The 71,618-nt window shown below is 42.3% G+C and overlaps 4 protein-coding genes across 6 annotated transcripts; 1 reads left to right on the top strand and 3 right to left on the bottom strand.

The window, feature by feature from the left end:
* The first annotated feature begins 28,675 nt into the window (after window positions 1-28,675).
* Window positions 28,676-32,160, top strand: LOC127292573 (uncharacterized). Its single transcript, XM_051322019.2, has 2 exons — window positions 28,676-29,347; window positions 31,391-32,160. The coding sequence occupies exons 1-2, from the start codon at window positions 29,018-29,020 to the stop codon at window positions 31,898-31,900; spliced, it is 840 nt and encodes a 279-aa protein (XP_051177979.1). The 5' UTR covers window positions 28,676-29,017; the 3' UTR covers window positions 31,901-32,160.
* Window positions 32,161-32,293: 133 nt separating this feature from the next.
* LOC127301150 (endoribonuclease Dicer homolog 3b) lies at window positions 32,294-43,749 on the bottom strand. The gene is made up of 26 exons (XM_071818288.1): window positions 43,687-43,749; window positions 43,377-43,560; window positions 43,138-43,251; window positions 42,608-42,742; window positions 42,373-42,442; window positions 41,753-41,817; window positions 41,518-41,649; window positions 41,220-41,372; window positions 39,864-39,999; window positions 39,138-39,243; window positions 38,851-39,043; window positions 38,616-38,776; window positions 38,158-38,373; window positions 37,626-37,894; window positions 36,866-37,140; window positions 36,272-36,774; window positions 36,086-36,183; window positions 35,756-35,964; window positions 35,466-35,675; window positions 34,509-34,985; window positions 34,094-34,375; window positions 33,626-33,952; window positions 33,282-33,368; window positions 33,118-33,193; window positions 32,909-33,020; window positions 32,294-32,763 (listed from the first exon to the last, which is right to left on the bottom strand). Exons 2-26 carry the CDS (start codon window positions 43,482-43,484, stop codon window positions 32,565-32,567), a joined length of 4,713 nt encoding a protein of 1,570 aa, XP_071674389.1. The 5' UTR covers window positions 43,485-43,560; window positions 43,687-43,749; the 3' UTR covers window positions 32,294-32,564.
* Window positions 43,750-45,517: 1,768 nt separating this feature from the next.
* LOC127301138 (uncharacterized) lies at window positions 45,518-48,541 on the bottom strand. The gene is made up of 3 exons (XM_051331365.2): window positions 48,059-48,541; window positions 47,729-47,865; window positions 45,518-46,614 (listed from the first exon to the last, which is right to left on the bottom strand). Exons 1-3 carry the CDS (start codon window positions 48,317-48,319, stop codon window positions 45,936-45,938), a joined length of 1,077 nt encoding a protein of 358 aa, XP_051187325.1. The 5' UTR covers window positions 48,320-48,541; the 3' UTR covers window positions 45,518-45,935.
* A 4,619-nt stretch (window positions 48,542-53,160) lies between these two features.
* LOC127301125 (protein EXECUTER 1, chloroplastic) lies at window positions 53,161-64,831 on the bottom strand. Of its 3 annotated transcripts, none has more exons than XM_051331354.2 (12): window positions 64,202-64,825; window positions 62,659-62,775; window positions 61,758-61,823; window positions 60,963-61,069; window positions 59,695-59,773; window positions 58,338-59,048; window positions 57,756-57,864; window positions 57,464-57,630; window positions 56,728-56,802; window positions 56,559-56,651; window positions 56,360-56,478; window positions 53,161-53,731 (listed from the first exon to the last, which is right to left on the bottom strand). In XM_051331354.2, exons 1-11 carry the CDS (start codon window positions 64,682-64,684, stop codon window positions 56,386-56,388), a joined length of 2,100 nt encoding a protein of 699 aa, XP_051187314.1. In that variant the 5' UTR covers window positions 64,685-64,825; the 3' UTR covers window positions 53,161-53,731; window positions 56,360-56,385. The 3 variants fall into 3 exon arrangements, 2 of the variants coding, with proteins under 2 accessions (XP_051187314.1, XP_051187306.1); XM_051331346.2 differs by having other exon boundaries at window positions 53,161-53,694; XR_007851868.2 differs by lacking the exons at window positions 53,161-53,731; window positions 56,360-56,478; window positions 57,756-57,864 and having other exon boundaries at window positions 56,588-56,651; window positions 64,202-64,831.
* Between the last annotated feature and the right edge of the window lie 6,787 nt (window positions 64,832-71,618).

Below are 71,618 nucleotides of genomic sequence, written 5' to 3'. Positions count from 1 at the left end.
TTCAAAAAAGATGACCTTCTCTTCTTTGGTCAGAGCGTAGCTGGCACGACCTTGAAACCATTCCGGATGCCGGTCATCAGGGTCTTTCAAACGTTGCTGGTCCTGCCATGCTTCCTTTGTATCATTTGTCTTCCCATACACGCCCAAGAAGCTTAGGAGGTTCACGCAAATATTCTTCGTAACGTGCATCACGTCGATTGCAGAGCGGACTTCTACGACTTTCCAATATTCTAGCTCCCAGAATATAGATTTCTTCTTCCACATGGCTGCGTGCCCGTCAGCTCCCTTCGGAACTGATTGTCCGCCAGGACCCTTTCCAAAGATGACTTTCAAATCCTTGACCATATCAAATACCTCAGCACCAGTGTGTTCCGCAGGCTTCGGCCGGTGATCTGCCTTGCCGTTGTAATGCTTGCCTTTCTTTCTTACTGAATGAATTTTCGGAAGAAATCGACGATGCCCAAGGTACACGTTCTTCTTACAATTTGGCAAATGTACACTTTCAGTCTCATGTAAGCAGTGTGTGCATGCATTGTATCCCTTATTTGACAGTCCCGAAAGGTTACTAAGAGCAGGCCAATCGTTGATGGTTACGAAAAGCAACGCTCGTAGGTCAAATTCCTCTTCTTTGTGCTCATCCCACACACGGACACCAGGTCTGCCCCATAGCTGTAAAAGTTCATCAACTAATGGCCTTAGGTACACATCGATGTCGTTGCCGGGTTGCTTCGGACCTTGGATGAGCACTGGCATCATAATGAACTTCCGCTTCATGCACAACCAAGGAGGAAGGTTGTAGATGCATAGAGTCACGGGCCAGGTGCTATGGCTGGAGCTCTGCTCGCCAAAAGGATTCATGCCATCTGTACTTAGACCAAATCTTATGTTCCTTGCGTCAGCTGCAAAATCTTTGAACTCTCTGTCGATCTTTCTCCATTGCGATCCATCTGCGGGGTGTCTCAACTCCCCGTCCGACTTACGGTCCTCTTTGTGCCATCGCAACAACTTGGCATGCTCTTTGTTCCTGAACAGACGTTTCAACCGTGGTATTATAGGAGCATACCACATCACTGATGTCTACGCCCCCTCCTTTTCCTGTAGACAGTGTTGGGCCTCCAAGAGCAGAGGTTTGTAGAACAGCAGCAAGTTTCCCTTAAGTGGATCACCCAAGGTTTATCGAACTCAGGGAGGAAGAGGTCAAAGATATCCCTCTCATGCAACCCTGCAACCACAAAGCAAGAAGTCTCTTGTGTCCCCAACACACCTAATAGGTGCACTAGTTCGGCGAAGAGATAGTGAAATACAAGTGGTATGAATAAGTATGAGCAGTAGCAACGGCACCAGAAAAGTGCTTTGCCCAGGACAGTAAACAAGCAGTAGTAACGCAGCAGTAGTAACGCAGTAAAACAGTAAACAAGCAGCGATAGCAGTATTTAGGGACAAGGCCTAGGGATCATACTTTCACTAGTGGACACTCTCAACATTGAGCACATAACAGAATAGATAAATGCATACTCTACACTCTTGTTGGATGATGAACACCATTGCGTAGGATTACACGAACCCTCAATGCCGGAGTTAACAAGCTCCACAATTCAATGTTCATATTTAAATAACCTTAGAGTGCATGAAAGATCAATACGACTAAACCAAGTACTAACATAGCATGCACACTGTCACCTTCACACTATGTAGGAGGAATAGATCACATCAATACCATCATAGCAATAGTTAACTTCGTAATCTACAAGAGATCACAATCATAGCCTACGCCAAGTACTAACACGGATGCACACACTGTCACCATTACACCGTGCAGGAGGAATAAAACTACTTTAATAACATCACTAGAGTAGCACATAGATTAATAGTGATACAAAGCTCATCATATGAATCTCAATCATGTAAGGCAGCTCATGAGATCATTGTATTGGAGTACATAGGAGAGAGATGAACCACATAGCTACAGCGGAGCCCTCAGCCTCGGGGGTGGATTACTCCCTCCTCATCATGGAGGCAGCGATGGCGGTGAAGACGGCGGTGGAGATGGCCCCGGGGGCAATTCCCCGTCCCGGCAGGGTGCCGGAACAGAGAGTTCAGTCCCCCGAATTGGAGTTTCGCGATGGTGGCGGCGCCCCTGGAGTCTTTCTGGAGTTTCGTCAATTGGTACTGCGTTTTTAGGTCGAAAGGGGTTTTATAGGCGAAGAGGCGGCGCAGGAGGGCTGACAGGGTGGCCTCACCCTAGGCCGGCGCGGCCAGGGTCTGGCCCGCGCGGCCCTATGGTGTGGGGCCCCCCTGGCTCTCCTCCGACTCTCCTTCGGTGTTCTGGAGCCTTCCGGGAAAAATAGGAGGTTTGGCGTTGATTTCGTCCAATTCCGAGAATATTGCCCGAACAGCCTTTCTGGAACCAAAAACAGCAGAAAACAACAACTGGCCTTTCGGCATCTCGTCAATAGGTTAGTTCCGGAAAACGCATAATAATGACATAAAGTGTGAACAAAACATGTCGGTATTGTCATAAAACAAGCATGGAACATCAGAAATTATAGATACGTTGGAGACGTATCAGCATCCCCAAGCTTAGTTCCTACTCGTCCTCGAGTAGGTAAACGACAAAAGATAATTTCTGAGGTGACATGCTACCAACATAATCTTAATCATACTATTGTAAAGCATATAAGATGAATGCAGCGATTCGAAACAATGTAAATGCAATGAGTAAACAATTGAATCATATAGCAAAGACTTTTCATGAATAGTACTTTCAAGACAAGCATCAATAAGTCTTGCATAAGAGTTACTCATAAAGCAATAAATTCTTAGTAAAGGTATTGAAGCAACACAATGGAAGATTAAGTTTCAGCGGTTGCTTTCAACTTGTAACATGTATATCTCATGGATAGTCGTCAATGCAAAGCAATATAACAAATGCAATATGCAAATATGTAGGAATCAATGCACAGTTCACACAAGTGTTTGCTTCTTGAGATGGAGAGAAATAGGTGAACTGACTCAACAATAAAAGTAAAAGAATGGTCCTTCAAAGAGGAAAGCATCGATTGCTATATTTGTGCTAGAGCTTCTATTTTGAAAACATAAAGAGAGCATAAAAATAAAGTTTTGAGAGGTGTATGTTGTTGTCAACGAATGGTAGCGGGTACTCTAACCCCCTTGCCAGGCAAACCTTCAAAGAGCGGCTCCCATTTTATTTTATTTTTGGGTGGCACTCCTTCCAACCTTTCTTTCACAAACCATAGCTAACCGAATCCTCGGGTGCCTGCCAACAATCTCATACCATGAAGGAGTGCCTTTTTATTTTAGTTTTATTATGATGACACTCCTCCCAACCTTTGCTTACACAAGCCATGGCTAACCGAATCCTTCGGGTGCCGTCCAACAATCACATACCATGGAGGAGTGTCTATTTTTGTTAATTAATTTGGGACTGGGAATCCCATTGCCAGCTCTTTTTGCAAAATTATTGGATAAGCGGATGAAGCCACTAGTCCATTGGTGAAAGTTGCCCAACAAGATTGAAAGATAAACACCACATACTTCCTCATGAGCTATAAAACATTGACACAAATCAGAGGTGATATAAGGTCTCTTTCCGGAGTTCTATACAGCTCCTATTCGTGGTTGGTGCCCTAATTCCAACACTTGAGGACAAGTGCAATGCTTTGGGGGAGGTATTGTCATATCTGAAGATTACTGTACCTAACTCTCGATTGAATTCAGAGTGCTGCCTTTACTTCATCTGCCGTGAACGGAGCCAAGAGGCTTGCGTTCATTTCTTCGCCATTACTCGCCTGTTTACTGTCCCCAGTAGCCCAGGGTCGGGAGCTAGGACTTCTGAGGTGAACAGTCCCTCAAAGTAACCCTGTATCAGAGATGCTAACTGGTCATTACCTTCTACCCTGTTGCCGTTTGAGTCATTCAGAAACTTTATTATGTTCTTCTTTTTTCTCCGTTGCAAAATGATGAAAGAAGCTCGTATTTCGGTCTTTTGAATTGTTTAAAGGTAGCACTCAAGCAATTTACTTTGGAATGGCAGGAAATACCATGTAGTAGGTAGGTATGGTGGACACAAATGGCATAGTCTTGTTTGGCTCAAGGATTTGGATGCATGAGAAGTATTCCCTCTCGATACAAGGTTTTAGGCTAGCAAGGTTGTTTGAAGCAAACACAAGCACGAACTAGTACATCAAAACTTACATAAAAGACATATTACAAGCATTATAAGACTATACATCGTCTTCCTTGTTGTTCAAACACCTCACTAGAAAATATCTAGACTCTAGAGAAACCACTCATGCAAACCAAATTTTAACAAGCTCTATGTATTTCTTCACTAATGGGTGCAAAGTATATGATGCAAGAGCTTAAACATGAGCACAACAATTGCCAAGTATCACATTATCCAAGACATTTTACCAATTACTACATGTAGCATTTTCCGTTTCCAACCATATAATAATTAACGAAGCAGTTTCAACCTTCGCCATGAAAATTAAAAGCTAAGAACACATGTGTTCATACGAACCAGCGGAGCGTGTCTCTCTCCCACACAAGCATTTATTCAAACAAAAACAAAAACAAAAGCACACAGACGCTCCAAGTAAAGTACATAAGATGTGACCGAATAAAAATATAGTTTCAAGAGAAGGAACCTGATAATTTGTCGATGAAGAAGGGGATGCCTTGGGCATCCCCAAGCTTAGATGCTTGAGTCTTCTTGAAATATGCAGGGATGAACCATGGGGGCATCCCCAAGCTTAGACTTTTCACTCATCTTGATCATAGTATATCATCCTCCTCTCTTGACCCTTGAAAACTTCCTCCACACCAAACTCGAAACAAACTCATTAGAGGGTTAGTGCATAATCAAAAACTCACATGTTCAGAGGTGACACAATCGTTCTTAACACTTCTGGACATTGCCTAAAGCTACTGGAAGTCAATGGAACAAAGAAATCCATCCTACATAGCAAAAGAAGCAATGCGAAATAAAAGGCAGAATCTGTCAAAACAGAACAGTCCGTAAAGACGAATTTTATTGAGGCACCAGACTTGCTCAAATGAAAATGCTCAAATTGAATGAAAGTTGCATATCTGAGGATCACTCACGTAAATTGGCATAATTTTCTGAGTTACCTACAGAGAATTTTGCCCAGATTCGTGACAGCAAAGAAATCTGTTTCTGCGCAGTAATCCAAATCTAGTATGAACCTTACTATCAACGACTTTACTTGGCACAACAAAACACAAAACTAAGATAAGGAGAGGTTGCTACAGTAGTAAACAACTTCCAAGACTCAAATATAAAACAAAGTACTGTAGTAAAATAACACATGGGTTATCTCCCAAGAAGTTCTTTCTTTATAGCCATTAAGATGGGCTCAGCAGTTTTGATGATGCACTCGCAAGAAATAGTAGTTGTAGCAAAAGAGAGCATCAAGAGGCAAATTCAAAACACATTTAAGTCTAACATGCTTCCTATGAAAAGGAATCTTGTAAATAAACAAGTTCAAGAAGCATAATGCAACAAGCATAGAAAGATAAAACAAGTGTAGCTTCAGCACATAGAGAGGTGTTTTAGTAACATGAAAATTTCTACCACCATATTTTCCTCTCTCATAATAACTTTCAGTAGCATCATGAGCAAACTCAACAATATAACTATCACATAAAGCATTCTTATCATGAGTCTCATGCATAAAATTATTACTCTCCACATAAGCATAATCAATTTTATTAGTTGTAGTGGGGGCAAATTCAACAAAGTAGCTATCATTATTATTCTCATCATCAAATATAGGAGGTATATTGTAATCATAATCAAATTCACTCTCCATAGTAGGCGGTACCAAAAGACTACCATCATTATAATCATCATAAATTGGAGGCAAAGTATCATCAAAGAAAATTTTCTCCTCAATTCTTGGGGGACTAAAAAGATCATGCTCATCAAAGCCAGCTTCCCCAAGCTTAGAATTTTCCATAGCATTAGCAACAATAGTGTTCAAAGCATTCATATTAATAACATTCCCGTTAGCATGCATATAAAGTTCCATGGTTTTTTTAATTCTCTCTTCAAACACATCATGTCCTAATTCAAGATAAAGTTCATAAAGATCTCTCATATTTTTGTTGTTTTCCATTATGCCTAACTAGTGTAAACAAGAAACAAAAAGTTGCAATTGCAGGATCTAAAGGAAATAGCTTCGAGCACACACACAATGGCGCCAGAAAAGTACTGTTACCTGGAACCGGAGTATGAGTGCCTTTTACCTTTCCTCCCCGGCAACGGCGCCAGAAAATAGCTTGATGTCTACGCCCCCTCCTTTTCCTGTAGACAGTGTTGGGCCTCCAAGAGCAGAGGTTTGTAGAGCAGCAGCAATTTTCCCTTAAGTGGATCACCCAAGGTTTATCGAACTCAGGGAGGAAGAGGTCAAAGATATCCCTCTCATGCAACCCTGCAACCACAAAGCAAGAAGTCTCTTGTGTCCCCAACACACCTAATAGGTGCACTAGTTCGGCGAAGAGATAGTAAAATACAGGTGGTATGAATAAGTATGAGCAGTAGCAACGGCACCAGAAAAGTGCTTTGCCCAGGACAGTAAACAAGCAGTAGTAACGCAGCAGTAGTAACGCAGCAGTAGTAACGCAGCAGTAGTAACGCAGTAAAACAGTAAACAAGCAGCGATAGCAGTATTTAGGGACAAGGCCTAGGGATCATACTTTCACTAGTGGACACTCTCAACATTGATCACATAACAGAATAGATAAATGCATACTCTACACTCTTGTTGGATGATGAACACCATTGCGTAGGATTACACGAACCCTCAATGCCGGAGTTAACAAGCTCCACAATTCAATGTTCATATTTAAATAACCTTAGAGTGCATGAAAGATCAATACGACTAAACCAACTACTAACATAGCATGCACACTGTCACCTTCACACTATGTAGGAGGAATAGATCACATCAATACCATCATAGCAATAGTTAACTTCGTAATCTACAAGAGATCACAATCATAGCCTACGCCAAGTACTAACACGGATGCACACACTGTCACCATTACACCGTGCAGGAGGAATAAAACTACTTTAATAACATCACTAGAGTAGCACATAGATTAATAGTGATACAAAGCTCATCATATGAATCTCAATCATGTAAGGCAGCTCATGAGATCATTGTATTGAAGTACATAGGAGAGAGATGAACCACATAGGTACAGCGGAGCCCTCAGCCTCGGGGGTGGATTACTCCCTCCTCATCATGGAGGCAGCGATGGCGGTGAAGATGGCGGTGAAGACAGCGGTGGAGATGGCCCCGGGGGCAATTCCCCGTCCCGGCAGGGTGCCGGAACAGAGAGTTCTGTCCCCCGAATTGGAGTTTCGCGACGGTGGCGGCGCCCCTGGAGTCTTTCTGGAGTTTCGTCAATTGGTACTGCATTTTTAGGTCGAAAGGGGTTTTATAGGCGAAGAGGCGGCGCAGGAGGGCTGACAGGGTGGCCTCACCCTAGGCCGGCGCGTCCAGGGTCTGGCCTGCGCGGCCCTATGGTGTGGGGCCCCCTGGCTCTCCTCCGACTCTCCTTCAGTGTTCTGGAGCCTTCCGGGAAAAATAGGAGGTTTGGCGTTGATTTCGTCCAATTCCGAGAATATTGCCCGAACAGCCTTTCTGGAACCAAAAACAGCAGAAAACAACAACTGGCCTTTCGGCATCTCGTCAATAGGTTAGTTCCGGAAAACGCATAATAATGACATAAAGTGTGAACAAAACATGTCGGTATTGTCATAAAACAAGCATGGAACATCAGAAATTATAGATACGTTGGAGACGTATCAATCACCTTGGCGGGAACCCTCTTCCTGGGTTTCTGGCCCTCAACATCGTCACCAGGGTCATTGTAATATCCCAGGTTTAGAGGCAAGAAAAAGAGAGAACACGAGAATGTGCATTGCATTCATGCATAGAAAATCCGGGGAATTTTCGCGCGTTCATCTAAAACACAAAGTGATCGAGGTTTCTCTTGTGTCGATGGAATTGATGTGTGTCATCCACACAAGTGCGATAAATTTCGACATGACCTTTGTTGATTTATTATGTTTTCGAGGGAAATAGTTTGAATTCAAATTCAAATATGAAAGACATAATTCAAATAATAAATTGAATTGGGAATTTGAAATTTAAACAAGTATATAAATATTATATGTACAAGTAACTACACTTGATAAGTCCAAATAAACAAATGAGTTAACTTTATTACAAATAGGATTACTTAATAATTTACAAGTTACAAAATGAAATAGAAAATTACAAGAGAATAAAAAGAAAACCCTAAGACTAAACCTTCATCTTCTCAATCCTCTAATTCTTCCTTTCCCTGCAATAAAGGAAAACAAAACAAAGACAAAAGGAAAACAAATTGTGTTATGGTTAAAATGTCGCCATCATCAAAGATGAGGCATTTTGATATTGGAACTCGACTACTAGATATTAGAAACTTGTCCTAATATCTAAATTGTGGATTAGAGGGATCAATTTCAGTTATAGGCAACTTTGGGAATTATATATCATCTCTGGATCATAAGAGGGATCAATGGATCATTATGTATCATTATGAAACAATGAGAAAATAGGCAACAGGGACAAGTGACAATATTTGATCCATGTCAAATAAGAGAAAAGGGCAACAATATTTGATCCATTATCTTAGGCAACAAAGTATTTATCAATCCCTCTAACCTAGTTAAGTTCCAATTTAAAACAAATCCCACAAATGAATTTAAATGGACCATATCTGACATGGATGAGTCAGTATGATCCTAAGCCACATATAATTGACACTTGTCTATACCAAAAACAAAGGCCAATCCAGGATAAGATCAACCTGATGGTTACTTGCACTAGAGGAAAAGCCTGCCAACCTAGGAACTTGTACAATCACATGATGTCACTGTAAGCAGCATACTCAACACATTCAAATGGGCTGTTGTCACCACCACAGACAGCAGCCCATCAGTATATAAACAGCACATAGGTTGTACCAGCAGTTGCTTGGACACACACAGCTCTCTAGCCGGATTCATTGTCCTCTGATTTGATAAAGGACACACCAACAACTTTTGATCACACATCAGTAATTATCCTGATAAGCTAGAATCACAAGAACACACCCATATATCTTAGGACAGCAAGAAACCAAGATCATAAGGAAGCAGATCAAGAAGCTAGCAAGGAGGAGCAGACATGCCACAAGAAGCAGCACACTTCAGTAGCCAGATGAACCAGCTATCTAGCTACAAAAGAGAAGCAGGTATACACCGACTAACGATCAGGAACATTTGTTCTTAATTTGCATCCCGGGGAAAAATAGAAGTGTGATATGCAAAGCAATCAGATCCATCTATCCTTCCACTAGATTTATATCTAGGAGGACTGGAAGAATCTTTTTCTCTCAGTATTGCATAGAGGTGCTATGCAAGAATCATCACAGAGAATTTTAAGTCATCAATAGTATCTGTTCTTATTTTAAATTGGTGCCTCAGCCTGTGCATCATTGGCAAGGCTACAGGGTCGAGCCAGATCTGTTCTTATCAGTTTAAAACTATCAAACAAAAAGGAAAGCCAGATCCACCAATAAAAACTAACCTTGCATAAATAAATCATTTCTAGTTGCTAATTGCAACTAGATCATATTCAAGAAACAAGCAAGGCATCACTTTGTGCACTCCAGCACTACTGTCCAAGATCATACATAATCATAATAGATCATCACTTAATCATTTACTCCAATAGCAAGATCATTTTCAGCATGCTTATAAGCTCACAGCAACCATCAAGTACATCACCAATCCGCAAGCAACACTAATTTTATATGGCATAACTGAAATTATAAACAAATCCATAACTGAAACTTTCAGTTGACAGTGTAGTAAATATTCAGTTTCGTCAGTATCACAACAACTACAGATTGCACATGCCTGGATGACTAAAACCATCCAAACAGGGGCACTACACAGAACATATAGCAATGATCATTGAACCAGAGCATCACTAGCTTAAGTCCACACCTTACCAATTCAATATGCACATAAACCACTAGCAGCTAGACCATAAGCATATCCAGCACATAATCAAATCATAGAATTGGAGCACACCAACAATTGGGCATACGCTGAGAAGGGAGGAATAGCTCACAGTGCAGTAGAGAGTAGCCAGAGTCGTTGACGCCGGGGTTGCGTCCGCGGCACCGTCCCGCCGGCGTCGAGGTCGAGGACAAAGTAGTGGTCACAGCACAGCACAGCACCACCAGTACATGGACGCCGCGGTTGCACACCAGTAGCCGTCCCGCCGGCGTCGAGACCGTGGTCGACACACGACCAGAACCATCACCACCGTCAGATCATGGCGAGTCAAAGAGGGGCACCGAGGTAGTGGTCAGTAATGAGGTCGAATGACAGCAAGGAGTGGAGGCGCGGACGACCACGCCAGAGCAGCAGCTCATCGACGTGCGGGAGCAGCCAGAGAAGCGGCGCGACCGCAGACGGCGGTGCTCGCCGAGGCCGGCGATGGCCAGAACCACCGGCAGCAGCTAGGGTTAGCACAGGGTGGCGCCATGGCAAGAGTGTTGACGAAGGAATTCGTGGTAGAGCCGCGTCGGTCGACGGCAAGGACAGGAGCGGCCGGTGATGGCCGGACATACAGAAGGCGGAGCTAGGGTTTCGGGATCAGACGCGACCGCTAGAGGCCATGAAAACCAAATTAAACAAGGGGAGGTTGTAGGACTCATCGAGGCGGACGAAAGCCCTAACTCACCGGTGGCAAAGGGGACAGGGAGCAGCCGGCGGCGAGCGGCGACGCCACGCCATCGCCAGGAGCTCGAGGGCGACGTGTGCGTGAGACGAGAGAGAGGAGAAGAGTGCTGGGGGTCGGTGGCCAAGCGGGTCTGGTCCACTCGACCTAACCCAACCAGGATTGGGCCGGACGTGGTTGACCAGGCCTTGGGCCAAACCATTGGGCCATTTGGTCCAATATTTTTCTTTTCTTTTCTTCTTTATTTCCTTTCCTATAAGATTTTATCTTTTAAAAGTTAAGTAAATAACAACCAATAAATAAAAGTGAGTAATAGAAAATTACCTCTATAACAATATATAACAAATAAATTAAAACTAAAGAAACAATAATTTAGAGTTTTCTCTAAAATTTTAAGAAGAGTAATTTTAAACCTTAAACAATTAAAACCTAAAAACTAAGCTTATAATTTCTTGTTTCAATTCTTCACATAAAGAAAATATTAAATATTACTTCACATTAAGATGCCATATAAAAAAACAAATATTTCTTGAGGGTTGTGTCTAATCCTATGAAAATCCTAATTGATCATTACTTCAATTATTAATTAAAACCCTAAACCCTAATAGTATTTATCATATTTAAGACTTTTGAAAATAATATAGTGTTAAATACATTATTACTTCTATCTCAAATTTAATAATAATCTCTACCAATTATTATGTTAATAATGAAATCAAAATTTAGAAACCTTAATTCTAATATAAACAAGAATCTTGGTCCCATCATTTTATGTGATCATCCTAAAATAGTTTCAATCCTAAAACCCTAGGGGTTTAGCTCATGTGATCATATCCACTTCACCTTTACATGTAAGACCTTAATAAACAACCAATGAGTGCATACTCATGATCCACTAAAATAAAACTTGGAACAATTCACATGAGACCATCATTTCATGTCCTTATTCAAACCTATATGATTCCCTAAGTGCCACCTAGGTATAAACCCTAACTTGTTAATTGAATTAGTACCATTGATCACTATTCCTATATACCATACCATTAAGATCAACCTCAATCATTAAACCCTAGTAGAACCATAATGATAAACCCTAGTATCAACTTTGTGTATCAAATCACATCACATGTTCCTATCCAACTAAACCTTACTTAGGAAATGATAAACCACTTAGCTTAGAAACTATTAAAGATTATTTGGTAAAGCAAATATGAAGTCATAGTAAACCCTAACTCATAGCAACACCTTGATAACCATCCTTTGATATGATGCTTAGGAGAAACCATAGTAATAAACCTACTAATACTTGCTACATGTAGATCACCTCTACTTAAGCACCAACCAGCCCTATTAGTAAACCCTAGAAAGCCATAGCACCTATATATAGTAGTTCATATTCTTATTTAACCTGTTCTTCAAAAGTTATTCTTTTGAAGTACAAATATCAATCAAACCTTAGAAGCCTTAATCCTTCTTTGAAATACTTATTAGTTCTTAAACAACATGTTCTTCAAAGGTTATTCTTTTGAAGTATAATATAAATAATCATCAACCATGCCCTGTAGAACCTAAAATTGACAACTGTTCTTTATATATTATTCCACCACTATTCTTTATGTATATGATTGTTATGATGTCTTATATCACTTGGTTATGATGCTAATATAACCAAACCCTAATAAGAACCTTGTTTGAGAACCATTCTAAAAGTGCAACCAACCCTAAAGAAATATTTACAACTCATACATCCTAAATCATCGAGGTTAGGTTACGCTCGGGACGATTGCATCTCATACTATGCATTATAGCATTTTTGCCAGTTCTTTAAACATTGTCCTTACCGGACGATGATGGTATTTCAGCATTTGGAGTTATCACGTATCGAAGCTTTTGCCTGCATACTCTTGCAGTCAAGAAAGGCAAGTTCATCGCTTGCTCATGTCATTTGAGTATTTTTACCAAATTACTTGCAAAGTACTATACTTATCACTCTTGCATAAAAAGCAAAAGTACTATTTTCATAACTATGAATATGACTATGTGGTGGGCAATGGAACCATGGTATGTGTTGATATGGTGGAGGTTCCATTGCAAGGGTTTATATCCATCTAGGATTAAACAACAAATGTCGTCCAGTGATTCTTGTGCCGTAATACCCGTGTTAACCATAAGATCTGGAGTGGGACGGAATAGTCAATTGTATTTCCACCTCTTGTATATCAACGGATGCGCTTTACCGTAGGCACTTGTATTCCAAAGGGGCAAGCGGCAGGCTGGGGAGGCCCAAAGTCCCCACGGTAGAGACCGTAGGCACTTGTCGCCCGAGGATCAAGCGGCAGGCTGGGGAAGCCCTAAGTCCCCACGGTATTGCGGTCTATGATGGGTTGCATCTCTCGACGAAGGAGTTCATGGTAGAGACCTGAACTGTTGTCGTGGTCGGGGTCCGTCCCTAAGTGGTGTAAGTGGACCGACGAGGACCCAGGGTCGGAGTTTACAACAACGGGTGGGTGTATGAGGTAGCGGAGGAATATGATTGGCTATGACCTTATACCGGGCCTCACACCAAAGGAAGTGTGGACGGGAAAATCGAGCCCGGTTGGCACCAAGGTTAAGATCTCTTATGGGTAAAGCAACACACCTCTGCAGAGTGTAATGAATCGTGACCTGTCACTCCCTGTTCCGGGTTTGGAACTGCGAACGCTGCCGGAAAGGAACTCCATGAAGTTCTAGTAAACCGGTGAAGGCTGACGGACATAGTTCTTCTGAATAAAAGCAACCTTTTGAAGAAATGATTACAAAAACTTGCATTGGCCTATGACTTTCTGGTCTATGGCTGTAGCTAGTGCATGATACACATATTTCCTAATATGAACTTGCTGAGTACGCTCGTACTCATTCTATCTCGTTTGAACCCCCTTCTTAGAGCAAGGCACCGAAGGAGAAACTACCGTGGAACTCGAAGACAAAGGAGTCAACTGCAACGAGATGAAGAATCCAATCAAAGAAGTCAATGGAGTAAACTTCTGCACCAACTATAATGGAAACCTAGACTAGTAATAGAAGGGAACCTTTCCCTAATCCTAGCACCTCAGTAGCTAGAATTCTATAGCAAGCCAAGTAGCTCTTAAACTGGAGTTAGCCATAAGATAGACTACGAGTCGTTCTTCTGGAGCTTTATTTGAAGTTTTACCTCACTGTAAAGTAGGAGGTTGTGTTGATCTTATGTAAACAGTTCGTGTGTACTTCTATGGACATACCTTGGACTCGCATATGTTTCTGTTGTACCACTCTGAGAGATGTAATATGGGTGGAACGGTGTTTCACTTGTGTTATGTCAACGACTTGTGTACTACACCATGCAGTGGTACGCTGGGTCATCACAGCTGGTATCAGAGCAAATGCTTTGACCCTAGGATTAAAACCCTTTAAAGGAGACCTATAGGTTTGGTAGTGTCTATAGGAAGATGTCTTAGCTAAACCAACTATTCTTTTGACTTGAGATGGGTATTCACTTGAGAATAATCCTGACACACTTGAGTCAATCTTTCTTATCTATATTTCTTAAATAAGGTTAGTTAGTTATCTTGCTTCATTCCAAATAACTAGAACCCCATTGAAGCTTAAGATAAATGGTGGTAGTAGACCACAATTGGTATACAATACATGGTAGTCCAAAGAGAGGATACAACCATAAGGAAGATATCCTATTGGAAGAAGTATACCAATGCAAGTTATAGTTAAGTAAGAGTCATTAAAAAAATGTCAACTGACTGATGTTAAGTAAGGGAGATAAGTTATATAAGGTAGTATATGTCTATGATGAGTCAATCATAGGAGGTAAGGAAGAGTGATAGGAGTTATACAACTCTACTTTTCATGGTAAAGTTATAATCATATATGATTCACTTGAGAATCATGGTATAATGGAGTAGGATTTAGGGAATAGTTCGAAAGCTTAGGCCTTAAAATCCTGGAAACTGTGTCAAGAATGTTAGAACCATAGTCCTTAATTTAAAGAAGGCTTATTTAGAACATATCACATAGAGAAATCCTAGAGTTATAGGTGGTATATTCTAAACAATCATGTGTTTAGAGTAGACATGTTAAAACTAATTGTATTATAGGAAGTAGTCCTCAATAGCACATATATATGGTATACTATTTTGATAGTACTTCCAAAGAAAACTAGGTTAACTTCAACTATCCCATGCCATTTTGTTTCAAGTTTGTCTCATTGCAAATGTGCAATTAAGATAAATCTTGAGACAAATAGTAGAAATTCACGTATTTGTGCTAAGTATCACAACCTAAACCTATCTTATGTGGTGTTATATACTACACATCTGATCCTGATGTTTAGGGATGTCTTACCCAACTACTATATTCAGGCATATAAGGATGTGTATTATAAGCACAAAGCTGGATTTTATTGGATTTTATTGGATTTTCATTGATTGACTAGATCCATACATGAAGTTTGACTTTGATATGCAAATGCATGTTGCAATATCAAGCTCTTACTTGATGTAATAGGTCTAGAGGGTAAAGGTATTCGTGTAAGAAAGTGACGAATTTTGAAGATTTTGAAGACAAGATGAAGGTTCACTGGAAGAAGGAAGTAAAATGGTGGGAAGCAACCACAATACTCTAAAGGAAGGACTAATCAAAACTCACTTTTATCCTTAATCAAGGAGTATTTCAACATGGAAGTATCATGAAAGTGAGAAAAATAGTGAATATGGAGTAGTAGAAGTAGAGACGTATTCATTATGGAAGAAGGGGATGCAAGTGAAGCCACTTAAAATACTATTTTCATAGTGTCAACAAGTGGTTCTGTTGCAAAACAAACCCTGGAAGAAGCAAAATAGACAAGTGAGGTCGCAGCTGGTATCATAAGACCGCAGCTGAGATAGGATAACCGTGAAGGGAAAGAATGTAAAATAAGGTAGATCTTAACTAAAACTATAAAGGTAGCCACAGCTGGCAGGTAGATGTTGACTAGAACCATAACATAGCCACAGCTGGTATCCAATAAGCCACATCTGGTACTAAGTAGTCTGCAGCTGGTACCAGATAGCCCACAACCTGAACATTTCTTTACCCTAAAAGAAAGGGGGATTCCGCAGCTAGTATTTCACAGCTGGTATCTCGTGGTTGGTAAATATTTAGTCGGAGGATTCATAATGGATACCCACAACTGTGTGGATACACCACAAAGAATTCTTCATGAGACTTTAGAAAGGTACAAAATATAAACCAGACTTAAATCAACTACCTAACCTTGGAGTTTAATGATTTGAAGAAACAAAGTTTGAAGATCATTAGTAAACTCCAAGGGGGAGAGGAAGGCTGAAGGAGAAGTATTAAAATATGATATTCGGAGTATGATGGACCAAGAAGAAGGTCTGAACTGAGAGGAAGTCCGATCTTATTTTTATAAGGTGGTTGGGAACTACCCATATAAAAGTACTCTCAGGAGGTTGTCAGACCAGAAGCCGAGGTTCATATCTCGAGGAAGTAAGGGTTATACCTTTACTTGAGTGGGTAATTGTTATTACTCAAAATCAAGAGAAATCAAGTAAGTCTAAGTTAATGAAGTTGGATGAAGAAGTTATCGGAGGGCAATCAAAGCTTAAGAACATACTATACGAAGGAGTTTGACCATACTAAAACATAAGCCTATTAGAAAGATTCCTTTCATGGAACCTAAAGAAACCAAATGGAAGATAATTAGTATAAACTAGAAGCCATGATTGGATGGACTAAATGAGTCTAATCCATTCGTAGGACTAAACCACCAGGACCATGCCTATTGCAAATACCTTACCAAGTACCATTACTTTCGTTATGGTAGTAAGGGAAAACAATACCCTAACTTAAAAGAATCTTTTAGAATTTAAGATTTGGACATCACAGCTGGTACACCATAGTGCCATATTACATCGCAACTGGATTACCGCAGCTGGTAGAACCAAGCTTTGCGTACCCAGATAGGAAGCTATCACCACAACCATTAGTAAAGTCCATTAGCATAAGAAGCTGTCCTAATCCAAGGATCTTTGAAGAATAAGACTAGAAATTTCGAATGTTACAAGGAAATCCTAGAATTAAAGGAAGTATCAGTGCCAGACATCAGAAGACTACAAGAAGGATCTGGATAAGGGATGTATCCAATGATATCTAATGAGATCACCATGGAGCTGGAAAGAGATCGTGATCAGTTCAAGTCAGTTCCACATTCCGAAACGTGAGCGTGTTCGAACTTCGGGACGAAGTTCAGTTTAAGGGGGAGAGGCTGTAATATCCCAGGTTTAGAGGCAAGAAAAAGAGAGAACACGAGAATGTGCATTGCATTCATGCATAGAAAATCCGGGGAATTTTCGCGCGTTCATCTAAAACACAAAGTGATCGAGGTTTCTCTTGTGTCGATGGAATTGATGTGTGTCATCCACACAAGTGCGATAAATTTCGACATGACCTTTGTTGATTTATTATGTTTTCGAGGGAAATAGTTTGAATTCAAATTCAAATATGAAAGACATAATTCAAATAATAAATTGAATTGGGAATTTGAAATTTAAACAAGTATATAAATATTATATGTACAAGTAACTACACTTGATAAGTCCAAATAAACAAATGAGTTAACTTTATTACAAATAGGATTACTTAATAATTTACAAGTTACAAAATGAAATAGAAAATTACAAGAGAATAAAAAGAAAACCCTAAGACTAAACCTTCATCTTCTCAATCCTCTAATTCTTCCTTTCCCTGCAATAAAGGAAAACAAAACAAAGACAAAAGGAAAACAAATTGTGTTATGGTTAAAATGTCGCCATCATCAAAGATGAGGCATTTTGATATTGGAACTCGACTACTAGATATTAGAAACTTGTCCTAATATCTAAATTGTGGATTAGAGGGATCAATTTCAGTTATAGGCAACTTTGGGAATTATATATCATCTCTGGATCATAAGAGGGATCAATGGATCATTATGTATCATTATGAAACAATGAGAAAATAGGCAACAGGGACAAGTGACAATATTTGATCCATGTCAAATAAGAGAAAAGGGCAACAATATTTGATCCATTATCTTAGGCAACAAAGTATTTATCAATCCCTCTAACCTAGTTAAGTTCCAATTTAAAACAAATCCCACAAATGAATTTAAATGGACCATATCTGACATGGATGAGTCAGTATGATCCTAAGCCACATATAATTGACACTTGTCTATACCAAAAACAAAGGCCAATCCAGGATAAGATCAACCTGATGGTTACTTGCACTAGAGGAAAAGCCTGCCAACCTAGGAACTTGTACAATCACATGATGTCACTGTAAGCAGCATACTCAACACATGCAAATGGGGTGTTGTCACCACCACAGACAGCAGCCCATCAGTATATAAACAGCACATAGGTTGTACCAGCAGTTGCTTGGACACACACAGCTCTCTAGCCGGATTCATTGTCCTCTGATTTGATAAAGGACACACCAACAACTTTTGATCACACATCAGTAATTATCCTGATAAGCTAGAATCACAAGAACACACCCATATATCTTAGGACAGCAAGAAACCAAGATCATAAGGAAGCAGATCAAGAAGCTAGCAAGGAGGAGCAGACATGCCACAAGAAGCAGCACACTTCAGTAGCCAGATGAACCAGCTATCTAGCTACAAAAGAGAAGCAGGTATACACCGACTAACGATCAGGAACATTTGTTCTTAATTTGCATCCCGGGGAAAAATAGAAGTGTGATATGCAAAGCAATCAGATCCATCTATCCTTCCACTAGATTTATATCTAGGAGGACTGGAAGAATCTTTTTCTAGCAGTATTGCATAGAGGTGCTATGCAAGAATCATCACAGAGAATTTTAAGTCATCAATAGTATCTGTTCTTATTTTAAATTGGTACGTCAGCCTGTGCATCATTGGCAAGGCTACAGGGTCGAGCCAGATCTGTTCTTATCAGTTTAAAACTATCAAACAAAAAGGAAAGCCAGATCCACCAATAAAAACTAACCTTGCATAAATAAATCATTTCTAGTTGCTAATTGCAACTAGATCATATTCAAGAAACAAGCAAGGCATCACTTTGTGCACTCCAGCACTACTGTCCAAGATCATACATAATCATAATAGATCATCACTTAATCATTTACTCCAATAGCAAGATCATTTTCAGCATGCTTATAAGCTCACAGCAACCATCAAGTACATCACCAATCCGCAAGCAACACTAATTTTATATGGCATAACTGAAATTATAAACAAATCCATGACTGAAACTTTCAGTTGACAGTGTAGTAAATATTCAGTTTCGTCAGTATCACAACAGCTACAGATTGCACATGCCTGGATGACTAAAACCATCCAAACAGGGGATGATCATTGAACCAGAGCATCACTAGCTTAAGTCCACACCTTACCAATTCAATATGCACATAAACCACTAGCAGCTAGACCATAAGCATATCCAGCACATAATCAAATCATAGAATTGGAGCACACCAACAATTGGGCATACGCTGAGAAGGGAGGAATAGCTCACAGTGCAGTAGAGAGTAGCCAGAGTCGTTGACGCCGGGGTTGCATCCGCGGCACCGTCCCGCCGGCGTCGAGGTCGAGGACAAAGTAGTGGTCACGACAAAGACAAAGCACCACCAGTACATGGACGCCGCGGTTGCACACCAGTAGCCGTCCCGCCGGCGTCGAGACCGTGGTCGACACACGACCAGAACCATCACCACCGTCAGATCATGGCGAGTCAAAGAGGGGCACCGAGGTAGTGGTCAGTAATGAGGTCGAATGACAGCAAGGAGCGGGGGCGCGGACGACCACGCCAGAGCAGCAGCTCATCGACGTGCGGAAGCAGCCAGAGAAGCGGCGCGACCGCAGACGGCGGTGCTCGCCGAGGCCGGCGATGACCAGAACCACCGGCAGCAGCTAGGGTTAGCACAGGGCGGCGCCATGGCAAGAGTGTTGACGAAGGAATTCGTGGTAGAGCCGCGTCGGTCGACGGCAAGGACAGGAGCGGCCGGCGATGGCCGGACATACAGAAGGCGGAGCTAGGGTTTCGGGATCAGACGCGACCGCTAGAGGCCATGAAAACCAAATTAAACAAGGGGAGGTTGTAGGACTCATCGAGGCGGACGAAAGCCCTAACTCACCGGTGGCAAAGGGGACAGGGAGCAGCCGGCGGCGAGCGGCGACGCCACGCCATCGCCAGGAGCTCGAGGGCGACGTGTGCGTGAGACGAGAGAGAGGAGAAGAGTACTGGGGGTCGGTGGCCAAGCGGGTCTGGTCCACTCGACCTAACCCAACCAGGATTGGGCCGGACCTGGTTGACCAGGCCTTGGGCCAAACCATTGGGCCATTTGGTCCAATATTTTTCTTTTCTTTTCTTCTTTATTTCCTTTCCTATAAGATTTTATCTTTTAAAAGTTAAGTAAATAACAACCAATAAATAAAAGTGAGTAATAGAAAATTACCTCTATAACAATATATAACAAATAAATTAAAACTAAAGAAACAATAATTTAGAGTTTTCTCTAAAATTTTAAGAAGAGTAATTTTAAACCTTAAACAATTAAAACCTAAAAACTAAGCTTATAATTTCTTGTTTCAATTCTTCACATAAAGAAAATATTAAATATTACTTCACATTAAGATGCCATATAAAACAACAAATATTTCTTGAGGGTTGTGTCTAATCCTATGAAAATCCTAATTGATCATTACTTCAATTATTAATTAAAACCCTAAACCCTAATAGTATTTATCATATTTAAGACTTTTGAAAATAATATAGTGTTAAATACATTATTACTTCTATCTCAAATTTAATAATAATCTCTACCAATTATTATGTTAATAATGAAATCAAAATTTAGAAACCTTAATTCTAATATAAACAAGAATCTTGGTCCCATCATTTTATGTGATCATCCTAAAATAGTTTCAATCCTAAAACCCTAGGGGTTTAGCTCATGTGATCATATCCACTTCACCTTTACATGTAAGACCTTAATAAACAACCAATGAGTGCATACTCATGATCCACTAAAATAAAACTTGGAACAATTCACATGAGACCATCATTTCATGTCCTTATTCAAACCTATATGATTCCCTAAGTGCCACCTAGGTATAAACCCTAACTTGTTAATTGAATTAGTACCATTGATCACTATTCCTATATACCATACCATTAAGATCAACCTCAATCATTAAACCCTAGTAGAACCATAATGATAAACCCTAGTATCAACTTTGTGTATCAAATCACATCACATGTTCCTATCCAACTAAACCTTACTTAGGAAATGATAAACCACTTAGCTTAGAAACTATTAAAGATTATTTGGTAAAGCAAATATGAAGTCATAGTAAACCCTAACTCATAGCAACACCTTGATAACCATCCTTTGATATGATGCTTAGGAGAAACCATAGTAATAAACCTACTAATACTTGCTACATGTAGATCACCTCTACTTAAGCACCAACCAGCCCTATTAGTAAACCCTAGAAAGCCATAGCACCTATATATAGTAGTTCATATTCTTATTTAACCTGTTCTTCAAAAGTTATTCTTTTGAAGTACAAATATCAATCAAACCTTAGAAGCCTTAATCCTTCTTTGAAATACTTATTAGTTCTTAAACAACATGTTCTTCAAAGGTTATTCTTTTGAAGTATAATATAAATAATCATCAACCATGCCCTGTAGAACCTAAAATTGACAACTGTTCTTTATATATTATTCCACCACTATTCTTTATGTATATGATTGTTATGATGTCTTATATCACTTGGTTATGATGCTAATATAACCAAACCCTAATAAGAACCTTGTTTGAGAACCATTCTAAAAGTGCAACCAACCCTAAAGAAATATTTACAACTCATACATCCTAAATCATCGAGGTTAGGTTACGCTCGGGACGATTGCATCTCATACTATGCATTATAGCATTTTTGCCAGTTCTTTAAACATTGTCCTTACCGGACGATGATGGTATTTCAGCATTTGGAGTTATCACGTATCGAAGCTTTTGCCTGCATACTCTTGCAGTCAAGAAAGGCAAGTTCATCGCTTGCTCATGTCATTTGAGTATTTTTACCAAATTACTTGCAAAGTACTATACTTATCACTCTTGCATAAAAAGCAAAAGTACTATTTTCATAACTATGAATATGACTATGTGGTGGGCAATGGAACCATGGTATGTGTTGATATGGTGGAGGTTCCATTGCAAGGGTTTATATCCATCTAGGATTAAACAACAAATGTCGTCCAGTGATTCTTGTGCCGTAATACCCGTGTTAACCATAAGATCCGAGTGGGACGGAATAGTCAATTGTATTTCCACCTCTTGTATATCAACGGATGCGCTTTACCGTAGGCACTTGTATTCCAAAGGGGCAAGCGGCAGGCTGGGGAGGCCCAAAGTCCCCACGGTAGAGACCGTAGGCACTTGTCGCCCGAGGATCAAGCGGCAGGCTGGGGAAGCCCTAAGTCCCCACGGTATTGCGGTCTATGATGGGTTGCATCTCTCGACGAAGGAGTTCATGGTAGAGACCTGAACTGTTGTCGTGGTCGGGGTCCGTCCCTAAGTGGTGTAAGTGGACCGACGAGGACCCAGGGTCGGAGTTTACAACAACGGGTGGGTGTATGAGGTAGCGGAGGAATATGATTGGCTATGACCTTATACCGGGCCTCACACCAAAGGAAGTGTGGACGGGAAAATCGAGCCCGGTTGGCACCAAGGTTAAGATCTCTTATGGGTAAAGCAACACACCTCTGCAGAGTGTAACGAATCGTGACCTGTCACTCCCTGTTCCGGGTTTGGAACTGCGAACGCTGCCGGAAAGGAACTCCATGAAGTTCTAGTAAACCGGTGAAGGCTGACGGACATAGTTCTTCTGAATAAAAGCAACCTTTTGAAGAAATGATTACAAAAACTTGCATTGGCCTATGACTTTCTGGTCTATGGCTGTAGCTAGTGCATGATACACATATTTCCTAATATGAACTTGCTGAGTACGCTCGTACTCATTCTATCTCGTTTGAACCCCCTTCTTAGAGCAAGGCACCGAAGGAGAAACTACCGTGGAACTCGAAGACAAAGGAGTCAACTGCAACGAGATGAAGAATCAAATCAAAGAAGTCAATGGAGTCAACTTCTGCACCAACTATAATGGAAACCTAGACTAGTAATAGAAGGGAACCTTTCCCTAATCCTAGCACCTAAGTAGCTAGAATTCTATAGCAAGCCAAGTAGCTCTTAAACTGGAGTTAGCCATAAGATAGACTACGAGTCGTTCTTCTGGAGCTTTATTTGAAGTTTTACCTCACTATAAAGTAGGAGGTTGTGTTGATCTTATGTAAACAGTTCGTGTGTACTTCTATGGACATACCTTGGACTCGCATATGTTTCTGTTGTACCACTCTGAGAGATGTAATATGGGTGGAACGGTGTTTCACTTGTGTTATGTCAACGACTTGTGTACTACACCATGCAGTGGTACGCTGGGTCATCACAGTCATCGCCTCTGATCTTATAACGCAATGCAGTGCATACCGGGCATTCATTCAAATTCTCGTATTCACCGCGGTAGAGGATGCAGTCGTTGATGCATGCATGTATCTTCAGAACCTCTAAACCTAGAGGGCAGACAACCTTCTTTGATTCGTACGTACTGGCGGGCAACTCGTTATTCTTTGGAAACATATTCTTCAACATTTTCAGCAAGTTTTCAAATGCCGAGTCAGCTACACCTGCATGTGCCTTCCATTTCAGCAAATCCAGTGTGTAGCCCAGCTTTTTCAGACCATCATCGCATCCGGGGTACAGCGCCTTTCTGTGATCCTCTAACATGCGATCCAAATTCTCCCTCTCCTTTTCAGTTTTGCAGCGTCTCCGTGCATCAGCAATGGTTCGACCAAGATCATCAACGGGATCATCACGTGCCTCTTCTTCACCTTCCCCTTCACCTTCAGCATCCTCCATGAAAGTATCACCGAAATGAGCAAGATAGCTTTCATCGATGAAATCATCCCCTTCTTCATCTTCTTCCATTATAACCCCTCTTTCTCCATTCTTGGTCCAACAATTATAGCTTTGCATGAAACCGTGCCGAAGCAGGTGCATGTGAACATCTCTTGAGGAAGAGTAACCCTTCTGATTCTTACAGTTAACACATGGACAGATAACAAAACCCCCCTGCTTGTTCGCATTAGCCACTACGAGAAAATCTTTCAAACCCGTAGTGAACTCGCCGGAGAGTCGGTTACCGTACATCCATTGCCGATTCATCTGCATTATTATAATATAAAATATATAATTAACCATCATGCATTTGTTAAACTAACTAGCTACAAACAATATAAATTAAACAATGAACTACACACATGCATATTTTATCAATGACACACATGCATGAAAGGTTCAAGTTGCTAACCGCGATCGAGGAGGAAAAAATAAATGAGAAAGCTCAAGTGTGGCTCCAACACTTCATATCATGTTTGTTTCATGCTCTTGGGGCATTTCATCAAACACCTTATGTGCATAAGAGGAACCAAAAGCAAACCTAACACCCACTTGTGAAGTTTGTGAAGAGAATGGCTCCAAATGGCTAAGTGTTGGCTGCTGGATGGGTATATATAGGGGAGGGGCTTTAGTCGCGGTTGGCCTGGCAAACCGTGACTAAAGGTGCCCGAAGGCATTTAGTCGCGGTTGGCCTGGCCAACCGCGACTAAAGACCCTCACGTGCACCAGTTGGCCACCGAACGCCCTGGGCCCAGGCCTTTGGTCGCGGTTCGCCTCCCGAACCGCGACTAAAGGTCCCATTAGTCGCGGTTCCTATAGTTTCGCGACTAATGGGGCTGGACGGAAGCCTGTTTTTCTACCAGTGATAGTTGGACTGCCAATAATAAAACAGCTCCCTAAAGTCGAGAGCCTCCGTATATATGAGGGTTTAGGATGCAAACTTAGGGAATATGTTTGGCCTTCTCTAAAGAATCCTTGATCGACTAACATGACATGAGTACAAGACGATCCATATAGCAAATAGGATTGCATGTGTAATGGTATGACCTAATAACATAATATTATTTATAAAGTTGCGGTGGCAAACGAATCGTGGTTGTGTGATCTTATAATCCATAATCGCATAATCACTTAGAGTAGAATTTTATCTACTCTAAGTTTTGCAAGTTCGAGTTAAAATAATAATGTGGTAGCAGAGAGCGCGCATGCGGAATAGCGTGTTGGGCCTGGTCGGAAGATGCCAATGAAACGTTACTGAACGGCTTCCTTATTCATTGGCGCTCACGTGCCACTCTAGCGGCCGGAGGAGGTGGGTACCTCGGACCTACGCTCGATGTTGTAGAAGGGCCCTAAATTTAGAGTTTGTTCAACTGACAACGTCGTTCTAGTGGCTATGATGACGTTTTGTGAGACAAGAATAAGGTATACCCACCTCCTCTTCTACCTCGTCGGTGACGATCTCGCCGGTGGCGTTGGGGAGGGTGGGGATTCATCTGGTCGCTACTTTCATGGAGTGCTGAATCTATTCCAGTCTATGTGTGTGACAGGTCTGGTGTTACAAGCTTCGGATCAATTCAAGGGTTCAATGGCGACGACTTTGACTCTAGGGAGCTAGTCCTTAGGGGCACGTGCACGAAGACTTCCTGATTGTCATCAACAATGGCATGCTAGCTCGGGTAAGGGAGCGGCAACAGCGGTGCGTCAGTGGCTCGCTTTGGCGGCACTAGTGGTCGTTTTGTGGTCCAAGGACATCGATGGCATTATCGTTACGTATGGGATGCTTTGTACTTTTAGTGAACTCATGGAATAGATTCAGATCTTTCCCGCAGAAAAAAGAATAAGATGTTCTTCTTAGAGTGAACATGGATGATTCACACACACTATCCTAGATGGTGGTAGAATTTAGTAGAGGTGAGATTGTATTTAATTCATTCAGGGATCGGCACTGCGTGTATCTCTTAACCGTTTGGGGCTTTATATATAAAGCTGGGTTGAGGACTTATGTTCAATTCAGGGACCATGTTTGCACGGGATTGCGATGGTAACTTTTCTTTTGTCTATACCCACGTGCATGAGCGGGGGCGGGCGCAAAATGTGGGTTGGGTGGGCCGTATCCCACGCCGAATTTGAGAATTCTTTACTTCTACCCTTAATTTGTTGTATAGAATTTAGCCTAGTCAGGTTTTTTTTTAGAAAACATGTCACCATTTTAGGTGTGCCCACCCTCTATTTTTTCCCGCTGTCCGCCATTGGCATGATCCATATGTTTTGTTGCAAAGAATCCACTGGTCTACTAATAATCATCAACAACATTGCAAACTATGAATAGTCCTAGAAATAATACAAATAAAAATAGATCACTGGACCACCTAGCGATAACTAAAAACACTGGTGCGAGCCGAAGGCACGCTGACGTCCTCGCCGGGAAAAACTTGTCGTAGTAGAGATTTTTATAGTAAACAGACAAGAAGTCGTGGTGCTAAGCCCCAAAGAACCAGAGCATCAACCATCGCCAATGATGATAACCATATATCGAAATAGAATGGCATGAAACCACACAAGCAAAGACGAAATCAACCGACCAGATACTTGGAGATCCGATGGACATATGACTCCACGCGCCCACGCCGCTACCTCACCATCCCGAATAAGACAACCTAAAACAAGAGCTGAGAACCATCTCGTCGGCAAGAGGCCAGGGTTCGCCCTACCTCAAAGGCCCAAGGGGCCATCGGAGGTGGGCGAAACGGTACTGACGCCGATGGAGGGGGTGGAAACCCTAGCCGCCTGGAGGATCACTTTTGTTTTCTCCTTTTCTATTCGTGCCCGGAGGGGCTTTTGCATGAGCCATACATTAGCTCATGAGATAGAACGTTGATCTCTTTCCTCCTTAACTACATTGCCACCCAGTTTACCTATAAATCTTGATACGAGCCAACCATTAGCGGTGTTCTTCTCTAAAAAATTGCACGGATTTTTGCTTGATCCGAAAGAGCGAAATGAAGAAAAACAATATAATCTTCCCTTAGCTACAAGATGGTCTCTTAGAAATTAAGACAAGTTTACTTTCTTCATTGTACCATATAGCTTGGCTTGGTAACACAATTTTTTCACTAAAACATAATCGTTACTCATTAATTGCTACATATGATAAACGATAATGCATCAATGGACTTATATTTGTTGTCTTGGTCTAGATGATGCGGATGAGTGAATAAATTGTGCCTTCTCCACTATTGTACATGCCCGTACCTTATTTAAAAAAAGATAATTCCATGATGCAATATAATTCAAAAGTCACAATGTGTCATTTCTTTTATTACATAATTGTGACATCCTAAGCAAAGAAAGATTTATTTAGGGCCCCTAATGCGGAAATCTACTTTGGCTCATAGGTGTAGATGTGCCCACTATTCAAAAACATATTTTAAAATTTCTAAAAATTCTGAAAAATATATCAGGGTGTACACCAAGACATTCTATGTTCGCGCACGAAGTTTCACGGAAAAATATTATTTTTAGTGCCCTATGTAAAAAACAATTTCCAGCGCTCCAAAATAGCTTTTAACAAGACATTTTTTTGTCTTTTTTACACAGTGCACACAATTTTTTTTCTTGCCAAAGTTTTCTGAGCTAACATAGAATGTGAGGATGCACACTCAGGATTTTATTTTGAAATTTTTAAACACTTTGAACGAAATTTAAAATACATTTGTTATAATAGTTGCATCTAGACCTATGAGCCAAAACACCATGTCCCCCCTAATGGAGTTGGCTTGATTAATAACAAGGCAATTAAGTGACTAACAAATTTACTAAGTGTTTAAGTTTTAGTCCCTCCGTATTCGACCGGGTGGGCCAACTTACAAATATTAGTAGACTGCAAGTGTTAAATATAAATATGTGTGACTAAATAGGTCGGATCCATTATATCTACATAACATACATAAACACATAGCGTGAGTTTGATTTATAATTTACCTAGACAGATCATCATATCCATTATATCTTCACATTTTTACCGAAACAAATTATAGCATGTTATACTTACACCTGCCTAATCGTTCCCAGGTTTTTTATTTAACATAAGCTCATGCGAACATATCACATCCATTACATATTTACAATTTACCTAAACAGTTAGATCTTCATAAGTGTACGTAAACAACTCATTACTGGTAGATCTTGGTAAAGATAACTAGATGAATCACAACTAAAGATCATCATAGTTGCACTTACATCTATCTCATACGACACATATTCGTCAATGAACTCTAAACATCAGTGAACTCTAAACAACAAATACTCTCTCTGCCCGCGAATATGTGTATTTCTAGTTCTTGTGTTGAGTCAAATTTATTAAGATTTGGCCAACTTTATAGAAATGTAGCCGCACTTGTGACATTAAATTAGTATCGCTAGGATGGTCAAATTTGATTTTTTTTTACTTCGTATAAAAGTTAGAAATACATGTATTTATGGAGGGAGGAAGTACATGTGAAGTCTGGTTTGAATATTTAGATTTTTGCCCACTGGAATGGTGGCCTCGCATCACATTTGAAGGGCGGCCGTGCTAGTTCCTAAAGTTTAAACAATTGCATCCCGCCATTCTATTCTTAACATTTTAGTTGCAAGCTTGCTGATAGAAACCAGGCGGTTTTATGGAGAGGATTATAGCAGCTAGCTAAGTCGTCGCCCCCACTTCTTTTCTTCCCCCGTATTAGACGACCATGACTTGGGATTTTAATTCCCTCCCTCTTAGCTTTTTGCAAACTGACAACTGGTGGCTAGCTAGCGAGCGAGCTAGCTCTACGTGCCAGGGCTGTTTCCGTGAGCTGCAATCGTGGTGCGCGCCTAGAGCGAGATCGAGGCCGCGTCTTCCTCTTCGGAATATCGCTACGGTTAACTGCATCGCATAAAACCTTCTCTTGATCAGACTGGCCCGCCGCCTCCAAGAATCGAGCTCAGAGTCCCAGACTGCTTCTCGTTCCCGGCCTTGGGCGGTGGGGCCGCATGCTGCCGCGGCGCCGGCCGCAGGCCTAGCGCTGCCGATTGAATCGATCGTCAATATATAGGTGCCGATCGACGAGAGCTGTTCTGCCGCAGTCGCCATGATCGCTGGCAGTGGCAGTGGCAGCCACGACGGCCGGAGCACTGATGGATGCTCGTCGTGTCTGCCGTTCTGCTTCTGGGGCTCCAGGGTACCGGCGCAGACAGAGCGCCGGAGGCGTCGGCGTTGCAGGCTCAGGCTCAGGCTCAAGCTCAGCGAGTCCTGGTTCTCGTGGCCGTGGCTCCGGAAGAGACGCGGCGGCACGAATTCGGAGGCGGCCGGCAAGAACAAGGGGAAGAGCAGGAGGAAGCTGCTGCTTCTGCTTCTCCGGTCGCTGCAGGCCAAGAAGGAGCTCGCGTCCGTCTCGTCGGGGAGCAGCTTCTTAGCGAAGGTACGCTGCGTAAGCCACACTCACACTCACATATATAGGCATCGATTGATCGCCATGGCCATGCATGATCTTGAGCTAGTGTGACAGTCCTCTGCCGTGAACTGGATTAAATTTGGCCACTAATTTCATGTCTGAATTATCAGCGAGCTAGCTTGGCTTCGATAATGGCGCGTCATTGCTGGTGCAATTGCTTTCGCACGGTTGGTTAATTAATTAACATGTGCTTTCGTAGTTAGTTTAACGGGATGGTGGTGGAGATGGGGATGGAGGTGGGGCAGAGGCTGCGTGCTTGACCTACCAACGCCGGCAATTCCGTGGAAGAAGAGAGAGGGGTTTTGGGTCTGGGCCGCCGTGTCACTGTTGTGAGGTTGTGGACTAATGACTTTTAACGCGCGCGCCTCACGTGTGTTTTTCTAATGAAACATGCGCAACGTGTGTTCTCCAAAATGGGGAAAAACTATGGGAAAAACATACAAAAAGCAATCTTATATATTTTGGGAAGAGATAAGTACTAATCATGTTTTTCTCACAATTTGATTCATATGAATTGTGTAGGATTTATATCCTATAGGATTTTTCCCTGTTTAATTCATAGGAATATATCTTATAGGAAATATCCTATAGGAATCTTGTAAAATCTTATAGGAAAAGAACATGAGGAAATACCTCATGAAAAAATTCCTTTGGTACAATCAAAGAGAACTCATCTTCCTATAGGATTAAACTAGGCATGACATACTAATCCTATGATTTTCCTATCCTATGAATCAAAGGAGTTCGAAGCGTGTTTCATTGTAGCAAAGAATTTTTTTCATGAGGTATGGCCTAATATTTTTTTCTTATAGAATTTACACTACAAGATTCCTATAGGATACTCATGCCATATAAGCTACTAATACGGCTTTTTCCTAAAGCAAGCCCCCCCCCCCCCCCCCCCCCGATACAACTGTAGCAGCTCCCTCTGCTAAAATTTGTCCTTTTTAATAGATTTTTAGGTGTGTTCCTATGAATCAAACAATTTGTATAGACAAATTTCCCATAGGATCTAAATCCTACACAATTCCTCGGAAAAGGAAAACAAAGCTGACATGGAGAGACATATGGTGGCAAGTCAGGGAAAAACCCATACCACATCAGCCGGAAAACCATTTCTTGTGTTTATCTCTTATAAAAATGCAAAAAACCGACAAAAAACGCGGGATATATTTAGATGCTGTGACTCGTGAATTGCTCAATGTTGCAACATAGGCGGAGCTAGAGAACTCATGATCGGAGTGCACGATAGTGCCCCAACTGCCAAAAAAATGTTTTAGGGGCAGCACAAATGGTGAAAATTTGCTACTTTACAAAGGATTTTTCTTTTACCCAGCTATCATGTGCAACCCAAAGTGCACACTTGGATCCGCCACTTGGCAAGGAAACTAAAACACAAAAATTTGCGAAATTTGTTTGCTCCGGTACAACTCTCTCCCCCCAAACTCAAACTCATCAAAAGCTTAGATCGTTCCGTACCCTTCATAATTAAGCTTATAAAGTGGTACTAAACGATCTTAGCCCTTGATGAGTTTTAGTTTAGGGGGAAGGGGTTATACTTGAGCAAGGATAATAGCTCGTTGCGTGTCAATATTTTCAGAAAGTTTACTCTCTTACTAGAAGGCTTATATATTCATAGGAATTTTGGTATTCTTATTCCTTTGATAAAAAAAATATTTTAAGTCATATTGATTAAATCCTACATAAGTCTAGAGAAAACCCTTCCATCCAAACAAAATCGCTGAAGGGGCCTCCACTACCGCATTTCTTAAAAAAGAACACTTAGAAATAGCATTTAAAGAAAATTCTGGGCGACCTAGTGGCGAGAGCAATGTTGTTCCTTGTAGAAATATTGCCGGGAAATTTCAGCTTTTAAGTTTTGGAGAGCTGAATGAATTGGCCCGGGTTCACCCTCTAATGCACCCTCGTTAATGAGAATTTACTTTGTTACGCTAGTTATGCTAACTACAGTCCTAATCGTTGCCCATTGCCAATGTTCTGCATCTACAGGTCAGCAGCTTCGGTGGCGCCAAGAAGCGAAACCGGAGCAAGCCACGGCAAACGGTCGATGATGACGCCGCACCTACCACAAGCTGCGCTGAAGAGACGGCGCCTTCGCAGGTGGTAACGACCAGCCAGCGGTTCCCGAGGTCGGCCGACGGCATTTGGCGAGCCCCATCGTCTAGGTTCCACTCGCTCCAGCTCAACCGTGGCGGCGTGGGGCCTTGCCCCGGCGGCATGTGGACGGCGGCGACGACACTGGGCGTGATCGTGTTCCTAGGCCGCATCACCGCGATGTTCTTCTTGTGCTCGTGCATGTACGGTGCGCGGTGGTGGTTCGAGGTGGCGCGGACCGAAACCAAGGGCGGCACTCCCGGTGGCGGTAGCAGCCGGAGGCTTGGTCACCGGGTGGCGCTGGACTACTTGTGCGCAGACGAGCACAAGAAGAAGATAGCCATGTATGGGTTGTTGGACACAGCCGGCAGCAAGAGACCGTCCTCACGCTTTTGTATATACTAGTTCACTAGTTGCAGTAATCAGCAGCTGGTGTGGTGCTGTAAATTGCTGGGTTTTGGAGTGGTTTTGGCTTTGGGGAAATGGCTGACATGTTTCTTTTGTTTTTCCACTGTCAACGTTATAATTGCGTTTTGATGGGAAATTTGTGGAGTGTAGAGAAATTTCAGGAGCCAACGTTATGTCGTTCTATTAGATACACATGATACGTTCTATCATGTATACTGCTAATTAAGGAGCTCACAAGATGGCACTCAATTCCTTTAGGAACCTAGGAGAATTTTGAACTTGAAACTCTACTTCGGTGCTGCAGTACCTTATGGGTAAGGTAAATAATTCACCAAATATGGTTCAAACCAAACCAATATCTTTGTCCAAAATAGAAAAGACAAACCAATATCAACTCTCGCAAAATGTTCTTTGTTCAGTAAGTTAAATCATATAATATAATTTTAGAAGACAGAAAATGTAGCTTCCAATCCCTCCAAACACAACACTATGGAAACTAGCGAATTCAAGTGGCCACACAATACTTTCTACCGCAATGCAAGGTTAAATAGCACTACCACCCAGTTCTTCATAAACAATTTTAACAGAATTTACTATGGGAGTGGAGACCAGATCCCCAGGTTGATTAGTAGTAGCTGGCAAGTGGATCCATGGTGCTTTGCTAAGTCTTACATATACAGACCTTGAGCTCTTGAAGCTTGTGTAGCATTATCAACGATGCTGAATCCTGAGAAGCCTTTTTGTCAGTACGCCGCTCGCCTTCAAGTGTAATGGCTGTTACATCAGGTACATGCAAGGTGATGGTTGAAACGAAGCTATTGAAGTTCGTTGTGGTTACCCCGTCCAGAACAATAGGAGTCCTGTTGCAGCAACCCATACAGAAAAGTTAGCACATTCACAGCTTATTTTGTTGAAGATAGAAAATATTAGCATTGCTAATGTTAGTGAAATAAAATATTCCTTCATTTCTAGAGGTGATATATATCTTTATATTCCAGGACATACCTAAACCGTTGTTCCACAAATTCGAATTCTGGCATTGGCCACTGCAACCTCTTGCATAGCTTAAAAAGAGCACTTCTTGGTCCACCTTTATCCATTTTGAGCGTAAGAACAACTGAAGACATACAAAATAGCATGTCATATTTGACAGGCTGTAAACCAACATCAACACAAATATCCCAAAGGACAAGTAAAATGGGAATATTACATACCTGCTTCTTTCAGTGAGGACAGACCTCCCAGGCTAGAATAGTCATTCATATCAGAATAATCAAGTGGTGATTCTAACTACAGAAAAAAGTAATAATACTCATTATCCATAACAGAGTACAACACTTTGTTAAAGCATTTGCTGGAAAACTATTTAGAAGCTTACACTTGTCAAGTGAGACTGCAGGTTCGAATATATAACGTCCAGCTGCTTAGCCTTGGATAAACATTGTTTGATTGAAAGACCCCGTTTCTGCTTGAAACTTGAACATCAGTTTCTAGCACAGATAACTGATATAAACATATCATCTATTTTAAAAGCACGGACCTTTAAATACACTAGGGTGCAATACACAACATATCTTTATGGTTCTATTGCAATAGGGCAGAAAATGTGCACTCAGGGTATAGTTCTGCTACCCAATCAACTAAACAACCACCAAAACCATGAGGCAGCTGCCATGAACTACAGATTAAGAAAATATTATTATTTATAATTAAGGAATCTACCTTTAGATCTGCCAGAATACGAGCTGCCGCTTTTGCCTTTGCACTCTTCTTATTTCTGTCATGTCCTTGGGCTATCAGCAGTTCATCTCGTAATTGCACTGACATATCTATAATTACCTCTTCTCCTTTACTACTGCATTTTGAATTTATGAAATAACCAAGGTGACTACATAACTCTAGCAGCTCCCGATAAGGTGGCAATGCAAGATTATCAGGTGTAATCATTGGAGAAAGCAACGGTTCAACAATCTTCCAAACCAAATCAACATTAAAATCTGAGTCTACAAATATTGCACCGGCAATGCTTTCCATAATGTCTCCAAGTACCTGTAAAACAAAGAAAAAAAATAGCATGATAACTTCGATGTATAATATTGGCTGTGGAAAGCTCCACAAAGAAATATCGCAAAAAAATAAAAGCTAAAAATTGAAACGTCGGATGCTAAGGTATGAAACTGTGTTTCTAACCTTAGGTACTTTAGATGTAGCATGTTGAAGGAATTCATTATCCTTCCCTTGGCACTCTGAATTGGACCTAACATATTCTGTAATTTGCTCTAAAAGTATTCCAGACCCATGCTTCAGATGGCTGTGAACATTGTTTCTTACAACAACTTGCGCAAAATTTTCATTACTAACCAAAGCGGAACGTAAGTCAGTTAATTCACCAGGATCAACATCAGTGTGGGTAACATAGAGATACCGTGTAATTAGTAGATCCAAAACAGAATCACCCAGAAATTCCAAACGCTGAAATAAAAGAGCAGAGTTAAAAAGCATGTTAAGGACAGAAGACGTGGATAGATAATAATTTAAAGCAATTTCTGACTGAAGCGCAATGAAATGATGACCAAGAAATACAGAAATACGCTGCTACACTGACCTGGTAACAGTAGTCAACCCCTGATTCCTGCAGAGATGGATGAGTTATGGCTTCCAGTAGAAGGCCTTTGACAGAGAAGGTGTACTTCAGTTTTGCTTCCAACTCCTCAATATCCCTTATTTTAGGTAAGTAGCATATATAAGATGCATTAAGCTTTACTTCTTGTACCAACTTTCTATCACATTTGATTTCAATACCAAACCACCTCATAACCCAAAGTGCAGCAACAATGCCACCACCAACATAATATGCTCCAACAAGGGCTTCAACACAATCAGATATCGTTTTCGAGCACATCCATCTGTGAGCTCTATCACATGGTTTTCCCACGACAAAAGATGGGTCGTTTGTGATATATCTTCCATTAGTTGGAACAAATGCAGTCTCAATCCCGCAGTTACAAGGAAAAGGGCGCAATGATATCTGTCCAGGAGCAACCCAGCGCCGTGGGTCAAATGCACTATCCCGTACATAACCCTGGAGAGCAAGAATAACCATTAGCCAGTAAACATACACATATTCTCTGAATTGTATTCTCAACCTTGCATCTCTGGGAATCAGTAGCTCGTTAAATGAAATTATATTGGGTATCTAGTTTTTATTCTATCTCCTATACGCAACTTGACTGTGCTTCTATATAAGTTCTCCCTTTTTTTTTCTATATAAGTTCTCCCTTTTTGTAGGATATCTGGAAAACATGTTTTTCATTAAAAATAACATTGAAGAAGCATCGCTTGAAAACATCAGACTCTCAAGTATTCCAACAAAACTAAATTTCAAAACGGATAGAAGCAAACAACTTGCTATCTGAAGTTGGCTCTCATGCTCAAATAAGACTGGCTAAGTTGCTCAGTGAACGTGAACTATAACTAAACAGAAATTAATTGTCTAACAAAACCCATCATAAACTTCAGGAAGTTGAAACCATTCCAATAGTGTTGAAGTTAGACCATCTACCTGCAAGGATCGCCATATTCCATGTTTATGAAGTGTAGCATTGCAGACGGCCATGGATCTCATATCAGAAAGATGACCTTCATGTTTCATTGGATACCTTAAAAAAAGGTCACATCCTATCACATACTTCAGTACCGAGTCTCCCAATAGTTCTAAACGCTCCAGGGAAAATGTCTCACAGCACCTTAAAGTTGTGATAGCTTCCAAAATCTGACATTAAAACACATCAAGTCATTTAGGTCTTCTAACTATCCATAGCAGTAAAATTATACTCATGAAAGTAAACAGACCAGGTGAGTTGGTATGTGTTGAGTATAACCAATATCTCTGCGAAGCTGGCTGGCTAGCATGAGAGACTGAAGTCGATGCATTACAGAAGGCAGTAAATAAAACGATTTGAGAATTTCAATTGTCACGTCAATGTGGATTAATAGTTCAGGTGGGACTCGGGCGTGTATTTGCTCTTTTTCCATGAGCAAAGGATCGCCCGTAGAATCATCTGCCCCAGGTCATGTAGAATTTCATGTAAAAGCAGACAAAATAGCAAACCATTAGCTACCGTTCAATTCATCGTAGCAGAAAAAGGGAGAAGGTACAGGAGTAAGATATATGGCTAGTACCTATGTATTTTAATTTTGAAAAAAGAAGATTGTGTGGATTGTGGCTTTGCTTTAGCAGCAACAATGGTTGATTTGGATGTTGAATAATAATACCGTACCTACAAAAGGTAATAAACAGATAAGTTCTTCAAAAAGCATATCAGAAAAAAATATTAATTTCAATTAAGAATATAATAGAGGAATTACTTTTCATGGTAGTATTCCACGAATGAAGAAAATGGTGAAGCTTTCCCATTATACATCTCCTCAAATGAGTCCTCGGCAGTTCTGTCATAGATCAAGTCAAGAACATTGTATATCCTCCCAGTATGAAGCGATAGCACAACTGAATCTTTTATGGTGGAAAAATGAAGAGATTTGTTGGCCAGATGAATAATGTCTTCTCCCTTGATACTTCTGTCTTGAATAAAATGTGCGTGAAGATTTCCATCTTCCATATACAAATTTCTCAACTGCTCCACTGCCTGGGTGCAGGATTCAACTGCCTCCCAGTGTATGCTTAGATCTTGTTGGATAGGTGGTGAATGCCTCAAAGGTAAAAGCAAGTACATGCTCTCTGAGCTCCATTGTATTTCATGTCCTTTTCTGAAAAGAAATTCCCTTTGCACTCCACTTGTCCGAGAACCATGGAATAGTCTGCCGAATATTCCATTGAAAAAGAATTCTTGGAACAACTTCCCTTCACGTAGCTGAAGAAACAACGAAATTAAGACGTGGCCATATAAATTTTACATAAATTTATCAATCAGAAGAACAGTATGATATTATTTCTTGACCAACCTGCTTTCTGTTCAGTTGAACTTTTCCACAAGGTGTTACCGTGGTATATACCATTTTATTAGGGATCAGGAAGAGATCCATTTTTGAAGAAGCTACATCATCATCAAGTGCCGACTCCATTAACAAAACAAACCCAGCATAGTTTTCACCTTCTTGGTCACAAACAAAATGAAATCTATAAGTATTCAGCATGACATTTTCACTTTCATGAACCCACGATCCCGACAGAGCAAGAACATTTGTTGTTCCATGGAGCTCCTTTCTTTTAGTTGTTCCTGACAAAATGATAAAAGAGCAATGAAAAAATAACCATCTACAACGAGAGAAGCACTCAAAAAGTGATTTCTATTGAAACTTTGACAGTTCACTTACAGACAGCACTATGCAATCAATGTAACCGCACCACTAAGATGAAATGGTAAAGTAACTATGTAAGGTCAGCAGATCTCAACAGTTGGAAGTCATATTTGTTTCAAGCCACCAACAAAAATGTCCAGAACACAACCTCATACATGCGCAGAGTTAACATATAGCAATTATTGTGCAAAAGAAATAAACACAGTCTACCAGCATTTGTTGCACACGGTTCAAGCATGTATGAAAAGTTGGCAAGCCTAGTCTTATTCTGATGCGTTGTTATTTTGAAGTGTATAAAATCAATAGTTACAAATAAAATGGTGAAGTAGAGCAAGAAATGTTCTTAATTTCTTATCTAAAGAATTTTTAACATAAGCAATATTACATATTGTTATACACATACCTGGTCCTGAAATGAATTTCCCATAGGTCAAAGCAATATCATTATCCATAGGTTCTTCAATTATGGGTACAACAAGATGATCATTAAGTTCTCCCAGCTGATGCAGTTTCTTGCATGCCTCTAGGGATACAAGCTGCTTGGCTAAATTACATGTACTGCATAAGGGGCCAACTATCCTTGGAAATGCCGCGTTTGGAGGTAGAGTCAAGGTACATTGATATGATCCATCTTCGCCGGACACTTCAAAGGAAGGCTTTGGCATGTAATATCTGCGGAAGAATGCTAAAGTGATTAATCACTTCTATCTAACGAAAGAAAGTAAGCGCGTGCATAGAGGAATAGTTTTTTTTAGCTATGCCTGACACTCGAATTAACCAATTGTCCCACCCACATGCTATCCACGGAATCGGGTCCACGACAGTTCAGGAATCTTAAGCACACCAGCATATTAAATGATTACAGATGATGTGGAATTCCAAGCAGACAAAAAGAACAACAAAAGCTAGAAATCGTAGAGCATAAGTATGTGTACCTATCTTTAGGAAGTTTCTCACAGTATTTACGAATTAGATTGACACAACACTCTGCAGTTATAGTTGCTCCTGTTGAATCAACATGGTATGTGTACTTCTCTTGCATAGGAGAATTAGAGGATGAAACATTGGGGCTTCTGTAAAGAGCAAAATGTTTAATATAGTACTCAGTCTGTATTATACGGAATATGCGTTCCTGCTGCTCCATATTTCCCCTGAAAATTCCATGTGAAGGGTCCAAAGGTGAAAAGCTAGTCATAAACTTATGAAAAAAAATGTTTAGACATGGTTGCAACATTTTTTTAGCTGACAGGATTTAGCAATTTCTTGACTAGGAACTCGCACTTCTGGTTGATAATATGCGGGAATGAAGAGTAAATGGCGGCCAAATAAACTTTCTATGAAGCTAAATAAGCTATACCAACATGTAACTTAAGAAGTGCGACAATGGCTGTACCTCTCAATCATAAGAACATAATTTGAGTTGCTCCTTCTGGCACGACCACGAGATTGGACGTAGCTACAAACAGTTCTGGGCAGGTCGAAGCGTATGACACAAGAACAGTTCGGTACATCAATACCCTCTTCTGTCACATCTGTAGTGAAAAGCAGGTTTACCTAGAAATTGACCTGGAATTAATATATCATTCGGAATCCTGTTTAAATCGACAGTTAGAATTTAAGTAGAATACCTTTCCAGCTCGAAACAAATCCAGAGTAAATCTCTGCACTGCTGGGCTCAGAGAATCTTTTGACGTACTCCCTCCAGTCAAGTAAGAAATTGAAAAACTAGAGAAATTAACAATTCCTCTCATGAACCTCTCAACAGCTTTAGCTGTCATAATTCTATCTACAAAAATTAGGCAAATCACCTCGTTTGATGACCTGTGGATAAAACATGCATGGATTAGGAAAAAGTTTGCCAACAGAAGACCAAAAATGAGCAAAACAAAGCATATTGAGCAGAATATGGCTTTACCCAAATGATTTAAAAATGTTGATTAGTGCATCCACTTTTGAAGAAATATATCCCCTTTTACTTAAATGCGCAGAACCAGATTCTGATTTCATTAGTTCTTCATAACCTATTATGCAATTACATCAGTAGAATTATAATTAGAAACTATCAATGCACGAAATTGTAGTTTTCAAGATGCTAGCAATCTAGTGAGACATCAACACAATGCCTCACGAATCAAAACGTGTGCACATAAACAGTAGGTGCATTAAGAAAACTAATAATTTAAGCCTGTAAGGATACAGATTCACACCATGAGGAGTGCTTCTACATTCCACCCAAAAATAATGAACAGTATACATGTAGCACACACGGCTGTTAAAAATGGTCGAAGATCACCACTTAACTGTCTCTTTGGCTATCTGCTATAGAAATTATGCACACTGCAGATACTTTCTCATAGCTCACCTCTATAGAGTATTAGTGTATTACAGTGTGTGAATCAGGAGGATTGTGTAGAAGCATGATTTTATTTCGAGATATATTATGCAGAAATGTCAATATAAAGAAAACTTATCTAAAGAACCATGGGACCTTAATGTGGTCTTAATTTGCATTTCAAGTTATCTTATCACCTACCCATTATAAACAGAAAGATACTGCAGATCCTCCCTGTATAAGTAGGCTGGTAGCGAGTGAAAACAATAAGATGTAACACATGAAACTGGTGTATATTTGGAGCCATACCTTGTGGCAGAACTTCCTCTATCAAATATAAGGCTTCCTTAAAATAAGACTCGTGTAGGTTGAAGCTAGCTTTAGAGTAGAGGCAATCTTCAGAATCACCAAGTGTCTTGATGCTTTCATTATATATCTTCACTACCTATTAACAGAGCAATACTGAGTTTTTTTTTCCAGAAACGAATAACACACTCTTTCATATCGAAGACAAACAGATACAATAAAAAAATGGTATGGAAAAATAATGAATAAGTAGCATAACTTTCACAAGCAAGGAAAAATGGTTGGACCACAAACTTTTTAGTACAGAACGGGAACTTATATGGTAGAGCACAAAAAAAAAGGACAAATTCTAACATTTCTTCCAGCAAACTCTACCATGAAACAGGTCACCCTGTTTCGGGGTCAAGTTCACGGATTGATGGAACGCGGCCATCTGTGCATTACTTTGGTAGTAAAGGAATATGCGTGAGAGGACTATTTCAAAGAAAGACCGGTCTATGGTAGTTCTTGGCAAGGACGTAGTACCGGTATTAGAGATAAAGAAAGTAGTTGGGAGTATGTATGCCGGCAAAAAAGTACCCACACCTTCTTAGCCTCCTTATAGAGGAAGATCTTTTTATGAAAAAAAGACATACATTCTTTTCTTTTAGGTCAACTCTTCCTCGGCGACTATGCTCATAGCTTGGTGGCTATGGAAGAGGCGTAACGCAGTCATCTTCGACGATGCATGGCTTGATCTTGTTGGCTTTCGTGACACGATAAAGGTGGAAGCCAAGTAGTGGGTGGCAGCTGGAGCTTCGGGTCTAGCAGTGTTGCTTCCCCGGCCTAGTGCGTAGAGTGCTGCGTTGTACCTGGGTGTTGCCTCTCTAGGCTTGTATCAAACTCTTTGTATCAATGAACAAAAATGCTAAGCTTCTGCATTTTCTCGAAGAAAAAAAAGTTGTTGCTCAGATAGTTCAGCAACTACCTCAACAGACTTGTTATGTTCGATATTCAACATAAAATAATTTTGAACCAACAAATCTGGCAATTCTCGAACATACACCAAAGTGCATTAAAGTGCTGGTAATTTTCAACAGTCCATTTACTCCATATAAGTTAGCCCATCATTGCTAATTCAGATATGTTATCAGCAATTCCTGAACTTGTGGAATAGTTTGACAGTCTGTCAGCTAGGAATTTGCCAATAATAGTCTACACATGGGCAAAAAAGTTTGAATAACTTCAGCAGGAAACTGGAACTTTGTGACTACAACTAAAATAAATAGATCAGAAATAGCACAATGACGCTGTATGACTCTTACGAGAAAATTTAGTGGAGCTAGATGTACATTAACTACTGATTAAATATTACAATACCTCGGCGGTTATGATTGGGCCTAGATAATTTAGGCTGTAAAATATCTTCCCATGGTATCTGGACAAAGTCTTTCTTGATGTCTCTAATATGTTGTTGGTGTCTTCAAACCTATTTGGCGACGATTCTTCCAGACTGAGCAACAAAGCATCAAACTGTGCAACAATGCAGAGTTTTAATAAATATACATTCAGAGAATAATATAATGCAAAGAGGAAAAGACAAGGTGTTCTAGGTGTGGCTACTCCAAATAATAGATATCTCTTATGAATGAGGCGAAACATGGTTAAGTTAAATCACCTCTTCATACAATGTCTGTAGCTTTGATTTCAGATCTTCAAAATCAATCAAGTAAGCATCATAGAATTTATTCACAATTGTTGCAGGAGGGGAAAAGCTCTCAAGTTCACTCCGATCTTGTATGATGTATACCTGGAATGGCATGTAAGATATGGATACTATTTATCATTGCGAATGGGTTTTCCAAAGGCTCAATAAAGTTCAAAGTGAAAGAATTACTGGATGGTGAGATAACCTTGGCATCCAATGTAAGTTCAAGTTGAGCAATGTGTGCTTCACAATCTTGTATTGTGGAAGTGCCTGAAAAGAATGGAATCTTTGTTGAGAAAAAAGTTCCCTCCTCCGCTGGTTTTTTATCGGAAATAGATAAAAGGTCATAATGTAAAAGATAATGAGCATGGTGACAGCGCTATAAAATTCTGCATCTACTCAATCATCCTATAGAAGGAAAATAATTTTTATTTCACGAATTGGTCCCAAGTCGCAAGTGCCTTCAAGTAGGATGAGTCGCAGGCAGAGTTTTCCTTTAAGTCAAAACAAAAACAAACACATGAACATGTAATGCACAAGTTGTATTACCAGTCATCAGTACGAAACAGAAAGCAATCATGCACAGGTTGTTAACTGCAATCTATAGTGCAGGGAAGTGGAGCACTGTTGGCACAAGAGTGATTATCACACTTGTGGAAGTGCAAGATGTCGTGATGCAGAAGACAAGAGCACCACACATGGTACATGACGGTCATACAACAGGCTGATCTGAAGAACCAAATAATCTTCATTCGCTGAAACTACTGACGCAAAATAAATCAGCGAGGGTAGAAAGAAAGGAGCAGTCATGTGTAGAATTCTTGCCTTTGGTAGCAACAGGAGATGCTGTCATTCCGAATACAGCAGGCCTCCACTGAGAGCCAATGTAAAATTCCTTCAAACCCAAGAGAGATACAAGGAATTAGCAAATTCAACATGTCAGGCTACTAAGAAATACTGCTCTCGTAAGCAAACTCTCAAAAGGCTGCATGAAAATCAAGCCAAAACTTATGTACCGAATGTTGTCAAAAGAAGAAAAATATCTTGACAGGCCCATTACCTTCATTACTCGTGTATATGGGTGGTTTCCGCAGGCACGATGGCATTCATCAAATATTAGCAAGCTCACCGCGCTCATTGTTACAAAGGCATGCCTGAGAGCATCCAAGAGTATCTGTGGCGTCATAACAGCAATCTGGAACGGCACAAAAGAGATGCATTGTTCAATGAAAATCCATGTTACCAGATAGCAACGGGGTGCATATGCTAAGCACGTAGGTAAAAAATCATAGGAATAACTAGGGTATCCACAAAACTGAAGAAGAAAGCCACTCAAAGGAGAAAGTTAACTAGGTGTCCTGAGTCCTGACCCAGCTTTTTCATAAGCACGGTCCTTCAGAAAATAGCTCTAGTCGACAGCCCTCACACTAATGAACAAATAAACAATGGCATCATTCTACAGCGTTCGTTTGTTGCGAAGAAGTCATTGATTTTTCAACAAGCACATGGTGGGCACGATGCATCCCGGCCGGCCAAACACGTACTGATCGTCTCAAGCGCGGCGCAGACGATAAAAAGAAAAGCAGTTACCTCCTTGCTCCCGACTTGCTCCTTCCACTGCTCGGCGGTCCACTCGGCGACCCCGGACGCTCCGTAGCACTCGGTGGCGTCGAGGTCCGTGTACTCCCGAATCACCTCGAATTGCTACAGCGCGCGCGAGCGCAAACACACACAGAGAGAAGCAGCCACCTCAGAAGGCGCGAAGGGAAAATTTCATCGAAATGATGCCGTCCAGGAACCCCGTGGCTTCCAGTTCCAGGGGGACGCACCTGGTGTACGAGGTGCACGGTGGGCGCGAGGAACAGCACGATGCGGCGGGGCGCCTCCCCGGCCCGCACGCGGCGGACGTGCTCTCGCGCGAGCATGACGGCGACCATGGTCTTCCCGGAGCCGGTGTCGAGCACGGCGATTGTGTTCCCCCGCTGCGCGGCCTCGAACACCTCCACCTGGTACCTGCACCGGTACACGGAACCCATCAGCGCGCTCTCCATCCGCAGGCGCCAGAAACCCGCAGCGCGGAATAGCGAAATGGGGATTCGGGGATGTGGGGGAGGGAGGGAATGGGAGTCCTCTGGCGACCTCCTCGGGTGGAGCTGCTTGTGGGGGCGGCGAGGCGGCGGCGGGGGGAGGGGGTCGTCGCCGTTGGCCGCCATCGCGGTGGGGTTGGGTGCGGCGAGTGGGCGAGGTGGGGGTGGGGAAGCGCATGTCTGTAGTCTGTAGCCCAGCTAAGCATATAAATCGGCGGATGGGAGAAGGCCAAGTGCGTGAGGAAGAACGTACTGTGGTTGTGGGTTGCGCCGCGTTCGTTGGCGCTGGCGGGAGGAGGTTTTCTCTTCTCTTTGGGGGAGGAAGGAGGCAAAAAAAAAAAAACTGTTGTGTGCTGGAGGTTCCGGACGATTCATCTGGGCGGCTGACCGGTGGGGTCATCTTGTCAGAAAGCATGTGCTCGTAGATTCTTGAGCCCATCAGGGGCGGAGGCAGGGGGGGGCGAGCAGGGGCTAGACCCCCCCCAATGGTTCGTCCCCCCCAACAAAAACCTTCACGTAATAGTATACCTATACTTGCATGTACGTACTAATGGCATCCCTAATCACGTTTTAGCTAGTCTTAGGCCCAACGCTGGTAGCAAACGAACGAGCACGATCCATCTTATTTACTCACGAAAGCCCAATACGCAACAACAAAAGCCTAACTGCCCATGTTTAGGCCATCGATTGTCCTGCCTTGGTCTGGTTCACGCCGTCTGCACCCACCTCTGAATCAGATCGAAGGCCAACCGGCAACCGATCGATCTCGCCGATGCCAGGTACTTGGCGCCGCTCGCTGCCCCCGCTTGCAGATCGATCGATAGAGCGCTTGGCTGATTGCCGCCGCTCGCTCATCCCCTTTTAGACCGCTGACCTTGGCCGGCATGTACAAGCAGCCAATCAGTAGCAAGTATGGCCGCCGCCGCTGATTGTGGACCATCGTGCTTGCCGGATGTCTGCGGCGCAGTCAAGTTAATTCACCACCGAAATATTTATCGAGGATTCAAGGTACACTATGCGCTGCTAGTTTTCTTCAGTTTAGATTTTCTGTCACAAACGAAGAAATAATAGAAATATAGATTGCATTTTCACGCCTACATATATAGCCAGGGCTTGTATATAGCTTCACTCTCCAATCTGACCTGGTATTGAGTTTTCATATCAGATCTTTGGTGAGCTGTTCGGACTTTGCACGGATGGTTCTAGCAAAATTTTAGCACGTTTTATCAATTTTCTGTGTTAATATTTAAATCATTACTCACTTAATAATATTGCTAATTGAAATGATTTTCTACATTGGACTCGACATATTGATATACTATATTTTACTTGCATTCATCGGCATTTCGCCCCCCCTATACTCAAATCCTGGCTCCGCCCCTGCCCATCATGCCAATCGGATGAATGTCTGAAACTTTACTCTCTCTTTTTTTCCAATCTTTGGAGATGCATTTTGAGTTTGAACATAGATGCTTTGTACTTAGATGCACTGATTTTTGCAGGAATCTCACATGTGATTGCAAGTGCTTCTTCGCCTGCGAGTGGGTCCGTCTTGCTCCACGGCATCATGCCAATGGGATAAGAAATTCATCAGTTCGGACAAATGCACTTTGAGTTTGAGCATGTGACATGTCTTATACATAAACTCTCTTTTCCAATCTTACTAATGCAAAGACACACAGTCACTTGCATGCTCTTGAAAAAAGTTTCAACACTGGAATGTTCACATGAGATTGTTTATTAATTTCTGAGAAATTCATCAAAATCCTGGGGAAATTCAAACCAGCACGATTGCAAACTCACAACAGTGCTGAAATGGCTGCGTTTTACTTTATCATGATTGAGCAGCCAACACAGACGGAACAACACACAACCCAACCAAGTAGAACCAATCTTTCTATATTACTGTATGGAACCACACATACAACATATAGCAGTCTGCCTATTCATCCTACATTTATCTCCAATGTGTACAAAAGAATACCCGCGAATACCCATCTATAATTTATGTGAAGAATTGGTAAGGCCTCTACCCGGTGTAGTTGCAGCACCTCCAATATACAGCATGAGAAACCATGCAAATCGGACGCTGACCTCAACATCGTCTCTGCATCGTGGAAGACTGGGTGCCCTGATCTTCTGTGTCGTGGCTACCCAGGAGGAACCAATCAAGGTCCTGCCCTACTTCCGTAGCTGGGAGGGCCGGCGCCTACCTGAGCTCAAGCTCCTCATGGGCATACATGCCCGTTGCCAGAGATCAGGGGAAGAATCAGGTGGGCAGCCAAGAGATGGACAAGACTGCTAATCTCGGGCCGCCTTGTTTTTCCAAGCAGAGATTGGCTTCGGGATGCTGTCAAAAAGAGGGAGGGTGAAACCGTCTGGTTTTAGGCTCCACTTGCTCGCTGACCATATGGAGGAGCTGCTGTTCTTGCTCTCTGGCTCTTGGAACTCGGGAGTGCTCGACGATTTCTTCACCGTTTGAAGCCCGTCGTCGAATGAAGGCTCCATCATAGCAATAAGATTCTGATGGCTCTTGTTCATGTCTGCTCGACTGCCTGCCTTTGGCCTCAACGCGAGCCCTTTCCCAGCCCTTGACAATAAAGCGCTGCCATTTTCCTCCCTAAGTAACAACTCACCGTCAGCTTTCTGGTTCCGCCTTACTGGCCTTTCGCTGTCTCCATTCTCCTCGGACTCGCCATTCACAACAGAACCTATTGTTGGGCTTCTGGCATTCCTATGCTCGAAGAGGAACTTGTTAGGATTTGGTGTCTCTGCAGACCACGGCTCGTCAACCAAGGAAACTGATTTGCCTTTTCCATATATCGACATCTCAGTTCCTTCGTGTGTTGGATCCCTCTTTGGAGGTGGAGTGAGACCATAGTACCCCTGCAAAAGGCTCATGGCTGGTGAAACTTTGTGTCTTGGTGTTCTCAAAACTGAATCCAGTAGATCTTCATGAAGGCGCCGTGGAGTATATTCCCTGAAATAATATTATATTGTTATACCTGGTAGCACATAAAGTACGGACATCAAAAAAGTCTAATGGTACGAAGAGAAACCATAGCAAGTAGTTCGTTAAGTGGTGTACTAGCATGCAAAAGGCAAAACAAGAGTTGTTTGCAATGCCAACTAGAACAGGATATTAGAATCTATAAGAGACCATGGACGAAACTCTAGTGTAGTCGAATTTACCAAAAGCACTTCCTGCTCATAGTAAGTTGAGTGCCATTGTGTTGAATTTATTTTAGAAAGTGTCTACACACCTTAATAAGGAGAAAAATATGGCCAGTAAAGCACAAGATGATCGAAGGAGTGAGACATGTTCACAGGTTCATCAAAATGCGTTTTTTTTTTTCATTTCCCCATCTTCAAGGCTATTCGTGTGTTAGCTTAGCTTATGTTCAATATGGTCACTTGATGAACTATAGGACATGACAAAATGAGCAACAACTGCCAAAATATACATGCAATTTTCCCTTTGTGCAGTGAGAATTCAAAATTGCCAAGTTATGTAACCAGCAAACTGATTACCTGCACATCGTAGAGAGCAATTGGCTAGCGACAAATTTTGTACTCCAACTCCTCCCATAACAAGATACGCCTTACGGAAATAGGAATTAAATATACAAAATATAAAGTTGTGTTTTTTGTGAAGGAAAAGCCTTAGGAAGAATTGGTTTCATAAAAGATGCGTGGTCCAGCTAAAAAGTAATAAACGCAGCAATATGAGCTATAATAAGATAACTTTGTGTAAGACTTCCATTCCAACTTATAGCGCTACAATTTCAAATGATCACAGTAGTTCATAGCCAATCCAACTACCTTGACTAGAGCTGAAATCAAACCCAATGTGGTATTACCCATTTGATACTTCCACACATCTGAACAAACTCGTAAGGACGTAATCAATATGCACAACACTACATTCACAGAAAAAAAATGCAAACAACACCAAGATGAACACATTTTAAATAGCACTAAAAAATGTCAACTCACTAGTGGCATGGTTTAAGCAAGTAGAATGCTAGCGCTTTTCCGGAAGAAGAAAAAAAAATGTTGAAATGCAAATGTAAAGTTAGCATTCTATGTAGTACCTGTCATCGCCGTCGTATGAACCGTTGTGCTGGAAAGGAGAAGGAGGATGCCTTCCAGGGAGCGGAATCCGCAGCGTCTTGTGCCCGAACATCTGGAGGTCAGTGGAGAGGCTATTCAGCCTCTTGATGTCGGCTACCTGCATATCAGCATGAACAAGTCATTCAAAACGTATTACCGCCGATAAATATACAGCAGGGAGGCTACCTAGAACAGCTAGAAGTTAAAGACTGTTGTTATTTTATATCCTCTCTGATATTCCAAATGTAATACGGAGTACTTATAAAAACAGTAGGCCCTGGAGAGAAGATGAGTCCCGTCCGTCACATTACCTCGACGCCATACTTGATGGCAACGCCGGCGAGGGTGTCGAACTTGCCGACCCGGTGCAGCATGTACTGGCCGCAGGAGGACATGGGCAGCGACGAGGCGGAGGACGGGGAGGTGGACTGCGACTGCGACGGCGACCCCGACCAGGACTGCTCGGCGGCGGCTACGGCGGCCGCCGCCTCCTCGATCTCGCAGAGGCGGCGGCCCGCGCCGTCGAAGAGGCCATTTGCGCGCGGGTTTGCGGGCAAATGGGGGCGGCTCATGACATCCGGGGGCGCCGCGGGGGCGCGGATCTGGGCGGCCCGGATTCGCGGGGCGGGCGCCGCGGATTCGCCGTCGAGGGCGGCGGGTTCCGGCGGGCGCGTGGGTGGGGGGTAGATGGCGAGGGAATTGGCGAGCGGAGAGGGGAGAGGAAGAGGGAGGAGGAGGCCAGGTGGGGAAGGGAGAGAGACAGAGCTCGCAGCGCACGAGGTTATTTTGTTTGACGCGGCTGGGGCTCGGGGAAGAAGGTGCGAAACGTGGCGCAAGGAAAACACTCCTGGCTTCTTCTTCTTCTCCACTTCGTCAGTTTTCAGCTAAAACGGAAACGTTTGACTGTTTGTTGTCGTCATAAATACTTCCAAACAGGATAATTTTCTAGGGAGATTTGGCACCCCACACTTGCCACTAGGAAGAAAGCTTATCACTTTAAGATGTTTTTTTAAGCCAATAAAGGGAAATGTAAAAAAAAAAACAAGCATATGGTGAGAACATGGTGAAGAAGATGGTCAGTGTTTGCTAGTTAGGGAAGAAATGCAATTGCAAATCTGTTGTGGAGAATGGTAGAAGTGGTGATGGAGAGAGGAGAAATCGAGCAATCTACACGCCATTGAGTAGAATGGAACATGCAAGTGCGAGTGGTTTGGGATGAAGGGATGGTAGACTGTAGTTGCTTATTGTCGGCCAGACGAAATGTGGGGTCACTTTGAGACAGCAAAATGACAAAACTAAACCCTAGCCCTAAACCCTTTCTTCCTTACATTCGGCACTACCCCACACGAACCGACGTCGAACAAAGCACCTGGAACCGCCACTCGTGATCGGTGTCGCTCCCGCGCAGCCTCAACCATCCCTCGAAGCCCTCTCCTCCCCTTTCCTTGCTGGTGTCGACGAAATCCATACGTAGAGCTTGGCGTTGGCTCTCTCTAGACTCATCGTCAGCTTCTCCGCCGGCTCCAGCGAGGTGGGGTAGCGTGGCATGGGAGAGGAGATCAGGGAAGAGGTGCAGGGAAGACGGGCTGGGGAGGATAAGGTTGTGTCACTCTTGTGGGAGGGCATAAGGTCGCCTCCTTCGCTGGTGGGACTCGCGGCGTAACTCGCAAAGGAGCATCCTGGGCTCTAGTGGGTAACAGGAAACCACTACACAACAAGGAGAGGAAGATAATTGTTTGATGAATGGGGTATTGGCCCTAGCTTGTAGCCTGAAGGTAGAAGGTTTTTTATGTCCAAGTACCAAGACAAATATAGCATGCATCGATATCCTAATATTAACAAGCACAAGTGCATAACAACACTATTGTGCACATCCAAATTATGAAGCATATTGCAGTGTTCGCTTTTGCATGTCGCTTTTGTTGTTAGATCACGGCATTATTGGTTCATTGCTGCCTAGCGATGGCGGAGGGGCTTTCTTGTTTGCCTCATTTTGGTGGTTGGGGCGTAGCATTCCACAATATACCTCAACATGGTGTCTCCTCCTTTACCTCCCGCGTTTCATGAATCCATCTTGATCATCTTTTATGTCGTGTTCGGGGTGATCATTGATGAAATGGTTGTACAAGTGCGCTTACTGAATGCACTCTCTTGAAGTGCCTTATGCCTTTGTCCTCTAATTGAGGTGAGCTCTAGCAGCGGTGGATCTAGGTCCAAAAACCTGGGCAGTCGAGTACACTGAATCAAAGTAAAATGTGACGTTTTTGGGCCAAATTTTACTGGTATTTTGCTTAAATCTCTCTGGCCTGGACGGGCCATGGCCCAGTTTTGTCCCAACTAAGGTCCGCCACTGAGCTCTAGGGTAACAACGCCCGCAAAAAAAAAACTCTAGGGTAACAACCTTTTTTCTAATATATATTTTCAATGCTTCGAAGGTTGTTTTACTGTGTGTTTATATCAGCTAGCTGGATTATTAAGTGGTGGGTTGTTAGAGTAGTTCACGATCGCGTCATGTGAGGAGTGTTTTCTCTATGCAATAATCTTATTTAGCTATTTGTGCATGATTTCTGTCTAGACGTCTTGGACGCCATGGTATTATGTGTATAGCATTATACAGAGATCAAGAGGATAATATTGCTAATGTGACTATAAACACATAACTAAACTTGATTCGTTAAAATTTAGAAAAAAATGAGCAACACAATCTTTATTAGCTGACTCGTATACAAAGAGAGTTGTTTTACTTGGTGCGGCATGAAAATATGAACTTTGGTAAAAACAAAATTGTGAGCCTTGGACCCCATAACGAGATAATTCTTTAAAAAACAAAAGAGAGGCAGTGGTCTCTAGAAGGTGTGCAAAAGCTGCACAAAACGAACGCTCAAGCACGGACGGGAGTCGTCCTTTGAACTGTTTAGAGCATCCCCACTCGTTGGCGCTCTCCACGCCCAAATCCAGCAAAATTTTCGTCCGGATTGGATGAAGATTTGGCGTGGGGAGCGCCGAAGTTCCAGCCGTCCCCCCGGCAGGAAACCCCCAACCTCGACCATTTAACATATTTCAAACAAATTCAACATAAAATTTAACAAGTTCGGCAAACAAGAGTACGAAAATTGCTGAAACAAATTCGGCGATAATCAGTACAATGTTTAACAAGTGCTGAAACAAATGAAGCACACAATTTCACAATTTTTCAAACAAATTAAGACAGACTAGTTGGCGTCGGCGTTGGCGTTGCCTCGGAGCCTCCATATGTGCTCCACCAGATCATCTTGCGGCGGTGATGCATTGTAGAGTCTCGAATCTCCTGGCGCATAGCAAAGAAGGCGGCCCATGATGGAGGCACCTGGTGATTAGGCTGTGCAAGAGGACCCTCTCTCTCATATGGTGCTTCTTGCTCAGCCAGAGGAACCGGATGCTTTCGCTCATCTTCAATAATCATATTGTGTAGGCACACACAGCAGTTCATCACCTCCCACATCTGATCTTTGGACCAAGTCATAGCGGGGAACCGGACGACAAAGAAATCACTGGAGGACACCAAATGCTCGCTCGACGTCTTTTCGGCAAGCTTCTTGTTTCTTGACAAACTCGCAAAGTTTGGGGGTGCCAGGGTTGGAGATAGTCTTCACAAATGTTGCCCACTTTGGATAGATACCGTCTGCAAGGTAGTATCCTTTGTTGTAGTGCCGACCATTGATCACATAGTCCACCGGAGGAGCATGACCCTCAACAAGCTTGGAAAAGACCGGGGAGCAGTTTAGGACGTTGATGTCATTGTTGGATCCAGGCATACCAAAGAAAGAGTGCCAAATCCAAAGATCATGGGTAGCCACTGCTTCAAGTATCACAGTGCAGCCTTTTTTGTGACCCTTGTACATTCCCTGCCACGCAAACGGACAGTTCTTCCATTGCCAATGCATGCAGTCAATACTTCCAAGCATCCCTGGAAAACCCCTAGCTTCATTTGTTGCAAGGATCCTCTGAGTGTCTTCGACAGTGGGTGATCTCAAGAAATAGTCCCCGAACACTGCTATGACGGCCCTGCAGAACCGGTAGAAACAATCAAGGGCGGTGGACTCCGCCATCCGAAGATAGTCATCTGCAGTATCACCGGGAGCTCCATACGCCAAAGATCCTCATAGCCACCGTGCACTTCGCAGTTGACGAAAATCCAACCAAACCAGTGCAATCCGCATTGTATCGAAGTAGGGATCAAAGTGGCGGATGGCATACACAATTTGCGTAAATAGCTTTTCTCGCTCATCCTGAAACGACGCCGGAAAACACTCTCACCGTGCAATGGATTGTCGGCGAAGTAGTCGGCGTACAACATGCAGTAGCCCTCCATTCGCTGTCTCGGCTTGCACTTCCGGCGACCTCGTGCCGACCCACCACGTCGACCAGTTGCCAGTCCGGCGTACATGCTTGCCAAGCAACCAAGGATCATCATGTGCTCGTCGTCTTGGGCGGCTGCTGCCATCTCTTCTTGCATAAGCTCGACGAACATCTGCTCCTCCTCTTCGTCCGAGTCCATGGCCGGCGAGGCAAATGGACGAACACCTGACGGGCGTGGTCGAGGCAACCCGAGCCGCGAGCGACGAGGAGCAAGCAGGCCGGAAAACAGGCCGGCGGAAGAGTAGCCAGATAGGCCATCGTCCAAAGACGGCGGAATATAGGCAGGTGGGGAAGGAGGGGCGGCGGATTCTGGGCAACAAGCCGGCGGGGTGGTGCCGGCGGCGAGAGAGATACGAGGGGTGGGGGAGATTTTGAGCGACGTGGCGGTGGGGTTCGTGCGTCGAGTCACCGACAGATCGGGCCCTTCCCCGCTTTTCACTCGTCCGGAGTCCCCGAGCGCTCCCCGGGGGGCCGGGGGTGGCGTGGGCTCGCCGGATGGATGAAGTGCCAAATCTGAACGAAAACGAGGAACCGGGGGCGCGACTGGACCGAATTACGCCGTCCGGATGGAAAAAATGCTCGCCGGGGGCCTCGACGGGGGCACGAGTGGAGATGCTCTTAGCTCCTTTCATCTTCTCGTTGCCCTCCACTTGATGGTTAACAGCTTCTGCGTCCTCCCGTCGGCACCGGTTGACGCGACAAGACAACACATCACGCCATCCCGGTCACGTCCTACACACAGCACATCACTGGATGTTATTTGTCGGCGTTGGCCCACTGCTTCCCGTACGCCTCACCAGCAGTACCTTTTAACATCTTGATTTCAGGAAGACACAAAAAGAAAGGACAGCTACAGTAGGAAACAAGAATCTGATCTGGTGGAATGACAAGCGAATGCCTGCTAGTACCATCAATGCGTGGAGGCTAGAGGCATATGCAAGTACCCTCTGAAATAGTCATAGTTTTTTGTTTGATTGTTGGAGAGAGGGGATAGATTGGCATTGCGACATGAACATAGTTCAACATAATTGAATATATTGGCATCGAGCTGTATAAATATTGGCATCGAGCTGTATAAATATACATCAGTCTATATCTCCGATGACTGGTTTGAACGGTGACCTTAGTTACACGATAACACACTAAAGTTTTCACCACGCTGCAAAAAATTGTTGCTTATATTTCACATACAAAATGGCCCTGTATGAAGGCCAAGTCTTCACTTCTACAGTTCTACTTGTTCTCGAAATAAGTTACTCTTATCTGTTTCTGATGCAGCAAGTCTTGACCTCAACCCAGAATGAGAAATGCTCACCCTTCAAGTTGGCAGATAACTTCTTCTCTGGCTTCAATTTCTCGCCCTTCAATTTTACAGCTTTCTATGTGAATGGCACTCTCATGTTGTCATTATCATATTGCAGGGTCATCTTTGAAACAAACCCCGTATTTGGAAAATGTGATGCCAGATGAAAGTCCAGTTTGCTCGAGAGGCAACTATGTACATTATCATCTGTAAACTGTACAACAGCATTTGTGATTGTCGACACACCTGGTAACAAGTGCACAGAAATTCAATGTTCAGTCTCCTGCAGTATGAAGATGTTAACTAAGGGGTAATAAGTAGAAATGGCCTCTCAGGGCAGAGTAGGGCAAAGACATAACACACGTAATGTAATAGAGCCCAATATCTACAGTTGTTGCGGTGGATCCAACTGTATTACTACTAAATTGCAGATATCATAATGAAGTCAAATAATGGATTCGCAAAGCTTATTAGTCACCTTTCACTGGTGAAACAAAATAAACTCATGAATTTTTTTGTGTACAGTGAATTTGAGTGACAAAGAAGGACATCAAGAATCATTCATGATAATAACACCATCAGTTAGAAACTGGCATGAGAGAGAGAGACAGGGAGAGAGAGACAGAGACAGACAGACAGACTCGGTCATTTGATAGACCAATGCTCGTGCATGAAAATGAGCTGGATGTATATACAGATTCAAGTGCAAAAGACAACCTACACCTGTCCGTGTCCCTCCAGCTCAGGGACAGGATGCGCCTCTTGATGAGGATCTCAACCATGAAGGACACAAAGTCCATAGGTCTCATAGCATGCCCTTCGAGATACCTTCTACGAATAAAACCACTTATTGAGGTGACAATGTAGGGCAAAAGAGTCCAGCTGATGGTACTGGATCCAACACATCACCAGGAGTGAGTCCCTGTACTGGAGGTCTGATAGATTGATATGTTAAGTGATCCTGTACAGAGGACCTCCCAGTAGGTCCTTTGGGGGGGTCATCTCCGTCAGATGGCTAAAGACTCGATGCTTGCAAACCCATGCCTCTGGGGACACAGCGGCTCTTGTACTGATGGCGGTGTTAAGTAGTTCGTCGAACAAACACCAACCAGGCATATTGTATTTGCATTGCTTCCGCAGCTACTTATAAGCACAATGGGCTAGCAAGGTTTCTATTCCGTGAATGGCACAGGGAAAGCACCTAATGCTGTGTTTGGTTGCAATGAATTGGGCTCTGAATTGAATTGGCAATGGAAAACCAAATCAGCCAATTCAATTCAATACCATAAATATTGTTTGGATGCGCGTGGTATTTAGCTACAGAATCAAAAGATCAATGGAATACTAAATCTTGTTTGGATGCACATTGTGTGGAATTACAAAATTTCAATTTGAATCAGCACTTCTTCTTCTCCACCAAATCTGCGAAATCGAAGTGCAAATGGGGTAAGGGGAGCAGACCACCGGCCAGCGAGCCCGAGATTCTTCTGACGGCGGCGGGCAAGGAGAGGCGCCAGACTGCCGGCGAGGGATGCACAAGATCTGCTGGCGGAAGCTGGGGCCGGCAGTGGTGGGCCTGTGCGCTGCGCGCAGGTGGGGCGTGGGATTTGGCTGCTGCCCGCGGTCGAGGCAAAGCGGACCTGGCGGCGTGCGTGCGAGCGATGGTCCGGGGCGGGCGCTGAGTGGCTCTTGGGCGGAGGCGAGCGGTGGGCTTGGCCGGTGCGGGTGGGGCGAGCGGCTGTTGACCAAACCCGGGAGCAGATGGAGATGCAGTGAGGCGGGCGGGCGGCCGGCGTGATGGGGGCCAGGCAGTTGGGGGCAGGCTCGAGCTGCGCTGAGGTGAAGTGCTGGCGGCGCTTGGACCTTGGAGCGAGCAGGAATTGCGGGCGGCAGCTAGGAGGCGCGCGTGGTGGTTTTGGCGGCTCGAGCGGAGGCAGAGACGGCGGCGCTCGTCTGGCCGGCGGGGACAGGGGGCGGGGCGGCGAAGTTTACTGGCGGCGCCGCCGGGAGGAGCTCTCTCGCATGAGCTGGCCTGTTCGGGACGGAGCGAAGCGCTGCTCCAATTCAGAGATGAATACGGAGGTGCTGAGGTCTGAATTCGCGAAGGGGTAAGTTAGGCTGGTGCGGGGGTGGGCTCCGAATTGGACTACAATTCCACAGACGAATACCAAAGACAACCAAACAATACCAAAGACAACCAAACGGTAGAATTGGGCCCTCAATTCTAGATTCCCCAATTCAGAGCCCAATTCTAAGCATCCAAACACTGCCTAAAGGGCTCGCTACTGACAATGTAACATGGAGCTCATGCAACAACCCGCAACAGCAGTCTGCCAGCAAATCTCTATCAACATAAGGATCAAGCATCATCGGAATCTCAGGTAAGAAATGAAGTAAAAACTCAAAAAAGGACAAGCAAAAAATACCAAGCAGAATACAGTACAATAATCATGTTTTCCTGAGTTACCTATCAATCTAACATGCTAAGACAAACCTAGAATAAACCAAATACTTCTTTCTCAAAACAAGTGGAAACAACCCAACATAACTTTGACTAAAAGTAAGCTTCAGTAGAAATTCACCTAGAAAACTATTTATGTGTTTCAAATTTGGCTTTGTGTTTTAACCTATGAGAGCACTATCTGTCTTGACAAAAGATGTTCAGCTGATGAAATTTTGTCCAATTTAATGCTAATTGGTTGGTACAGGGACTACAATATTACATGCATTAAGAATGAGTAATTCTACACATAAATTATCAACAAGAACCACTTCTGCATGAACAATCAACAATATTGACCAAATGCAACAAGAAACAACAGTAAAGGGCATGATGGTTATCATTTATCAATACTTCAGAACAGTGACAGCTTGGATAGTAAGTAAGCCACGATAAGATGAAATGCAGTACCTTCAACTGCAGCTCTTTAAGTCAACCTAGTCAGGAAGACTCAGCCGCCTAAAGAATTCAAAAAGATGGAGATTTGATGTCCAGTAAAAGAAAGCTATCACAGGACCATCTCTGATGAACTGCAAATTGCACATTGAACTCTGTTTAAAAAATGTAATGAATATAAAAACAAAGATATGCTTTATATATATAATTTTACCTTTCCATCTAGAATCAAAAGCTCGCCATCAACCCACCGAGGATTTTGGAAACCAGCATCTGCAATTCTCCTTTGCCCCTTATACCTAGCAACCTGTATTATATTGTAATGTATGATAATCAGTTTCATAGTGAAAAGAGAAAATCACTAATCTTCTCAGAGAAAATACCACTCCGAGTTCTCTAGGGATGATTCCCTTATGAGGGAGCAGATAGTGTTTGCCAACTTTTGCACGGAAGACAACCTGCAATGGAAATAACATTGATAGAATTAAATTACTAATTGTCAATGCAAAAATATCTATACAGATTCGACTTATGAGCTGGCACAGGTTATTTTTCTCAAAAAGAAAAATAAATGAACAACTGCAACCTCTATGTTGTTGCTATACAAACCAACATGTAATTTAATTTTTTGTACATGTGCGGCATTAGTCAATTTATTTTATAATAGTCCGTGAACCAGCCGAATAATGCACAAGTATTTCGACAGCATCAAATATTCATATTGTACTAAATAGTGATCTCCAAGATCAGAATAATCTGAGCAAGGATGTCATAATAAGAAATTAAGGCATCTTAATCAGCTCTAGTAATCAAAGCTGTCAGTTACTACATGATCACATAAAGAAGAGAGGGGTACCACAATGCAACTAAGAAACAGAGTAAGGGCATTCAACTTAAAGGATTTAGAATAAGGATGTGATCTACGGATATTGAGTGTGTCACCCCTAATGTTATGTAAAATGCAAGGTATTTCAGAAGACTATTCAAAAACGTCAATGCATGATATGATAAACACACTTCTTACCTTAGAGAAAGAGTAAGTGCAAAGTTAACATCAAAGTACCCAAAAATGGTGCATTTCAGCTGCAAACAGGAAAGGCATAAACCAAAGCATAATACCTGACCCGCTGGTACAAGATTGTCCCCAGTCAATTTGACAGCTTCGACGTACTCGTAAAATTTAAGATCCACATGCTCCTCAGGTGAATCATCCTCCTGCCATTGACCGAATTTCCGTTGTAAACTAAGGACTTCTGAGTCGAATCCAGATGCAGTCTCATATAAGCCTGCCAAGAAGTTTTGTTAGAGCTAATACCAGCAAAGGGAGACGACAGATATTTTTTTTTGAATGGTAGATGACAGATAATGATATCATGAAAAGCTCAAGTGGGAGGTATGAATCGAGAAATACCACTAAGAGGATCGGAAGAGATAGGCATCTGAATACGGCTGAAGTGGGTAACTCCATATAGTTTTGGCTGAACATTGTTATTGTGTTGCTTAAGACCAAGTTGCAATATCTGCAGCAGATAAATTGAGATGAAAAACTCTTCTTTCTTTATGTGACTCTACAATGCTATTTGAAAATACATGACCCTTTGTTTTATCTTACATACGTGGGAAAATCGAAAAAGCAATACGAAGGGGATTCAAGCTATGTTCATGCCGAAAGGAAATTAATACAGATAGATTTTTGACATCCAAAAGACAACTCAAAAACAGATGTTAGACTAGTTTGCTGAAGTTTTTGGACAGATCAATGCAGTCTATCAGCAAGACAAAATGTGGTGCAGTTTACAGAAAAAAGTTCACAAAATTTGCTGACAGTTTATAAAAAGCTTAGTTTGATGTTGTACCGGTTTGTGCATACTGGCAACATTCAGAGAGAAACATAAATAGCATTCGAAGCCCAGAGTAAATAACAGGTTGTTTGTTTACTTTAGCAGTAAGCCATGAGATCAAAGCTATTGCAGAACAGCACAGTATCAATTACCGGTAGTTTCCTGTTGCCCCCAGCCAACTTTACACGATCAAACTTTAGATCACCATCCTGTTCAATGGTACGGAAGCCAACTCGCTTCTTCGGAATCTGCTGAGCCCTTTCTGCATCTGGCTTTTTACTCGACTGTTCAGTATAGAAGGAGAATGAAAAGCGGTCTCTCTTGTCTAATTTAGCAGGCATACGTTCAAAGGTTTTAGGTGATGACTGAGAAGCAAATTCCTTGCCGTTCTCAATTTCAATTCCTATTGATAGTAGGGCTTCAATATCACTTTCCTCGCCAGACTCATTATTATTCTCTTCTGCTGAAACTATTTCTGCTTCTTCATTGTTATCTTCATCACCAATATCTTGTGAAGATTCGTTTTCGATCTCAGCATCATCATTTTCATCATCTTCCTCTGACATCTGGTCGAAGATTTTAATTATATAGTCTTGGTTGATATTTTCCATAGGTGCCACTTTCAATATTTTGATCCTGGGAACTGGAGGTGAATCGTTTGACAAATTCTTCAAACCAGCTGGCCCAGCAGCAACGTCACTGTCATCACTACTTTGATCGTCCATATTTATGCCTTCGTCGTGTTCCTCATGCTTAGCCCCTAAGGAACTGCTAGAAATGTTCATACTGTTGATGTCTATCTTTCCACTCAACATATTTGGCAACTGGTCTGAATCACTGGCATCTGGTTTCAGATGCACTGCCTGGATACAAGAGCCACATTCTGTCAGAAGATGTACATGACTAAAAAGCTTCAAGTTCGCAAATTGCGAGATAGCAATGACTGTAAGCCATAACCTAGTATGGAGCTCTTGCAAGCTTAGGTTTTGTACTGAAAGTCTGAAACTAGGTCAGATCAGGTATAGCAATCATGTCATAGTACAGGACTGCTACACTTGCCAGATGCCATATACCAGAGCTCAACGTCAACATGTATGGACTAGTCAAAACTTTGCTTATTTGTGGCCATGAGTAAACTAAGGCAGCTACGCTCAGAAGGCCGTTAACTGAAATCTTATGAATAAAGGATGCATATAACAAGATTTTCAGACACAACGGTAACTGTGGAAGTCAGGACATGGTACTTCATGTGCATTAGGAATGTCGGGGACCAGTACCTAGGTCCACCTACAGCTACATAACTCAAAAGAAAGTTACATATTAAAAACGTAAGTGCTTATCAGTATGGCATATCCAGCTGGCATCATCATATCCTATAATGCTAGTGTCATATCAGAGGAAATAAGGGGTGTAACGTGATTTTACAAGCATGTTTCAACAATGTAACCTGACATTCTACTTATGCAATTTGTGACAGGCGGGAATGACCATTTTTAGTTATGCACGTACCTGCAGGTTGTATCCTCCATTTGCCTCTGCAAAATAAATTTCGAATATAGGGAAACCATGACCATCTGAACCCAGCTGCCTGAGAGAGAGAGGGAGAGAGAGAGAGAGAGAGAGAGAGAGAGAGAGTTAAAACAGTCAATACTTTCAGCAAATAAAACAAATGTTCGACACAATTCATGCCACGGAAAGCCCATCGCAAGATGATTTGATTAAAATTAGTAATTTTGGAGAACTTAGTATTGAGCAACTAAATGAAAGGTTTAAACAACTAAACGTAAGCTCAAAGTTATGAAGACGCACATGTATATAGGCATCAAGACAATCGACGTAACTAGAGAAAGGGGATTCATCTGTACCATAATATGGACACGCAAGTACTGGAGAAATGTAGCATGAGAGCTAGGTGGCACCCTCCCACCTTGCCTGCCTAGCCAATTTATCCTGCCTAGGCAGACACCTAGCTCAGAGCCCCAAACTAATTTGTAATTATTAGGCACTAGTAGTTTGGGCTCCCACAGCAGCTGACTAGCGCATACTACCTTGGAAAATACTGCTGATGTGATATGATTTGATGCAGGACATGTGCAGTTTTAATATTACCATTGAAGCAGCCTTCACATATGACTATAGTGGTTGAAAGGAAACAATTGCTTTCTACAGCCTTCATACATAGCTCATACATCATTGTTATGAATCTATAATCCAAACAGAAGCTGGTAGCTCTTTCATGTGATAACTGATCAAATAACAAAGTCGCTCCTACGAATCCAAGTTCCATTTCATCAATGGAAAATCATGATTTGACCCAGTTTCTTCATATTTCACGGTAAGCTTCAATAACTGATGTCATTGCCATGTTCTCTAATCTCTATGACCTCAACATCTTAACATGTTAACTCGACCACAAACAAGCATACTCCCACACCCCTTATTTAAATTAATTCTAGTAGTTACTCTCAGGTACCAAAACACAGCTAATATGCACCCATTTCCATAATAGAAGGCATAGCTTCCTTCAGAATGAACACCCTGCAGTAGCTAACCCAACCATATCATAGGAATTGTCTTTTCTATCTCTTCCCCAAAACAGCGCTGATAAAACTAAGAACTCAAGTCACGCATAAACATAATGCATGGAGAAAGCACACGAAGAAAATGATTTATTCAAGAAAAAGCACATAGCCCTTAATAGAGCTAAAGAAAAACTTTGCAGTTATTTACATGCAAAACATAATCGTGAAACAATAAATGATCTGCAAAAGTAATACCTGATATCGTAACTTTTTGCAACGTAACGTCCATGTTCAGCGCTTATACGAATTATAAGACCATATGGATCAGACAAACTTCCGGAAATTCCAGACCACCATCCCAACTGTGAATGCTCTAAAGGATCAGGTAATGGCATTCTTTTGCACGGATGAAAAGAAACAAAAAAGTAGAAATGATATTCATAAATGAGAGTACAGTAGTTAATAAAAACTAAGAAATGCTACTTCATATACAAAGTCTATTGTTTCTATGCACGAGTATTCCAATTTCCACAACAAGATATTCAGGCCTAAATGCCAGTGGCTTGTTGGATGACCTTATCCTGCCTGAACTTCAAGCTGCTAGCTTACAGTTAAAAGGACATAATGGTCATTGAAAAGCAGTGCTAACAGTGGAATTAACTAGGCAAGCGGCAGGCCACATGTGGGATCAGTAACTAAGACGGATAGCATGATTACCATCTTTTAATTCCTCTGCTCAAGAGAACGTCGTGCTTTGTGCATGGTCTAGGCAACGGTCAGACATATGGCATGCATCTCTACCCGATGGGCCTGTGCTGTCATTCCATACCTCTTCAACTTAACTCGAACTAAATCAAGTAATCAACCAGGATTCATGTACCATTTTCCTTCAATGTAATGGCTTAATCCAGACATTAACTTAAACGGTATGTTCCTTTCCGTTAGAAAAAAGGTCTGTTCTCTAAAGTACTTAAATGATGTGTGGTACTACATATTATATATTTCACAGTTGCAAACTGTAACAGATAGTTGAGCCTTTGTGGTACTAACCAGTCCGGCACCAGCATGGTCTCTAATATGAGCTGCATCCATATAACGCTCCTCTTCTATGGCCCTCTGTGAGAGTAAAAACATTAGATAAACAGTGGTCAATCATCAAATTAACATTGAACTATCAATCTTGTCAATCTACTCCTGGCATGAATCGAATCAGTGACTCTACATGAGAACATTTAGAGTAATCCATCTTAACTACAGCATAGTTTGGAAACAGGACAGGTCGATGGCTTGGTCAGGCTCTGGTCCCTGATTGGAAGGCTGGACCAGAGTTAATACTTGAGGAATTGAAGATATGTATAAAACACAGCAGGCAGGTGTACAATTGCTCCATTGCAGGCCGTGGGCTCAAATCCCCATCACTTCTATTTCGTTTCATTGTCCAAGAATTATTCCTCCAAGCAGACGCAAGTCCGGGATCTCTAGACTTGTGTGAAAGAACTCCTGTTCAACCGTGTCACTCCAGGTTCACAGCGGCGCAACACGCGTTATCCAATTAAACAGCCGGTCATGTACTCATGTCCAGTTTCAATGGGGTGTACTGTAAGTCGGTCACTTGTCATAGGTGGCATTTAGACTGACATGGTATAATGTTGCTGATTAAGATAGGGAATGTAAATACATTACGTGAGAGAATTTTTTGTTGAAAGTAGATCTTGAAGGCCACATAAATTGGGTTATCCCAGTTTAGATAATTTATTGCTATTGTTTCCGTCCAAATCAGTGAACACACCATACATTAATCCCCTTGTAGCACAGGAAGACACTACTTTGCAAGTCGGGGGGCAGGCAATTAACTGGGATATTCTGGAGTAGAGGGGCACAACGATCGGAGGTGCATTTACTATTAGTTAACTATACAAAGATAAAAGAATAGATATTTCTAATTTCTTACATGTAAGTCAGATATTGCTCTGCCAACAGTATCATTTCTTGATGTAGCAATAATAGCCAACTTCAGTTTGTGAGCACTCCTATAGTCTTCTCTATACACAGCAGTCCGGAGTTGTAGCTGAAATGCAATATACAGCCATCAGGAAATTTGCAATTTCAAACACAGGTTAAGAGGAAAAAAAAAATTGGAGGAAAACACATATACACATGGTATATCAGCCATGCGCGAATATTAGAGTTGTTCTCTTTTTTTTTAAGTCCTATCCAGATATGGCCGAAACAGCATGCTCAATAGTTCAAAACAATTCTGGGTATATTAAAATCAGCACATTCAATTGCTAACATTTAAAAAAAAAGTCCAAGCATCACTCAAAATGCTAGATGAGCTCATGACTCTTCTTAATGTTGCCACGAAGTCGCAGTCAGAAAAAATGTTGCCACGAACTATGGACCTTCAATAATATAGTAGCTGGAGTACCATGAATCTCAGTAGTGTCAAACTGTAACTCGCATGTGATCATCATTTCAATGGTGAGTCCTGTAATTCCAGCTCTACATTAAGAGCACAGGTGTTCTACCAGTCTAAACCATGTGATGATGTCAGGAAGGTAGTCAAACTGTAGCTCGTATATGATCGGCGCTTGTACGGTGACTCTTGTGATACCAGCTCTACATTAAAAGTGTAGGTGTTCTGCCAGTGTAAACCATGCATGCTTCGTGAACCTACCAGACCATTGTGCCTATTAACAAAAGGGTATTTGAGCTTAAGAATAGCAAATCTTAAGTACAAACATTGACACTGTTTTCCAACGTGTTATTGGCATGGTAACAGACAGCATAGGCAAAAGGTGGTTATGACATTAAGCCCAAGATATAGCCTACAATCACTAGGTCTAACACAACATTAGTAGTTCCGACACCTGAAAAGAACCACAGGGACTAATCCACATTCCTAGTAGACGAAAATTGCTTAGCACCAATTATGGTAGGCTTGGCCTCAATAATGTTCAGTCTCTAAGGAGTAGACTTCCTTACAATGGTTAATTACCATCAGTTAAGCTTATAGAGTATTTCTTCAAACTTCTGCTACTCAAGGTGCGCCTCATAACACACAAATTACATCACAAAAGACAAGGGATCACGCAAATCATATCCATGAAGTCATGGTTTTAAAGGCGTCGCTTAGGCATCTAGGCCCCCCCTCGGCTTTAAGACGCCTTAACGCCTTTAAAACCATGAAGATTATACAATGCTGCACCTGTTTTGTGTTGAGGTATGATAATCAGGCCCCTCTTTTCCCCAACCTAACTTGTTTTTGTTGCTAGTTTCTACTATTACTGCTATAAGGCAAGTATAGACAGTTTGGTAGAAGAAAATGGAGATGTGGAATTCAGGCATCGCCAGCAGAGTCATTTATTATACTGCTAAAGTACTAATAGTTCGTAATCAGAAGTAGTAACAAAAACGATCATCTGTGTTGAACAAGGGGTGCATTCGGTGCAACCAAATTCATATTCAGAGATGATCAGAATGAGAAAATTAACCTGCAGTTCATCAACGAGGCCCTCGCTCTCCTCAATAAGAGCAAAGTGCTGCTTCCACCTCTCCCAGCTCCACTTCCCCTCTCCGTCCTCCACCTCCCTGCCCTCGCCGTCTTCCTCCACCTTCTCCTCCTGTTGGAGGGAGCTCTCCGCCCTCTTCCCCGGAGCGGCCTCCTTCGAGGCGGGCGTCGAGGGCCAGCGGCTGCCGACGTACTCGCTCCACCGGCGCACGGCTCCCTGGAAGGCGCCGTGGAAGAGCGCGTCCCAGCCCCGGCGGCGCTCGCCGCCGGAGTCGGCGCCGGGGCTGCGCGCGCCGCAGCGGAACGCGTCGGGAGCGCGGCGCGTCGGCGCGGCGCCCGCCAGGCGGCGCACGCGGAGGCGGCGCGCGGCGAGGAATCGGCTAGGGTTCGGGTCCAGCTGCGGCGAGGACGAGGAGGGGGCCGTGGCGGGTAGCGGCGCGCGAGGCGCGGTGTGGACGGACGCCATGGAGGCACGGCGACGGCGAGGGCGACGGCGAGGGCGAGGGCGACGGAGGTGGAGGGCACGCGGGCGAGGAAGCGGAAGAAAAAGCGTGGCCCGTGCGCTCGCGCCTCGTGGTGGCCTGGCGTTGTCTCCTTTCCTGTGGATTAGGACGACGAGTAGAGGGGGCCGTAACTGATAAGACTTTCGCGGGAGCAGACGAACCTCGTGGGGGAGAACATGACGGGTGGGCCCGCGGCGAGGGGAACTTATTTGTGGGCCCCGCGCGCTCGTGGTTGGCTCCAAGCATTTGCGGAGATGATTTTTTTTGTCCAAAGAGAACAAAGGCGGCTATACCTTGCCTGGGTCCTCGGAAATTACTGTGCAACGATAATTTGTGGGTCTGCTACCGTGCTAGCCTCACCGACGTGTCTAACTAACATCGTATGCACTATGCAGATGTATGTATACCAATCTATTCCTATTGTATATTAGCTGTATTTTTTTCTGGTACGTGGGTCCGTTCATTAACGAAGTATCACTTTCGCAAAAAAAAAAGTCTCACCACCATTGAATTCCTGCAATGGATTACTCAGGCTATGGCCGGCGCGCAACCGTACCTTGGCCGTACGAGGGATCGTCGGTTTAAAAATGGAGGCGGTTAACTTCCAGTCATGTGCGTCATAAAATCAAACTTCGAATTTGATTTAAAAACGATTTCGTAAATAATCCAGCGATAGTTCGTATAAAATTTGGAAAAAAAATGTAAATATACAACATAAAACTAGTGGTGGCCACACCCGAGGTCTAGGCGTCGGTGCATCGCCGCAGCGTAGTCATCCTTGTTGTTGATGGGCTCCAGCTTCGGCGGCGCGTGGCCACCGCAGTTTTGGCCGGCATCGCCGCGCTTGCTTATGCATGCGGAATACATTCATAAATTTTGTAGTTTATTGTGTTATTTTTTTTTACATATTCATTACATTTATTGGTAGTAACCTACTAATACTTGCAAAAGTGCACAAGTTTTATTTCACACTTTTAGGAAATATACAAATATGGAAGGGAATCACTCATTCTAGTGAAATTGAAGTTTTCTAGAATATGTCCTTGCAGAAATGTTTTCGAAGATTGCTATGTTAGCCCTGAAGACGCCGTTAAACGGAAAAAAATTCAAACATGACAGTTGTTGGAAATTTGTAGCTAATAATCTTTGATATAATCGAACTCCGGACGCCGCCATTTGAACCCAATTACTTCACAATACATGAGCAGTTTCGAGACTCCAAAAGTTTGTGATGCGATTGACTCAAACTCCTTCCATATTTGAGGATTTCGGCCAAGCTACGGTTTCATTGGATAATAAAGGGCATAGGTGAGTCCTAGGAAGATTCTAGAGGCGTTCAAGAGCCCTTGGATCAAAAGGACATGCATCGCATGGCCTAAATTGCATCTCCACCACTACATATTGAGAGGAAACTCAACTTTTGGAGGTGAAGGGGCCAAGGGCCACCGCTCCCAAGGGCAACCGCTACCCATAGGAAGTCGGTGGTGGCAGAAGGCACCTCTCCATCACCATCTACATCTCATATCTATCATCCCCTACTGTAATCTCTTGAAAACATGATGTTTGATGCAATCTATGGTTTTCCCATGATTTATTGTATCTCTATGTCTATGTTTAAGTAGTGACTTGTTTATGGCAATTGTGGCATAGTTCGTTGTTGGTTGCATACAAGTATAAATGTTATCTTCTATGATGATCTTATGTCTAATATATGAGTATGAGTGCATACAAATATTGGGAAATATATAATATTGTCACTGTTAGGATGGACGGAGATTGACAGAAACTGTGTCCTAAGTCTCAAATATGCATGTCTTAGTAATTCACTTTTGTGCAGAACTCTCGGAGAATTGGCTTACGTGTGTCTCTTTTCCTCTTCTTCAAGCAATTTTGCAAAGTAAAGTATTGCCTTGTGTCCCCAACTTCACCGAATTGGCTTACGTGTGTCTCTTTTCCTCTTCTTCAAGCAATTTTGCAAAGTAAATTATTGTCGTGTGTCCCACTTCACCGTGTGGTTGTCAAGCATAAGGTTTTGTATTAGTAATTGTAGATAAAAGAAGTAGTAAAAGTAAAGTAAAGTAAATAAACAATGTAAACTAAGTAAAAGCAGTACATAGATAGTTGTTTTTGGGTTTTGTGTGTGATTAAGTAAACAAAGTATTTTTGTATTTCTGTATTAAAATAGTGTTGCAAGTAGAAAGTACGATAAATGCAATAAAATATGCTTCTTATAATTAAAATTGGACCGGGCTCATGGGTTCACTTGTCTACTCTCCTTTTAAGTTATAGTGGATAATAGCAATTCATCAATGAGGTAATATTGGTGTAACTTCAATATGTGTTTGATAAGCATTCATTTGGGCATCACGTCCTAACATAGAGATGATACAACACATATCTCTTATACTCCACAAGAAAGAGAAAATTCCATGCAATCTTGTATTAAGAATTAACAGAGCATAGTCATAAGTACTTTGATATGAAGTTTGAATATAAAATATGCTACCTTGAACAAACAAGATCATCACTACTATCACATGACGAACATAGCACATGCATTCACTTCATCCCTAGTGAGATAGCAAAAGAAAGGGCCAGGGCTATAATAGATCTTGAAAATATTGTCACTATCCAATCACTAAAACCATGCTACTCAATCTAATACACTCATCACTCCACACACATGCTCTTGCATAGATGTTGGATCAGAAAAAAAATACTTAAGAAAACTTACACATAATATGATCAGATCTCATAGCACAATATCATAGAATAATGATCCACCACATAGGTATTACAAATATGGCCATAATCACGTGAGACAGCTCATATGGCACTAAGAACTATGAAGAACATGAAAGAAATATATCAAGCTAATACCGCAAACCCGTAGTCCAGAGGTGAACTACTCTCCCTTGATCATGGTGATGATGATGAAGACGTTGGAGGAGGTGGAGATCCCTCCGGTGGTGATCCCGGTGGAGTTTCCCCCTCCAATCGTCTCTGCAGCAGCCTACGTTTTCCTGTTTCAGTGTTTGTGCTAAGCTATCCTCCCAAGAACTCTTCGGGATCATATATATAGTGATTATTATGTCAAAATGTGTCGGTGGGCGAAATAATCAGGGCAATCAGACGATCGATGACCGAAAGAGCCTGGGTGGCGCGCCCTACCTTGCTGAGTGCGCCACCTGGGGTTTTTTAGGCCTCAGGGCTCTCCAGGTGTGGTTCCGGGGCCCAGGGTGCTTCTCCCGATGAAAAAGTGACGCTCCAAAAATCTCAGAGCAATTTGACTCCGTATAGGTCTCTGAAAGTGAAAAATACGCAAGACATGATTTTCCTGTTCTGCATAATTATAAACAAAATAAATGGGATCATTGGTAAATCTCCATAAAAACATGGTATTATCATCATATATGTTGCAAATATGTGGGAATTTGTAATATCCCAGTATTCGAGACGATTGCGGGGTAGTTTTTTGAAAGGGATGTGCATTGCATCGTAAAATCTGGGGAAATTTCGCGCTTATTTATAAAACTACATCAAAAAGGGGGAACAAGTTTCTCTCTCGACACCAGACAGGATTAGGGTTTCGAGAGTGCGATAAACTTGGACCTATCCTACATTAACTTAGGGTTTTGAGAAGAGAGGGGAACATTTCATATTACAATTTAAGTTGCATGATTGAATTCAAACAAGTTAAATTCAAACCTCAATTTGGTTTAACATAATTCAAATAAAGATAATACAATAAACAATTATAGAAATTGGAAAATTATGAAATATAAAAGAATATAACAAAAATTAAAATCTCATTAGGAAAAACTTGAGCTTTATTGATTATCACACAAGATACATTGTCATTTACAATATCCTTATGAATGATAATTATTACAACACATTACAGAAATTGAATAAATGAAAAAGAAAAAGGTAAATTACGAAGAATGGTATCATTGCTAAGCTACACTAAATATTTATCTTGATCTTCATGATCAGCACATATTGGAGATATCCTTGATCATCTCTGTGAACCCTGCATAGAGAAACAACAAAGCAAGCCACTTGGCATGTTAGCAAAAAGAAACATAAAATGGAGAAGATAATACCAAGATCAGCCGAGCTGATCCAACAGCAGCTCAAGTTCCAACCAGGGAACTCACAAGCAGCTCACAGGGCTTGCTGCATGCCCAACAGCACACACAGACTAGGGGAGAGTCACCAAGGGACAGACAGTGCTGTCGACCAAGGAAGCCTGGAGAAGGGGGTATAAAACATTTTCTCCAAGCCAAAACCCTAGCAGCTCATCGACAGTAGCATCTTCAAAGAGTAAGAACAGCAAAAACACTAGAACAGGAAGAACAACACACAACCAGAAATCATCCAGAAACAGTTTCACCAAGAACTGTTAACTGTTGAGCAAGCACAAGATGAAGTAGATCATCACAAGCTAGCCAGGAGGAGCAGGGCAAGCTTAAGCCAGCAACCATAAGCAAAACCTCTACATCAACACATATTCTAGGAGCTGGAGTGAGGTATACCCAAGAATCATGAGCAAGCACTGTTTTGCTCATACAAATCAAGCATATGCATAAGCCACCAAGCCAGAGGGTTGAGATACCCTATTTGTATCCTCATTTGGCACTCAACCATATGGTGCAAGCAAAATAAGGGAAAATCCACTAGGAAATCATCCAAGGGAACACTGATTAAGTCAACATAATTATAAGTGACATAACCAAGGAAATCCAGCATGGATTTGATCCCTATTTAGCCACCTAGACTAACCTAGCACCCTATAGCTAGCTATACCATTAGAATGTAGACATTTATATGTCTATCTTCATTTCAACATCAAAAGCTACTGGAAATTCTACAAGGAATCAACCAGAAAGCATTTACCAGCCACACCAAGCCACAGAAGCGGAGCTACCCATGGATAGCAACAAGATGTTGTCAGGGCCACCTCAAACCCAAAACAGATAGCCAAGCCACTACATGATTACCCCAAAAGGGTTCGGAGTGAGCTAGGGTCCCCAACCAATGGTTGGCATCCCTCTAGCTCAAGTCAGTTGATTAAAAGAATCATCACTATAACACATTTCATCTCATTTATCCATTCAGTCAAGCTAAGTCGTACAAATAAATGAAATACACAAGTAATCCATGGCACATACACTTGCAAATGATCTAGAGGATCACTGCAAGCATCAGCAGATGCTGGATCAAGGAAGAGCATGCATCAACACAAGTTTTAGTGTCACGTTGACACAAGGTTGAGCACCAGAAAGACACAGTGAGTGAAATAGCAAGCAAACAGCAAGCAGATGATGATCACAAGATCACCAGGCCTGCTAGAGCATGATAAAGCATGTTGAAGCATGCTAGATTCAAGCGTAGCACCAATACATGAACCAATTAAATGAAATGGCCACGTTAAGCAACAATTCCATCACAGATAATCATATAAATCATTTATAATTGTATCCAGAAGCACATCATCCAAGAGTGGAGACAGCTAGTCAATAGACAAGCCCAACAAAGCCTTACCATAAACCAAAACCCATTAAGCACCACACATAGGGTTCTGGCACTTGCACAAGCAAGGGATTACTCACAGTAATCAAGCCAGTGACAGGATTATGAACACACAAAAGCACCCATCAAACAACAACAGTAGCTAGAGCAACATGGCAAGCCATGTCATAGCATGCTCATGAGCTGATGCACACATGCCACATCAATAACAATAGCAAGAGCAAAGGCATAGGAGTAGCTGCAGACAAGTGATATATGCATAAGCAAGTCAATAGCATACAGGAATTGCATAGAATCATGCATAGCAAATAGAATAGCACAACATAAGCTAGAACAAGGAGGGGAGCCACAACACAGGCATGGCCATAAGGCAGAGCATGGCAAGCCAGGAGAAGCAGCAGCCTACAGCACACAGCATCAGCCACAACAACACACAACACATAGGAGCAGAAGCGCAGCATCTGGATGCCATAGCATCCAGTAGTGAGCAGGGTGGAGAACTGATAAGAAAGAGAGGAGGTGGAGCACTTACAGGCGAAGCGGACGAGGAGCGCAACCATGGCGGCCACGGCGGCACACGTCGGGGGCACGGCGGCGCCAGGCCACGGCAACGCCGCAGCACCCAACACCACCACGGTGGGGCTCACGATGCCGCCATAGCGCCAGGGACGTCGGCAATCAACAAGATCCCCACCGATCCCGAAACCCTAGCCACAGAGGAGAGGTTGGAGACGAGCGGGAGCGACTCCATCTCCAGGTCAACGTGGAGGAGAATGACCAGCGTCGGGAGGCGGTTCGATTGCGCCCCTAGGCGAGGGCCAATACCGCCGGAGTCTGCCGGAATCGGCCGACGACGGCGAGGGCGACGCGAGCGTCACATGAGCATGGGGAATTAGGGTTAGGACGCAGGAGACGACGCGCGAGCGACTGGGTCGGTTGGACCGAGCCCAACGGGCTGGTCCAACCTAACCAGCTCGGGCTGCCTGACATGTGGGCCCGAGGGGCATTTTGGTCATTTTGAAATTCCAAATTAAATAGAAACTTTAACATAATTTTATAATTTATGTATAACTCCAAACAAATAAAGAAAAATATGAAAACCACTTAGAATAAAATTCTCTACCATAATAAAATATGAAATGGAATTTTTGAGACAAATAAAATTGAGTCATAATTTACAAAGAATAAAGAATAAATAATAATCATTAAAAATAAACTCCATATTTTTAATGATAAAATAAGTCCATAAAATATTTTGGACTTAAAAACATCTTGGCAATACTCCAAGATAGTATTTTTTACTCATAATGAGGAATCCTAAATTGTTCTTATTAGCCACCTCCGACATAAAATAACAAAGCA

The sequence above is a fragment of the Lolium perenne genome, chromosome 1 (assembly GCF_019359855.2).
Source record: "Lolium perenne isolate Kyuss_39 chromosome 1, Kyuss_2.0, whole genome shotgun sequence".
Lineage (NCBI taxonomy): Eukaryota > Viridiplantae > Streptophyta > Magnoliopsida > Poales > Poaceae > Lolium > Lolium perenne.
Note: the sequence above shows the minus strand (reverse complement) of the source record. Positions and strands in the feature narration are given on the sequence as shown.

What these genes read in the sequence shown, in the direction of transcription:
- LOC127292573 (XM_051322019.2), top strand. Translation starts at nt 29,018, where the DNA reads ATGATCGCTGGCAGTGGCAGTGGCAGCCACGACGGCCGGAGCACTGAT. An exon ending in GGAGCAGCTTCTTAGCGAAG is followed by an intron (nt 29,348 to 31,390) that starts GTACGCTGCGTA and finishes CTGCATCTACAG; the next exon opens with GTCAGCAGCTTCGGTGGCGC.
- LOC127301150 (XM_071818288.1), bottom strand. Translation starts at nt 43,484, where the DNA reads ATGGTCGCCGTCATGCTCGCGCGAGAGCACGTCCGCCGCGTGCGGGCC. An exon ending in TACAGACATTGTATGAAGAG is followed by an intron (nt 41,373 to 41,517) that starts GTGATTTAACTT and finishes ATTGTTGCACAG; the next exon opens with TTTGATGCTTTGTTGCTCAG. An exon ending in GAATATGGCGATCCTTGCAG is followed by an intron (nt 34,986 to 35,465) that starts GTAGATGGTCTA and finishes CTTGCTCTCCAG; the next exon opens with GGTTATGTACGGGATAGTGC.
- LOC127301138 (XM_051331365.2), bottom strand. Translation starts at nt 48,319, where the DNA reads ATGAGCCGCCCCCATTTGCCCGCAAACCCGCGCGCAAATGGCCTCTTC. An exon ending in CCATCAAGTATGGCGTCGAG is followed by an intron (nt 47,866 to 48,058) that starts GTAATGTGACGG and finishes GCTGATATGCAG; the next exon opens with GTAGCCGACATCAAGAGGCT. An exon ending in TCATACGACGGCGATGACAG is followed by an intron (nt 46,615 to 47,728) that starts GTACTACATAGA and finishes ATATTATTTCAG; the next exon opens with GGAATATACTCCACGGCGCC.
- LOC127301125 (XM_051331354.2), bottom strand. Translation starts at nt 64,684, where the DNA reads ATGGCGTCCGTCCACACCGCGCCTCGCGCGCCGCTACCCGCCACGGCC. An exon ending in CTCTTCCGATCCTCTTAGTG is followed by an intron (nt 57,631 to 57,755) that starts GTATTTCTCGAT and finishes ACTTCTTGGCAG; the next exon opens with GCTTATATGAGACTGCATCT. An exon ending in TTTTGATTCTAGATGGAAAG is followed by an intron (nt 56,479 to 56,558) that starts GTAAAATTATAT and finishes TGCAATTTGCAG; the next exon opens with TTCATCAGAGATGGTCCTGT.